The sequence below is a fragment of the Pistacia vera genome, unplaced genomic scaffold, assembly GCF_008641045.1.
Source record: "Pistacia vera cultivar Batoury unplaced genomic scaffold, PisVer_v2 Contig890, whole genome shotgun sequence".
NCBI lineage: Eukaryota > Viridiplantae > Streptophyta > Magnoliopsida > Sapindales > Anacardiaceae > Pistacia > Pistacia vera.
In genome coordinates, this window is record NW_022196768.1 from 326335 (window position 1) to 398423 (window position 72089).

At 35.1% G+C, this 72089-nt stretch overlaps 4 protein-coding genes and 1 long non-coding RNA gene across 5 annotated transcripts; 2 read left to right on the forward strand and 3 right to left on the reverse strand.

Annotated features, from left to right (window-relative positions):
* Nucleotides 1–136: 136 nt before the first annotated feature.
* Nucleotides 137–709, reverse strand: LOC116119487. Its single transcript, XR_004126400.1, has 3 exons — nt 648–709; nt 468–516; nt 137–224 (listed from the first exon to the last, which is right to left on the reverse strand). It is a non-coding gene; the product is annotated as an uncharacterized LOC116119487 (long non-coding RNA).
* Nucleotides 710–3720: 3011 nt separating this feature from the next.
* Nucleotides 3721–14393, reverse strand: LOC116119474 (tRNA (cytosine(34)-C(5))-methyltransferase-like). The gene is made up of 10 exons (XM_031405418.1): nt 14149–14393; nt 13989–14077; nt 11746–11812; nt 11531–11646; nt 10560–10626; nt 10380–10428; nt 10062–10132; nt 8830–8916; nt 4165–4253; nt 3721–3895 (listed from the first exon to the last, which is right to left on the reverse strand). The coding sequence occupies exons 1-10, from the start codon at nt 14329–14331 to the stop codon at nt 3721–3723; spliced, it is 993 nt and encodes a 330-aa protein (XP_031261278.1). The 5' UTR covers nt 14332–14393.
* An 8460-nt stretch (nt 14394–22853) lies between these two features.
* Nucleotides 22854–24484, forward strand: LOC116119497 (peroxidase 17-like). Its single transcript, XM_031405444.1, has 3 exons — nt 22854–23056; nt 23137–23328; nt 23675–24484. Exons 1-3 carry the CDS (start codon nt 22859–22861, stop codon nt 24272–24274), a joined length of 990 nt encoding a protein of 329 aa, XP_031261304.1. The 5' UTR covers nt 22854–22858; the 3' UTR covers nt 24275–24484.
* A 1800-nt stretch (nt 24485–26284) lies between these two features.
* On the reverse strand, nt 26285–28808 carry LOC116119483 (40S ribosomal protein S6-like). The gene is made up of 6 exons (XM_031405427.1): nt 28708–28808; nt 28538–28602; nt 27583–27640; nt 27341–27449; nt 26860–27132; nt 26285–26763 (listed from the first exon to the last, which is right to left on the reverse strand). Exons 4-6 carry the CDS (start codon nt 27420–27422, stop codon nt 26525–26527), a joined length of 594 nt encoding a protein of 197 aa, XP_031261287.1. The 5' UTR covers nt 27423–27449; nt 27583–27640; nt 28538–28602; nt 28708–28808; the 3' UTR covers nt 26285–26524.
* A 23278-nt stretch (nt 28809–52086) lies between these two features.
* On the forward strand, nt 52087–52758 carry LOC116119475 (secreted RxLR effector protein 161-like). Its single transcript, XM_031405420.1, has one exon. The coding sequence runs from the start codon at nt 52087–52089 to the stop codon at nt 52756–52758; it is 672 nt and encodes a 223-aa protein (XP_031261280.1).
* The last annotated feature ends 19331 nt before the right edge of the window (nt 52759–72089 follow it).

A 72089-nucleotide genomic window follows, 5' to 3' on the forward strand; every position in this document is an offset into this window, starting at 1 on the left:
AATGAACATGATCTTCATGTTTCTGAATACCAGAAACAGGAAACAAAAAAACAAAAAAAAAAAAAAAAAAAAAAAAAAAAAAAGGGAAATAAGAGTGATAATTATAATTATGTCCTAGAAACTAGAAATGAGACAAACCATTCCATCAGGTAGTGATCCAGGTTTTGCGGATTGATGAATAATCTCTAGCAATTGGAATGTTTTTGAACCTGGTGCTGCGCACACTGCATAATAAAAGCAAGCAGTAAGGAAACTCTATGTTACGTTGAAATTTATTTTGGATTCATAAGTGTTATTATATCATTCCTATATTGAGATATGAGAAGGTAAACACCTCATAAGCTCAACATATTTTGAAGAAAAACGAATAATTGCATAAATGTGTTAACTGATGTAGTACTACTTTTACAAGAAAAAGAGAGAGTAAATGGTATGAGAACTTTTACATGCACTACAAAGGGTTGTACTATCAAGTATAAAATGATCTGGCTGTACATCCAAGAAGAGGGGAGGTACCTACACATAGCAAGTATTAAGTTATAGGACAACTTAAGCAGTAACAAAAGTGAACTGCATGTCTCCGACACTCAAAATTCTCAATCATAGTGGCATCATCAAGGAAATACAACGAGTAAAAGTCTGCCCACCATGCTAACAGCCTCTTGTCTGGTTATGTTCCCAATTCATTTTCTAGCTTTAAGAACTCATGGAACCTGAAATTGGTTTAATCAGAATCAATAGCTGAAAATAAAAATAAGAAAACTAATTTGATTCCAGTTGAATGTTCGCACCAGTGATCATATATATAATCAGAATCAATAGTTGAAACTAAAATATAAGAAAACTAATTTGATTCCATGAATGATTCAAACCAGCTAATCGTATAATAGACAACCTCCAAATATTGTACACATTCCCCTAGTAGTTTTTTAGTATAAGGTGCTGGATTTCCAGCTCACCATTTTGTAATGTTATGTGATCATTATATAAATTTTTCTTTGTCTTATACTCTCCCTTCTACCAAATTACAATGAAATTCTCAGTATCTTGTGGTCAGTTAGTCAAAAACCATCCACTAAATGTTGCAAATCACAATATTGTTGTTTCATTATGAAAAATGGATCTTTTACCAAAAAGTTATATTTTCTAAATTACTTGAAGGGTTTACTCCTTAAAGTGTCTAGAGCACATTTTGCATTATATCCTTTCATAGTAATTGATGCGTAATAATGAAAACAACACTCTATGGGAATCCTTTCTACGATAACCAACATCATCCATAGTTCTATAAATTCCGAAATATAGATATACCAAAAATCACAACTAGGTACATGAGCATATGCACCCGACAAAACAAACATTACAATTGGCAGTGATTAGGTACATTAGTTATTGAAGTATGAATGGCCACCAATTTAAACTGGCACATTAGCAGTATACAATTGTGGCCTAGTGACAGCCAAAATCACTAGACAGCATCCAATGGAAAGGCACCATATACCTCCTGTGTTAAACTCTTTAAGGTGATGCCACAATGCTATTTACTACTTAAATTATTAAAACAATATACATAATAAATTAATTACTCTCAAGGGTTTGGTTCTTCCTCAACGCATGCGAGAAAAATTGATTGCCAAGCAAGGTTGTCAGGGTACCAAGGCAACGGTCTAATGGCCCCAGCTCACCCTCTCACTGACCTGAAAAAGGTGAAAGATGAAACGAATAAGAGTTTGAAATAATTAGAACAAAGGCAGTCCTGAGACATACGAATCATGATAAAACAAATGGTGTGCCTTACCTCAGCTTGAAGAGATTCCATAAAGTCATTCTCCAATTGTGAGCGAATATCCGAACAAAATTGGCTACTGCAGAATCAATAATGGCATCATGACACAAGAAACTTTATTCTAATATAACTCATGAGTAAGAATCTAATGGTTTTTATTATTAAGAGAAAGAAAAAAAAGGTTCAAGGAAGCTGTAAACAAAACTAACTATAAAATGAGAAGTATGAAATAAAGAATGTAAAAGATTAAAATCCCTACCCACTGGAAGTGAGAAGAACATGTTTTCTATAGCACTTTAGGTTTCAGGTTTCTGAAGGGGGCAGCATGATGGATTATAACAATACCCTAATAGAATTTAGATGGATTTCAGTTGCTACAGTCAGCTACTAGCAGAATTAAAATCCCAAAGTTCTCCTTTAGGGAAAAAGATAATCATAATCATATAGTTGAGGGTCCTCTACACCATTGACAGGTTACAGAAAGCACATATTTATTGTTTATAGAAAAATGAGGATGTATATAACCATAAAAATACATGTATGAAGTGGACCAGGTCACCAGGGGATTAAAACTAAAAAAAGAAAACTGTCCCTTTACAAGTGTAAACCTATGCTATAAATTTATGCTTCAGAATTCCCAAACCCCCCAACCCAAAATATAAAGAAAAAACACCAACTTTTGACCCTTCATATGATAACCAACATGTTTAATTCATTAATTCATACACTAATCACATTTGTTGTCTCTTTCAGTAATACCAGTTCGTTAGCATAACCCTTTTTTGTGTGGTTTGACATGCCATATCTTCTAGTGACTAGCATCAAATTTCTATCCAATAGTAACCATTACGGGAAAAAGGGATTCTGATTGCTTAAATAGTCTCAGGCACCAAAATCCCTATCTTGTTTTCAATCTAATTTTCTTTCATAGTCATATCATTCTGTATAAACACATAACGACTAAGTACATTGTTCAGCCACTTACATGTTCATGCTCCAAGGTTCTAAGTCTCTAACTTGAAGCTACTACTCTCTTGAACTGAAATTTTGATCCATGATTTCACATAGTGTAACGTCTTGGCACATCCAACTAGGCAAGCACCATGAAGTTTCTTGCATTCTCTAGCTAAGAACACTCCCTATTGTGCACCCAAAATAGTACATCACAAAACTACAAATGATAAACACTAGCCACAGTTTTTCAGATTAATGTTTATCAAGATTTATCAAAGTTGAGGCCTTAGCCATCTTCTGAATCAAAAATCATTCTTCCCCTGGCTAGAGCACTTGCACAATTGATTTTTACAATGCTATCCTCTTTCCTATGTATAGGACCGGGTCAAAATGCACTGGCTTCGGGGACAAGTCAAAGTGTGACAGTGGTAACCAGGAAAACTTGCTCAAAACTGATCCTAGAGGAACTTGCACGGGTCTTAGCACATGTGCAACTACAATTATTATCTGCAGGCCAAACTTGCTCTATCATCAGCATACGCTCTTATAGGCTTTCTAGGACTGCATTCAAATTCAATGATTTGACTACGTGATAGGGCTGGAACTCCGAGACATGCAGGTATAGTAAATTAAATCCAAAAGGGCTTATAAGTTTAACATCACCTGCCCAAGAAGTGACCAACTGTAAAACAATCTCAAACAACCAAGGAAAATGCACCATAGGCTTTTAGGACTGCCTTCAAATTCAATGATTTGACTACTGATAGGGCTGGAACTCCGAGGACATGCAGGTATAGTAAATTAAATCCAAAAGGGCTTATAAGTTTAACATCCACTGGCCAAGAAAGTGACCAACTGTATTAAATAATCTCAAACAACCAGGAAAACGCACCAGCCCATGCCTAACTTAAGAAGACCCTACTCTGCTAACCAAGCTCCTTAAACACTGGAGCAAAGACAGACTCAAAACCATACAGAAATTAGAGCTGAAGTGCTGCATATGTATTTAAGCAATTAAGGAAAGGATATTCATATAGCTTATGAGGAGTGCCGGCAACAAATGTCTTGCCAATGACAGCAGCAAATGGCAGGAAGAACCCAATGCCCTTATCGTTAACACTTTTAGCACAAACCAAGATATTGCAAATTCCTCTTCTATATGCACACAATAATTGATGTACCCCAACTGATCAATCTATGAAACGCCAACTACACTAAATTTCAGTATAGCACATGTTAAACTAGTCAAGTCTCTGACCACAAAATACAAAAAGTAAACATGACAACTTAGCAGTACACAGTTTCACTTTAAACCTAAATACTTGAACTGAAAGCATAGCACAAATAAAAAAATCAATCATCGCAGTTATCTCTCTCACAATAGCAATTTAACAACACAACAAATACTAACCACAATATTTTACCTGGAATTAATTCTAAACGCAGCCGGTAATGCCTTTCGAAGAACTTCCACAAAGCGCTCCCACTCCTCAGCAGCACACATCCCTTGCGCCTACCAACATCAAATCACAGAAAACCATTAATTTACAAGGAGGAAGTAAAGAAAGAAAAGAAATGAAGTACCTTATAGTATTCATCGAAGGCGGGGTTCTGAGTGGCGAAAGGCTGCCAAGTGGGATTGTCAGTTGAATCGGGAGCAGAAGGATCGGCTTTGCTACGTTTCCAAACGTTCTCTCTACTTTGTTTGAAATGTTTTCTCTGAGTGCGAGACCTGTAACTTCTCCTTCTCTTCCTCCGCCGCCCATTTCCGCTCTTTTTCTTTGCTTCTCTGCTGTGCTTTGCTTTGTTGTATTGATTCGGTGACCGTAATGTGGCGTGGAGTTTGTAACGCCCGCGCTTGTGTGGGGTTGTGGGAGTTATGATTATGAATTCACATTTTTGTTATGGGCTACTGGCCCGGCTCAGTCCAATCCAACCTATTTGAAAAACTTACATTTGCTGTCTGGATCAGCCCACGACTTTATTTCTCACTCGATATTTGCGTGCCAATTAATTATGAGTAATGTTACGGACACCAAAATTTTATATCGAATTTTTGTATCAAAGGACATGACAACCAGTCGACGCAACATGCTGAAGTCTTTGCGGAATGAATGGTTATCCAACATTTATGGACGTCTACCCATATTTAATGAACTCATGTTCATATTATATGGAGGGTGTCTATTTACTATAGCGAGATGAATGCCCGTCTAAAAAATTTAAAAGAAAAATAATGGATTCTCGTCTATCTTATATGGACAGGTATCCATTTACTATGGATGGATGTCCATACAAGATGGACGTCTGTCTAAAAAATTTTACATTCAATGGACATGCGTCCCTTTTAAATTGATGCCTATCATTGTTTAATTAAGATGAAATATATTTTTAAAGTGTAAAATTTTTAGATGAAATAAAAGAAAAAAAAATGATTTTAAGTAAAAGTATGGACGCACAGTTGGACATTGTGAGCATTTCATTCAAAAAAATTTGATAATGGACTGGTGTCCACTCATCAATCGCGAAATATTTGTTAACGTGATATCGGCTCGTCTGATTCAATGGCACGTCATTTAGTGTAAAATTTGATGCAAAACGTTGGTGTCCGTAGCATTTTCTTTTTCTAGGTGACCCTCATTTTAAGTACACTGTTAGAAGCAAATGAGTGTTTGGCCTGATAGGAGAAATTAGAGAAACAAGAAGGAAGCAAAATCTAATAAATTAGGAGGATTCTATTAAAATGATCCAATATAACATCTGCTCTTTGTTTAGACATTGAAAGAAAAAATTCAAAAAATTAGTTATAAATTATAAAATCACGTTAGACTAATTGTGTCTTTGCTACCTAAATTCTTGCACATTAGGAACCTATTTTACTCCTCTACCTATGACCCATTACCTTGGATTTGGATTTGGAGTCGTAACTGACATATGACCCATTACTTAGGTTTCCAATCTCGGGCTTCTTGATTAGGCCCAATGGAGCCTATTGGACCAGCTTTGATCGATTTTCTTCTTTCTTACGAAAAAGGGAAGTGATTTTTATCCCTCACCTAATTTATCAGTATCCCCCACTTTTAAATGTATTTTTTATTTTAACAAGTTTAACCTTAATTAAAATGACTAATAATGAGATTATTGTTGCGTTTGTATGGCTATTTAACACTATCCTGTTCCGTTATCCTATCCTAAAAAATAAAAATGTGTTTGTTTTAATATTCTTCAAAATCCAATTTTATTCTATTCAACTCAAAAGTAAAAACATCAACAATGATCTTTCTCAATAAAAGTTTTAAAATTAACAAAAACATTCTCACCCACCCAAGCCACTATCACCCGCCAGCAGCCATCACCAGCCGCCACCGCCACCATCGACAGTCGACGCTCAAACGATGCACAATCGGTTGGATCTGACCAGTAGTATGTCGATCTTGCCTTTTCCGACCAGATCCAGGTGGATATGATTAGAAAATGCAAAATCAGCGCACGACCAATCAGATCCAGCTATTCATGCACCATTCCGGAGACTGACGGCCACCGTCCGGCGATGGTGGCTGGTTGTCGGCAGTTGATTGGGTGGGTGGGGGTGTTATTGTTAATTTGTGAACTTTTATTGTTAAAGGGGGATGTTTAGCTAAATTAACAAATGTAAAGGGTTAAAAAATAATCTAAAATTTTAAGGAAATGTTTTCCAACAATGTACCAAACACATTTTCAGTCAGAATCTTATCATATCCTATTCTTAATAAGATTTTAGAAACACTATTTAAAAAAGTATACCAAACGCAACCATAATTTTTAAATACAATTTACTCTATTTTATATTTCTGTTTTAATTTTTAACTTCTAATCTTATATAAACTCTAACCCTAACTTTTTATAATCATTGAAACCTTTTATTTTATTTCAAATATTTGTTTGATTGATGAAAATATAATACTAAATTACTAATATTATAGAAAAGTAATTGCATAACGGGATGAATTTGCATCTAAAGAAGAAAAAGGTAAGTTTCAAATTAAAATTTGAAAATTGGGGAGAATGTGTGTAAACAAAAAAATTAATAAAGTTTATCTACTGAAGATGGGAAAAAAGGGGTAAAATTAACAACATAATTAAGTTTGAAATTGGGGATTATAAACCCAATTAAGCTTAGAAGGTTATTTTCGGTATTAGATGGGGTTTAAAGATAATTTTTTTTTTAATTATAAAAAAGAAGTGTATTTAGCAATAAGAGGATAATAATCAATTCGATGGGGGTTGGAAATCATTTCCCTAAAAAAATTGTCTATTTTGTTGAAACCTAATGGATTCTTCATTTTTGGGGCCGTTTGGGCCTATTATTTAGTGTCCAACCGTTTTAATTCAAAAAGACTTCTTGGGTGATTGAGTAAGCAATTTTGAATCATTAGGAAAAGTTTAAATTTAGGACATTTCAAATAAAATCTTTTTCAATTTTTTTTTTCCAAGTTTTGAAGCGTCAAATATTTTTCACAACGTTTTTTGAAGTTTACTTTTATGATTTGATTCATTTCCTTGAACTACTCAAAGTAACCATTACGCGGAAAAAGGGATTCTGATTGCTTAAATAGTCTCAGGCACCAAAATCCCTATCTTGTTTTCAATCCTAATTTTCTTTCATAGTCATATCATTCTGTATAACCACATAACGACTAAGTACATTGTTCAGCCACTTACATGTTCATGCTCCAAGGTTCTAACTCTAACTTGAAGCTACTACTCTCTGAACTGAAATTTTGATCCATGATTTCACATAGTGTAACGTCTTGGCACACCCAACTAGGCAAGCACCATGAAGTTTCTTGCATTTCTAGCTAAGAACACTCAACTATTTGTGCACCCAAAAATAGATACATCACAAACTACAAATGAATAACACTCCTCACAGTTTTTCAGATTAATGTTTATCATAGATTTATCAAGTTGAGGCCTAGCCATCTTCTGATATCAACAATCATTCTTCCCCGGCTTAAGAGCACTTGCACAATTGATTTTTACAATGCTATCCTCTTATCCTATGTATAGGACCGGGTCAAAATGCACTGGCTTCGGGGACAAGTCAAGTGTGACAGTGGTAACCAGGAAAACTTGCTCAAAACTGATCCTGAGGAACTTGCACGGTCTTAGCACATGTGCAACACAATTTTATCCTGCAGGCCAAACTGCTCTATCATCAGCATACAGCTCTTATGCTTTCTAGGACTGCATTCAATTCAATGATTTGACTACGTGATAGGGCTGGAACTCCGAGGACATGCAGGTATAGTAAATTAATCCAAAAGGGCTTATAATTTAACATCACCTGCCCAGAAAGTGACCCAACTGTATTAAACAATCTCAACACCAAGGAAAATGCACCATAGGCTTTCTAGGACTGCCTCAAATTCAATGATTTGACTACCTGATAGGGCTGGAACTCCGAGGACATGCAGGTATAGTAAATTAAATCCAAAAGGGCTTATAAGTTTAACATCACCTGGCCAAGAAAGTGACCCAACTGTATTAAATAATCTCAAACAACCAAGAAAACGCACCCACCATGCCAACTTAAGAAGACCCTAACCTGCTAACCAAGCTCCTTAAACACTGGAGCAAAGACAGACTCAAAACCAAGACAAATTTGAAGCTGAAGTGCTGCATATGTATTTAAGCAATTAAGGAAAGAGCAATTCCTAATGCTTATGATGGAGTCCGCAACAAATGTCTTGCCAATGACAGCACAAATGGCAGGAAGAACCCAATGCCCTTATCGTTAATCACTTTTAGCACAAACCAAGATATTGCAAATTCCTCTCTATATGCACACATAATTGATGTACCCCAACTGATCAATCTCATGAAACGCCAACTACACTAAATTTCAGTATAGCACATGTTAACTAGTCAAGTCTCTGACCACAAAATACAAAAAGTACCACATGACAACTTAGCAGTACCCAGTTTTCCACTTTAAACCTTACTTGAACTGAAAGCATAGCACAAATAAAAAATCAATCTCGCAGTTATCCTCTCTCACAACATAGCATTTAACAAACACAACAAATTACTAACCACAATATTTTTACCTGGAAATTCAATAACGCAGCCGGTAATGCCTTTCGAAGAACTTCCACAAAGCGCTCCCACTCCTCAGCAGCCACAATCCCTTGCGCCTACCAACATCAAATCACAGAAAACCATTATTTACAAGGAGGAAGTAAAGAAAGAAAAAAATGAATTACCTTATAGTATTCATCGAAGGCGGGGTCTGAGTGGCGAAAGGCTGCCAAGTTGGATTGTCAGTTGAATCGGGAGCAGAAGATCGGCTTTGCTACGTTTCCAAACGTTCTCTCTACTTTGTTTGAAATGTTTTCTCTGAGTGCGAGACCTGTAACTTCTTCCTTCTCTTCCTCCGCCGCCCTTTCCGCTCTTTTTCTTTGCTTCTACTGCTGTGCTTGCTTTGCTCTTGTATTGATTCGGTGACCGTAATGGTGCGAGTTTGTAACGCCCGCGCTTGTGTGCGGTTTGTGGGAGTTATGATTATGAATTCACATTTTGTTATGGGCTACTGGCCCGGCTCAGTCCAATCCAACCTATTTGAAAACTTACATTTGCTGTCTGGATCAGCCCACGACTTTTATTCTCACCGATTTTGCGTGCCATTAATTTATAGTAATGTTACGGACACCAAAATTTTATATCGAATTTTTGTATCAAAGGACAGACAACCAGTCGACGCACTGCTAAGTCTTTCGTGAATGATGTTATCCAACATTTATGACGTCTACCCATATTAATGACCCATGTTCATATTATATGGACGGTGTCTATTTACTATAGACGAGATGAATGCCCGTCTAAAAAATTTTAAAAGAAAAATAATGGATTCTCTTCTATCTTATTGGACAGGTATCCTTTTACTATGGATGGATGTCCATACAATGGACGTCTGTCTAAAAAATTTTACATTCAATGGACATGCGTCCCTTTTAAATTGATGCCTATCCATTGTTTAATTAAGATGAAATATTCATTTTTAAAGTGTAAAATTTTTAGATGAAAAAAGAAAAAAAAGATTTTAAGTAAATTATGGACCACTTTGACATTGTCTGAGCATTTCATCTAAAAAAATTTGATAATGGACTGGTGTCCACTCATCAATTCGCGAAATATTGGTTACGTGATATACGGCTCGTCTGATTCAATGGACACGTCATTTATTGTAAAATTTGATGCCAAAACGTTGGTGTCCGTAGCATTTCTTAATTTCTAGGTGACCCTCATTTTAAGTACACTGTTGAAGCAAATGAGTGTTTGCCTGAGAGAAATAGAGAACCAAGAGGAAGAAACTAATCAATTGGAATGTTTTTGAACCTGGTGCTGCGCACACTGCATAATAAAAGCAAGCAGTAAGGAAACTCTATGTTACGTTGAAATTTATTTTGGATTCATAAGTGTTATTATATCATTCCTATATTTGAGATATGAGAAGGTATAACACCTCATAAGCTCAACATATTTTGAAGAAAAACGAAATAATTGCATAAATTGTTTAACTGATGTAGTACTTCTTTTACAAGAAAAAGGAGAGTAAATGGTATGAGAACTTTTCACATGCACTACAAAGGTTGCTTACTATCAAGTATAAAATGATCTGGCTGTACATCCAAGAAGAGGGGAGGTACCTACACCATAGCAAGTATTAAGTTATAGGACAAACTTAAGCAGTAACAAAAGTGAACTGCATGTCTCCGACACTCAAAATTTCTCAATCATAGTGGCATCAAGGAAATACAACGAGTAAAAGTCTGCCCACCATGCTAACAGCCTCTTGTCTGGTTATGTTCCCAATTTCATTTTCTAGCTTTAAGAACTCATGGAACCTGAAATTGGTTTAATCAGAATCAATAGCTGAAAATAAAAAATAAGAAAACTAATTTGATTCCAGTTGAATGATTCGCACCAGCTGATCATATAATATAATCAGAATCAATAGTTGAAACTAAAATATAAGAAAACTAATTTGATTCTAGTTGAATGATTCAAACCAGCTTATCGTATAATAGACAACCTTCAAATATTGTACACATTCCCCTAGTAGTTTTTCATTGTATCTAAGGTGCTGGATTTCCAGCTTCACCATTTTGTAATGTTATGTGATCATTATATAAATTTTTCTTTGTCTTATACTCTCCCCTTCTACCAAATTACAATGAAATTCTCAGTATCTTGTGGTCAGTTAGTCACAAACCATCCACTAAATGTTGCAAATCACATATTGTTGTTTCATTCATGAAAAATTGGATCTTTTTACCAAAAAGTTATATTTTCTAAATTACTTGAAGGGTTTACTCATTAAAGTGTCTTGAAGCACATTTTGCATTATATCCTCTTCATAGTAATTGATGCGTAATAATGAAAACAAACACTCTATAGGGAATCCTTTCTACGATAACCAACATCATCCATAGTTCTATAAATTCCGAAATTATAGATATACCAAAAATTCACAACTAGGTACATGAGCATATGCATCCCAGCACAAAACAAAACATTACAATTGGCAGTGATTAGGTACATTAGTTATTGAAGTACTGAATTGCCACCAATTTACAACTGGCACATTAGCAGTATAACAATTGTGGCCTAGTGACAGCCAAAATCACTAGACAGCATCCCAATGGAAAGGCACCATATACCTCCTGTGTTAAACTCTTTAAGGTGATGCCACAATGCTATTTACTTACTTAAAGTTATTAAAACAATATTACATAATAAATTAATTACCTCTCAAGGGTTTGGTTCTTCCTCAACTGCATGCGAGAAAAATTTGATTGCCAAGCAAGGTTGTCAGGGTACCAAGGCAACGGTCTAATGGCCCCAGCTTCACCCTCTTCACTGACCTGAAAAAAGGTGAAACAGATAATAAGAGTTTGAAATAATTAAGAACAAAGGCAGTCCTGAGACATACGAATCATGATAAAACAAATGGTGTGCCTTACCTCAGCTTGAAGAGATTCCATAAAGTCATTCTCCAATTGTGATCGAATATCCGAACAAAATTGGCTACTGCAGAATCAAATAATGGGACATCACTGACACAAGAAACTTTATTTTCTAATATAACTCATGAGTAAGAATCTAATGGTTTTATATTATTAAGAGAAAGAAAAAAAAGGTTCAAGGAAGCTGTAAACAAAACTAACTATAAAGCATGAGAAGTATGAAATAAAGAACGTAAAAGATTAAAATCCCTACCCACTGGAAGTGAGAAGAACACTGTTTTCCATAGCACTTTAGGTTTCTGAAGGGGGCAGCATGATGGATTATAACAATACCCTAATAGATTATTTAGATGGATTTCTGTTGCTACAGTCAGCTACTAGCAGAATTAAAATCCCAAAGTTCTCCTTTAGGGAAAAAGATCATCATAATCATATATGTTGAGGGTCCTCTACACCATTGACAGGTTACAGAAAGCACATATTTATGTTCTATAGAAAACTGAGGATGTATATAACCATAAAAATTACATGTATGAAGTGGACCAGGTGTCTACCAAGGGGATTAAAACTATAAAAAAGAAAACTGTCCCTTTACAAGTGTAAACCTATGCTATAAATTTATGCTTCCGAATTCCCAAACCCCCCAACCCAAAATAAAAGAAAAAACACCAACTTTTGACCCTTCATATGATAACCAACCATGTTTAATTCATTAATTCATATACACTAATCACATTTGTTGTCTCTTTCAGTAATACCAGTTCGTTAGCATAACCCTTTTTTTGTGTGGTTTGACATTGCCATATCTTCTAGTGACTAGCATCAAATTTCTATCTCAATAGTAACCATTACGGGAAAAAGGGATTCTGATTGCTTTAAATAGTCTCAGGCACCAAAATCCCTATCTTGTTTTTCAATCCTAATTTTCTTTCATAGTCATATCATTCTGTATAACCACAATAACGACTAAGTACATTGTTCAGCCACTTACATGTTCATGCTCCAAGGTTCTAAGTCTTGAAGCTACTACTCTTTTGAACTGAAATTTTGATCCATGATTTCACATAGTGTAACGTCTTGGCACATCCAACTAGGCAAGCACCATGAAGTTTCTTGCATTCTCTAGCTAAGAACACTCAACTATTTGTGCACCCAAAAATAGATACATCACAAAACTACAAATGAATAACCACTAGCTCACAGTTTTTCAGATTAATGTTTATCATAGATTTATCAAAGTTGAGGCCTTAGCCATCTTCTGATATCAACAATCATTCTTCCCCCTGGCTTAAGAGCACTTGCACAATTGATTTTTACAATGCTATCCTCTTATCCTATGTATAGGACCGGGTCAAAATGCACTGGCTTCGGGGACAAGTCAAAGTGTGACAGTGGTAACCAGGAAAACTTGTTCAAAACTGAATCCTAGAGGAACTTGCACGGGTCTTAGCACATGTGCAACTACAATTATTATCCTGCAGGCCAAACTTGCTCTATCATCAGCATACAGCTCTTATAGGCTTTCTAGGACTGCATTCAAATTCAATGATTTGACTACGTGATAGGGCTGGAACTCCGAGGACATGCAGGTATAGTAAATTAAATCCAAAAGGGCTTATAAGTTTAACATCACCTGGCCAAGAAAGTGACCCAACTGTATTAAATAATCTCAAACAACCAAGGAAAACGCACCAGCCACATGCCTAACTTAAGAAGACCCTAACTCTGCTAACCAAGCTCCTTAAACACTGGAGCAAAGACAGACTCAAAACCATACAGAAATTTGAAGCTGAAGTGCTGCATATGTATTTAAGCAATTAAGGAAAGAGCATATTCCTAATAGCTTATGATGGAGTGCCGGCAACAAATGTCTTGCCAATGACAGCAGCAAATGGCAGGAAGAACCCAATGCCCTTATCATTAATTACTTTTAGCACAAACCAAGACATTGCAATTTCCTCTTCTATATGCACACATAATTGATGTACCCCAACTGATCAATCTTATGAAACGCCAACTACACTAAATGTCAGTATAGCACACTGTTAAACTAGTCAAGTCTCTGACCAAAAAATACAAAAACTACCACATGACAACTTAGCAGTACACAGTTTCCCACTTTAAACCTAAATACTTGAACTGAAAGCATAGCACAAATAAAAAAATCAATCATCGCAGTTATCCTCTCTCACAATAACAATTTAACAAACATAAAAAATTACTAACCAGAATATTTTTACCTGGAATTAATTCTAAACGCAGCCGGTAATGCCTTTCGAAGAACTTCCACAAAGCGCTCCCACTCCTCAGCAGCCACAATCCCTTGCGCCTACCAACATAAAATTACAGAAAACCATTAATTTACAAGGAGGAAGTAAAGAAAGAAAAGAAATGAAGTACCTTATAGTATTCATCGAAGGCGGGGTTCTGAGTGGCGAAAGGCTGCCAAGTTGAATTGTCAGTTGAATCGGGAGCAGAAGGATCGGCTTTGCTACGTTTCCAAACGTTCTCTCTACTTTGTTTGAAATGTTTTCTCTGAGTGCGAGACCTGTAACTTCTTCCTTCTCTTCCTCCGCCGCCCATTTCCGCTCTTTTCTTTGCTTCTACTGCTTTGCTTTGCTTTGCTCTTGTATTGATTCGGTGACCGTAATGTGGCGTGGAGTTTATAACGCCCGCTCTTGTGTGCGGTTTGTGGGAGTTATGATTATGAATTCACATTTTTGTTATGGCCTACTAGCCCGGCCCGGCTCAGTCCAATCCAACCTATTTGAAAAGCCTTCGTTTGCTGTCTGGATCAGCCCACGACTTTATTTCTCACTTGATATTTGCGTGCCAACTAATTTCACTGCTAGAAGTAAATGAGTGTTTGGCCTGAGAGAAAGTAGAGGAACAAGAAGGAAGAAGTCTAACAAATTAGGAGGATTCTATTAAAATGATCCAATATAACATCTGCTCTTTGTTTAGACATTGAAAGAAAAACTTCAAAAAATTAGTTATAAATGATAAAATCACGTTAGACTAATTGTGTCTTTGCTACCTAAATTCTTGCACATTAGGAACCCATTTTACTCCTCTACCTATGACCCATTACCTTGGATTTGGATTTGGAGTCGTAACTGACATATGACCCATTACTTAGGTTTCCAATCTCGGGCTTCTTGATTAGGCCCAATGGGGCCTATTGGACCAGCTTTGTTCGATTTTCCTCTAACTGATTTTTATCCCTCACCTAATTTATCAGTATCCCCCACTTTTAAATGTATTTTTTATTTTAACAAGTTTAACCTTAATTAAAATGCCTAATAATGAGATTTTTGTTGCGTTTGTATGGCTATTTAATACTATCCTGTTCCGTTATCCTATCCTAAAAAATGAAATGTGTTTGTTTTAATATTTTTCAAAATCCAATTTTATTCTATTTAGCTCAAAAGTCAAAACATCAACAATTATCTTTCTCAATGAAAGTTTTAAAACTAACAAAAACATTCTCACCCATCCAAGCCACTATCATCTGCCAGCCGCCATCGCCAATCACCGTCGTTGCTGTCACCATCAGCAGTCGGCGCCCTAACGATACACGATTGGCTGGATCTGGCCAGTAGTACGTTGATCTTGTATTTTCTGACCAAATCTAGGTGGATCTGACTAGAAAAGGCAAGATCGACGCACGACCAATCATATCCAGCTAGTCATGCACCATTCCGGAGACTGACGACCACCGTCCGACGATGGTGGCCAGTTGCCAGTAGTCGATTGGGTGGGTGGGAGTGTTATTATTAATTTATGAACTTTTATTGTTAAAGGGGGATTTTTATCTAAATTAACAAATGTAGAGGGTTAACAAATAATCTAAAATTTTAAGGAAATGTTTTCTAATAATGTACCAAACACATTTTCAGAATCTTATCATATCATATTCATAATATTATTTTAGAAACACTATTAAAAAAGTATACCAAACGCAACCATATTTTTAAATACAATTTACTCTATTTTATATTTCTGTTTATTTTTAACTTCTACTATAAAAACTCTAACCCTAACTTTTTATAATCATTGAACCTTTTATTTTATTTCAAATATTTGTTTGATTGATGAAAATATAATACTAAATTACTAATATTATAGAAAAGTAATTGCATAACGATGAATTTGCATCTAAAGAAGAAAAGGTAGTTTCAAATTAAAATTTGAAAATTGGGAGAATGTGTGTAAACAAAAAAATAATAATTATCTACTGAAGATGGGAAAAAGGGGTAATTAACAACATAATTAAGTTTGAAATTGGGGATAAACCCAATTAAGCTTAGAAGGTTATTTTCGGTATTAGATGGGGTTTAAAGATAATTTTTTTTTTAATTATAAAAAGAAGTGTATTTAGCAATAGAGGATAAAATCAATTCGATGGGGGTTGGAAATCATTTCCCTAAAAAAATGTCTATTTTGTTGAAACCTAATGGATTCTTCATTTTTGGGCCGTTTGCCTATTATTTAGTGTCCAACCGTTTAATTCAAAAGACTTCTTGGGTGATTGAGTAAGCAATTTTGAATCATTAGGAAAGTTTAAATTTAGGACATTCAAATAAAATCTTTTTCATTTTTTTTTCCAGTTTTGAAGCGTCAAATATTTTCACAACGTTTTTTGAAGTTTACTTTTATGATTTGATTCATTTCCTTGAACTAGAATCTGCTTTTGGTAATTTCTACTAACAAATCATTATGTGATAATATACAGTAAAATCTCTCTATAGTCATAATGTAAGACTAACTAATTTTATTACTATAAAGAGGTTATACTTATAGAGGTATAGTTACAAAAAAATATTTATTTCATAATTCATGTTTTAGTAGTACAATATTAGGATTTCAATTTTGTTTTAATAGTATTATGGTTTTAATTCAGTTCTTCATTGTCTACTTTTGAAACGGATAGAAGATCGTGTCTTGTAACCAATAAAAATAATTGTCTTTGATGGGAATTGTAAATACAGTTGTTACCAGGGGTGTTCAAAGTTTTAAACCGAACCGTTTTTCGGTTCGGAAAATTCCCGAACCGAAACCTAATCGGTTTGGAGGGAAAACCGTTTTTCGGTTAACCGCTTTTTTTAAAGCGGTTAACCGGTTTTGAACCGGTTTTCCCTTTTTTTTATAAAACTTTTTTTTTTTATTTTTTCCTAATTAAATTGTAATATAAATAATACATATCTAAATAAAATTAGACATTCATATAATCCATTGACCACTACTAACAATACAATAAAATATTATTTTTTTTATTTAATATATAATATATAATATTTTTATTTTATTTATATATAATTATTTTATTTAATTAATTATATATATATATATAATTTTTGTAAAACCGGTTCAAAAAACCGGTTTCGGTTAACTGCTTTTTATTTTTTCCCGAACCGGAAATTTGGTTTTTTGAATTTTTCGAACCGTAACCGAACCGTTTTTTCGGTTATCGGTTCGGTTCGGTTTTTGCATTTTTTTGAACATCCCTAGTTGTTACATGGTCAATTGATGTGAAGTCAGAGACAATTGCATATTGTTTTAAGCATTATAAAATTAAGACCTCCAATGTTGATGAATTGCAAGTTACAATTGAAGTGGATGGGGAAAATCAAAGAGTCATTGTAGAATTGAGTGATTAGATTCGACAACTTCACTACATTAATCAAATAGATATTAATGTCTTCCTTAATCATCCAAATGAGCAACAAGTCATGCATACTTTAACAGAAGAATAAGTCATTGCTACAAATTAGACAAAAAAAGAAATGAAATAATTATGAGGATGATAGTATATAAATATAAAAAGTTTCGTAACAAGAAGCTCTAAACATGTTTGAGAAGCTAAAAATATTTTGGCTTCAACAAGAAAATGTCTATGCTAGTGAATAATGTACTCGCAAGTTAAAAGATGTGGTAATAACTCTAAAGCATAACTTATTGTCCAAAACAACTTTAGATAAATATTTTATTTCATCTTAAACTTTTAATGTAATATATTATATAGATATTTTTTACAATATACACATAATTATTATTATGTGGAGGCAACTTTCCTTAAGACGGGAATTAGAAAAATTATAATTTATTACAATGTAGAGTTTATTTTTATTTATAACTATTTCAGATTGGGAATATGATTTTTTATGACTATGTAGAATTTATTCTTATATAGAATATCACTATAAAGAGGTTTTACTGTATATATTTTTTTTTCATATAAAAACTCTAATTTTATAAATTCGATTTTTTTTTTTTTTAATTCATCAGCTCTACGTAAAAAAAAATCATACCAATACTAATTTAAAAAGGCTTTTGTTAATGCACCGACCCTCATTTTTATAAATTATCCTTTATTGATATTATCTTTTAAGAGAGATGAATCTCCCACAATTTGGATTTGACAAATGGTTTTTATTATTGTTAAGGAAGTGATTTAACCTTCCATAGTGGAACTATAACTTTCCCATAGTGGACGTCCCTAAGTATTCAGACCCTCCATTCCATTTTCAAAGTCTTTGGGCTTTTCTTAGTGGGTGGGCAATTTCTTTCATGTGTCAAGTTTTGACTGAATGGGCGGTTTGGACTCTATCATAACCAAGCCTTTGCAATTGTTTTGGATCTCCCAAACTCCATGAAACCTCACTTCTCTTGATAAATCAATATCCTCATGGGAAGCTATCCTACAACAACCCATCGTGTAGTCCCCAAGCAAATCATGGGCAAAGATACTATATTTGCGTCCAACGAATAATTAAATTTGAGATTGTGGGTTGAAGTCATGCAAAACTTTTTTGGTTCGCCCTTATCTGGGCTACCCATGAGTACGTAATCTTTTTCTTTTACTCAACAAAGAGTTTTGCAAGTGCTTTACAAATTTCTTTAAGAAAACCATATATTCCCTTAGACTTTGACCAACAACAATGATACTTTTGTTATTACATTAAACTTTAAGAGGGTTTATGTTTTTTAACTCATTTAATTATATAAACTAAATTGGATCATATTTTGGCTATTCTATAATTATTGGGAACCTTATGGATAATATCAAAATTAAAGGGCTTAAGAAAACTATATATTCCCTTTCGAAAATATTCTTATCCGTAGAATTTGCTTTTGCATAAGATAAAGTTGTGGGCACAAATCTTGGGCAAAAGCAAAAACCAAACCAATTAGCTGACTAATCCATTTAAATAAATCTCTTATGTCCCCATTAGTAAATTGCAAAAGCTGATAATGGACTTGTGGATTTGGTAATTATGTCAGAATCACTTAGCGTCTAATTTTTAAAGTTTAATTCTTTCCTTACCCCACCTTTATGCTGCCGGTTCATCACTAACCTTTTGCATATATCAACTTATCAGCATCAGCTTCTAATTAAATTTACGACCCCCATGTGTATAAGACTAAGAAATAAGGCTGAATGACATTTTTCCACCCCAAGTTTGGCAAATCTGCCATTTTCCACCCATGAACTTTGAAAAAAATATTTTCCCATCCATCGTTAATCCGTCAATGAAATTTGTTACCTGTTGTAACTTGCATTTTTTCCTTTTGTTTATTATTCATGGAAGGTTGGAAGATTAAAGATTGAAGGGAGTTAAATCATTGAATTGGAGGTGTTTATGGTGATTGAATTAAAGGATGGGTTATGAATATGAAAAGATGGAGTATGTGAAGAGTAGTATATGATTGTCTCTTATATCATTCATCATAAACATTTTTCTATCTTCATCCATTCCATTGAGAGAAAATACAAGCTAGAGAAATGAGTTCTTTTGGAGGAGCTTGCGTTGAGCAATCTGTGTAGAGTTTCTGTCAACCAAACAATGAGATTGTTGGGCTGCTGTATACTGGAGAAGACGGGTTTAAGTGTTTCTCTACTATACTGGTTTCTCAAGCTTTGCTAATCGTAGAGAGCTCGAATCATAAACATTAAGCTTATAATATATACTTGTCATTAAAACTAACATCTGAATTTATTTTAGGGGTGTAAATAACATTAACCTTATAATATATACTTGTCATTAAAACTAACATCTGAATTTTAACAATGGGTGGGAGAAGTTCATGGGTTAGAAATGTACGTTTGCCAAAGTTTGAGTGGGAAAATATCATTCAGCCTAAGAAATAAAGATGGTGTATCAAGAGATTATGTCATACATTGCTTTTCTCAATATAATATCTCAATATTATTATATTGACTATTGAGAAAAGCAACGGGAGGTGGAATCAGTCAAAAGAAATGGGAAAGGTGGTGGTCCAGAACATTAGTGTATAGAATAGATATAGGTTCATCAGCTGCAAGTGATGGGCCACTGAAAATGGTAGTCCAACTTATTGGAGCAGAAGCGGAAACATCATATTCATTGTCAGTTGGATAACCATATTCTCAGCTAGTGGGGGACCTCTGCCGTCTGCCCTTGCCTGCCTCCTCCAACTTCAGCATCTCACAATTTCAAAGTGGACCACTTCATTTCTTTTGCCCAACCTTACTTTTTGGATCCTGTCGCTTCCCAATTTGATGCAATTGCCTGATTCATTGAATCCACACAGGGATGGGAATGGGAATAATAATCCTCATTCCCACCCCATTCCATTGTCTCCTTCTAACAAATGGGCATTTCATGTGTTGATGCTTAATTTTTTGACACCAACAAACTCACACATGTAAAGTGCTAAGAAAGTCTTAGAAATCACACGTGAATTATTATAAGAGTTAGATAAAGTATTGTTATCACAGTAGCATACAAATACGTAAAAAGTAAATGAGATAATGAAAGTTTTTATAATAGTTTGGATTCTTATAACGATTCATACATCTACTGTTTTCTTTTATATGAGTGAGTTCTTAGTTATTAGCCAAGATTACAAAAGGTCACGAACTGCGATCTGGGTTATAGGTGCTTATTGTTCTAAGTTTTCTTAGAGAGTATCAAGCTAGTCTCTTTCCTGTGGTGTGTTTTTTCTATTTTTGGTAGATATTGTGCAAATCTCTCATGTATTCCCATTGGTTGATAACTTAAGAAATATTTTTAAATTAAATGGGGTTTGGATAGGTGTGCGAACCAAATTCATTCATAGACAAAACTTGAGTCGGCTGGGTTGTTGACAAATATATTCTTTCTGTCTTAGGCGATGTGACAGACTTTAGATGGCGTAAAGCCTTCCTGAACTTTGATTGGTACTCGTTGACATCAACTCATGTTAGTCCTGATTTTTTTAGGCATAGCATCATGGAATGCCCTTTTTTTTTTTTTTTTTTTCATAATTCAAAAAAGAACTTGGTTTTGTTATAACTTTTTTTTTCTTAATCACTTATTTGGCAAGTTATAATTCAAAAAATGTTTCGTAAATTAATTTGAACAATAGTATACAAATGACTTTATAAAATAATTTCAATTAAGAAAAACTGACCCTTACATTGGGCTATTGATAAAATAGGGGAAAGACAAGCGTAAAATGCAAGCGAAAAAAATTTGTGAGGACAACGTGGGCGTCGCAATCGTTGACGCACTAATAACACCAATCGCAATCAGTACTCTCTTTCGGTTAAATATCTCTCTCATTTTCTTGCGTCCTTTTGTCATAACAACACCCTATAATATGTTGACACATTCACACAGTGTCACAATTTTAGAGGAATCAAGACTATCTCCATGCCCCCACACTTTACCATATATTTTTATCAAATGCCCCACTTCTGTAATCTTATACCAAACACTCCATTATCTCATCCATACTTTTACAACCCATTTCCCTTTGTAATGTTATATTTCTATAGGGAATCTAACGTACATGTCTAATACAATTACTTGAATCTATGGCACACAAGTTTCTATTCACATATTGTTATGCCTAAAAAGTAAGGGTTGACATAGACTCTGGTCAGCCAGAGCCAATCATAATTAAGGGAGCATTTGTGCCGTCTAGACATTGCCACGTTGGGTAATGACGGAAGAGATATGTTTCTCGTCAGTACAGTTTGTGAATGTCAGGCTCGCGAGTGGCTAGGAATCGTCCACCTGCCTAAGCCCTACGCAATTTAAGGATATATCTCATGCAAACAATCAATGAGAAGCGGGTTAGAAATTGTACCCTACCTGCCAAACTGCAGGTTCATAATTATTATTTTAAATCCTCCCACTATAAATAGATGGCTCTTTTTTCATTTATGAGATTGACTTATCTTTAGTCTTAAACAACATACTCTCTCTCTCTCTCTCTCTCTTTTCTCTTTGGATTGTAACCATCTATTAATACAATCACAGTGAACATAAGAATCACTTTTGAGCATCCGAATTACTTTAAAAACCGTCTTTTATTTACTCTCTTGTTATACATTTCCATATCACGTATAACTTTTAAGCCCGTTTAACACTTTGTATATATGAGTCATTGATGTCGAAATCCAGCATCAACACATATAAAAAAACAAATACGCTCTTTTTCTAGGAACCCATGGTGTTGTCTCAGATATATATTGTATCACCATAATTTTACTTGAATATTGTATGCTCATCTAATAGTGCCATAAAATTAACATTTTACTTTATAAAAGAAATCTAATGTATCGGTCTGTAACTCACAATTTTCTTTTCATAAGACAAAACAGTCACTGAATTTTTCTCAAAACCAAACCCACAATATTGTATCAAATCCACTTATTTAAAACATTACTTGAATCTATTATAAAACAAAAAAAGCACCGGATTTTTCTCACAACCCACTGTTTTGTGTCACTTGTAGCAACATTCAACGCTGGAATAGTAACGGTCGGAATGAATTAAAATACAATAAATTATATTTATGTAGAATTACATAGTCACATCACTCACATTATCTTATCATTAATTCTGCATGTATATCACTTAGGAATCAAAGTTACTAGTACTAAAAATGAAATTTTATTGTCATAAAAAAATAAAATAATCTTATTAGGACATTAAATTAAGAGATTCCTTATAAACATAAAATATCACACCCAAACTTATGCTCTTGTACTATTTATTTACAATTGAATGCACATCACACTCTCTATAAATAAAAATCAGTTGGGACCATTTCACTTCCAACTCTTACAAGAAACAAAATGTCTCTTCTGCCTCTTGTATTGCTTCTCCTCCTCATCACCATGGCCGTGGCAACCCCTCTCCGCCCGGGGTTTTACTCAGAAACTTGCCCAGAAGCTGAATTCATCGTGCGGGATATGATGATAAAGGCCATGATTAGAGAACCAAGAAGCGTCGCCTCTGTTATGCGCTTCCAGTTCCACGATTGCTTCGTTAATGTAAAACATAAGTATTATTTACTTAGTCGATTCCACTTCTTGTTATGATTTTTCCATATTTTCAACTCTTGATTTTGCAGGGCTGTGATGCATCTTTGTTGCTTGATGACACACCAACGATGCTCGGAGAAAAACTGGCTCTTTCCAATATAAATTCGCTAAGATCTTTCGAAGTCATCGATGAGATAAAAGAGGCTCTGGAGAAGGTCTGTCCGGGAACTGTTTCTTGTGCTGATATCATAATTATGGCTTCCAGAGATGCCGTTTCACTGGTACCCTTCTTCCCTATATTTATCTTCGTCAACTAAATTCATTATTTTGTTAACTTAATTTTAACATAATATAGTGTTAATGGAAGCAAAAGGAGAAGTTTTGACTAGTCTATCACATAGAAAACGATGAGGATCAATTATGGAGACCTCTGTTATCAATGCCCCTTGTTTTGTTTTGGCATTTTAGTGGTGTACATGGCTTTGACTGCATTCATTTGTTCACTTGTGCTCATTATATTAAGATATGCAAGTATTACAAGTATTTTAATAGTGGGTTTTTTAGACTGCACAATAAAGATAAAGACTTGGTAATTAACCTAATTTGAATGTAAATTAATGAAAACAGAGTGGAGGACCCAATTGGGAGGTGAAGCTAGGAAGGGAAGATAGTTTGACAGCGAGCCAAGAAGACTCAGACAGTATCATGCCAAGTCCAAGAGCAAATGCAAGTTTCCTCATTGATTTATTTGCCAAATTCAATCTCTCTGTGAAAGATCTTGTAGCTCTTTCAGGTTCACACTCTATTGGGCAAGGCAGATGCTTTTCAATCATGTTCAGGCTCTATAACCAATCTGGGTCAGGCAAGCCTGATCCAACCATTGAGCCCAAGTTCAGAGAAAAGCTAGACAGACTTTGCCCACTCGGAGGAGATGAAAATGTGACAGTAGATCTTGATGCAACACCTCAAATATTCGATAACCAATACTTCAAAGACTTGGCTGCTGGAAGAGGGTTTCTGAATTCCGATGAAACACTGTATACAAATCCAGAGACCAGAGAGTATGTTTGCTTATTTAAAGAAAACCAAGGTGAATTTTTCAAGGCCTTTGCGGAGGGAATGATAAAGATGGGAGACTTGCAATCCGGGAGAGCTGGAGAAATTAGGAGCAATTGCAGGGTGGCAAATAGAAGGCCTGTGGACATTTTGTTAGAGTCTGGACTGTGAGAACTGATGAGAAGAGGGATTAATAGATTAGGGAGGTTAAGAATTGAAAGGGATTAATGCATATAAAACTAGCAAAATAATATAATTGAGTGCAGTTATATTGTTCTCATGGATGATGTTGCAGAAATTGGGATTGGTCAGTGAGATGTTGCATCAATCTTATGATAATGCATGAGTATGGTTTTGGTTGGAACCTTTGCATAAAAACTCGTATTAGACTTAGAAATTACAAAATCGGGTATTTCATATTCAGTTTTTATTTATAATATTATAAGTATGTGGAAAATTTGTTTAACAATTTATATTCCCCCACACACAGAAAATCTTAAAACAATATTTGGTATTTTCTGTATTATATTGAGAACCATTCTAGAAAATTGGACATATTTTGACTGTTGAAATATTCTAAAGATACTGAAACTATTAGATGTATTTAGAGATCTTGCATGCAGTAAATATATTTTTTCTTTGTTTTAATTTAAAAGTTGAAAAATAGCATTTCATCACTTAGTAAACTCAGATTTTTAATATTGAATATGGTGCTTTTACATAAAAGAAATGTAAAAATAGCCTTTAGTATAAACCTATAACATCTCTCCTTTGAACTTTCACAATTTTTTTTTTTTTTTATATATATATATGAACCTCTTTAAATGGTATCCATCAATGGTTTATTAACTTCATCTAATACTAATTGACAAAAAATTTCAATCAAACAAATTCTTTTAGATTGAAAATCATAAGAAATCTTGGTACAAAGTGTCTACGATGACAATTTCCAGTTTTGGACAGTCAACTTTTAATTAAATTTGGTATTTTGATGTTTACATTCAATTTCTTTGATTAATTTTTTTGATTTTGGAAGATACTTCACTTAAGAAAAAAACAAAGCCTAAGTACGTAGTCGTCCATTATCACAATTTCAAGTTTTTTAAGGGTTAATTCTCAATTATTTAAGATGATAATTAATGTGCATTAAGAGTTAGGACAACAGCAGGCATGGTATCCTACAAACTACATTGAAGCCCTGCATTTTTCGTTTTTATTCATTTCTACCATCTTATCTCTTTTGAGGCCCGCACATCTCGGTCCATGTTTTGCTTTTGTAGTCGGATTATAATTTAAATCTTTGTAATTTGTATCAAACGACAAAAAACTGAGTATAATTTCACAATGAAATAACATTAAGGAAAATATAACTTAATACTTCTTAGCAGGGTTTTAAAACCCAACCCGAGGTGAAAAACAAAGTGGTTGGGTCCCCAATTGACCGATATAACTCAAACCATGTTCAAAAGTTTGAAATCTAACATAAATAACCTGAAAACTACTATAAATTCATATAGATTTGAAATCTTACAAAAACATCCCAAACACCAGCATCGACATCGACAAATAAGGCTTGTTTCTAACGACGATGACACTCGACATCACTATGAAAAACACTCATCTCAGTCTCTTGACCCAAACCCATCTCACTCTTCCCCTGTTCGCCTCCCTAATCGTCGACAACAACGAACTTTTTCTGTCGACATAGTTTTGCGATTTCCAATCGATTCACTCACCGGAAATCACCGTTGTCACCACCATTGCACTCACTGACCATTCATCTTCAAAACATTTCAACCTTCAATTGTCTATGGATTGATATTATAATTTCTAGAGTTTTCAATGAATGAAAATTTATAACAGATGAAAGCCTCAAGTCCTGATTGAACTGGTTCAACCGGTCAGGCATGATTTTAAAACACTGCTTCTGAAAGTGTACTTTTATTAACCTTGGATAATGCCATTTACTATTTGGTTATTTACCTACTACTTTGACATGATTTATCTATTTATTAAGCATAGACAAAAATGCGTTCAAATTAATTACAATTATTATCTATCAACATTTAGCGACAATTTTTTTTATGGATAAAGTAACAAGTTTGGCAGCATAAAAATAAAATGTATCACACCGCGAAACAAGTATAAATACTAATTAGAGTTAAAGCCGGATAAGCAATGTAAAAATGAAATCCATAATGAATAGAACTAACCATAAGAAACCCAATTAAATGGTTCAACATCCCACAATTAAAATAAACAAGATCTGAAATGTCTAATAGCAGAATGTCGGCCTGTTACATGCCATTAGCATCCAAGTACTCTCAAAATCAACCAACAATAAAAATTACCTCAACCTATTAAGGATATCCAGCACTGACATTACTTGATTCACCAAAAGACAACCCCTGTGTACTGTATCTAAGCAGCAATTGATGGCTTTGAGGCAGCAGAGAGCCTTGATCTTTTCTTTGCCAGACTCTCACTGCGGCGCTCACGCTGCTCCTTCAACCTGGTAGCAAGGAGCTTCTGATATTCAGCAGCATCAGTCTTGGCCTTGGCGATTCTCTTCTTCTTTTCAGCAATTCTGGCGCGCTTCCTTTGCAGGGTCAAAGGAGTTACCAGCCTCTGAATTTTAGGAGCCTTGCTAACCTTCTTACCTGCAAACCAGAAATGAACACATTTTTTTCAGTTATGAACTACAAACTGACCATATTTGGTTGTAGCAGCAAATCAGAAATGATCATATGACTCACCAGTTTTGGTTGTAAAGGTCCTACGGTAAGTGTTAACATACTTCCTGACATCATCCTCCTTGGACAAGTTAAACAACTTCCTGATCTTTGATGCTCTCTTTGGACCTCTCATTCTGGGCTTCTCAGTGTCAGTGAGTCCAGGTAGGTCCTGCTCACCCTTCTTCACAATGACCAAATTCAGCACTGACAGATCTTGACTGACAATGCATCCACGCACAGACTTTCTCCTACGCTCTCCATCACGCCTTCCATATCCACGGAAGCAAGGGGTACCTGCACAAAAAAGCAAATAATCTTCAACTTAGTTTCACCTCTGCCAAATTGACATAAAATTCAGGTACAAGACTAAAAAAATTAGATATCCAAATTACCACAGTGAAATACAAAACCCTACAGAACATGTATCAAGTGCAAAGCCACATAAACATGACACACACACAAACACAAACACAAAAGAAGACAGCAAGCACATTTTACAAACCTCTGTGGAGCAAAAGACGAACACGGCCAGGAGTCAGCACTCCCTGCTTCATTGGGAAACCTTGCTTGTCACAGCCTCCCATGATCTTGAACACATAGCCCTTAAACTCCTGTCAAACAAATTAAAAGATGAAAACATAAACAATAGGAACAATGCAAAGGCTACGGATATAACCCCTGGGTAGAAGGAAAAGGAAAAAGGTGAGAAATACCAAGCTAGAAAGTTTAATAACAAAACCATACCTCACCAAGGGCATCTCCACTAACTTCTTGAGAGATTCTCTTGTCAAAGAAAGCTCGGCTGCACAATTGTATTTAATTAAGAAAATTATCCAGTCAAATTAAAACATTAATTTAATAGCAAGTGTACAGTTCCAGTGCATAACATAAGAAAGCTATTAATAAAAATTTGCAGCATCAAAGCTATACCAACAACTTTTGGCACACACACCAAGCAGACGTCAGTCACTTGTGAAACCAGATTTATAACACCCAAATTCGGTTAAGTCTCCCACTCAAGTACAAATGAAATGGAAAATAAATTATTTATCATACTAAAAGACATGAAGGAGGAGATTCAGGAAGCAGAACAAGAAGAAAAGCACAAAAACCCAGCCAAGGATGATCAATCAAGGGAAAAAAAAAAAAAAAAAAAAAAAACCTTCATTGCAAGAAAGATCCTCTACACTTAAGCATTTCATAATATATATTAATCATATCTAAAATCTTAGGAGTATGAATAGGAAAGTTATTATCAACAAAGGATAAACATTTTCAGAGCTAAGTACAACAATTTGAAAAAGAAAAACCCACTAGAAAAGAAAACCTGAATCCATCAGTTCCTACTCAATTAGTTAACAAGTAAACCAAACAGGTCTGCTATGAGATCAGGATTCATTTAACTCTCTATACCAGGACACACAAAATAGATTACAAGAAGAAAACCAAAGTATTAGAAACATTTTCTTGCTTTCTAATGTTATATACATTTTCACCAATAAAAAGAACCCATGTAAAATCTTAACACAACACAAATTAAATAATATTTCTCAGCAAAAAATAACACAAAAAAAAAAAAAAAAGAAATAAATAAATAATGAAAACAACAATGGAGCACAAGAACAATCCCTAAACGTAACACAATTTGCTAATTTCATGTAAACAGATAGACTATTTTAAAACAAAATAAAACACGTACAGTTTCTGGTCATCGTCGATTTCGAGCTTCTTTTGTCATCCAGTAGTTGGATTTGCAATATTAAACTGAAACAAACCAAAACGAAACCGTATGAGAAGATTCAAAAGAATATGTGTATTATTAAGCATAAACTTCAAAACCCTGTAGATATTATCAACGAAATCAAGAACCTTCATTTTTGTTGATGGAGTCTGTGGCTTCGCGGCTCAGATGAGAATGCTAAAGCTCTGCTGCTCAAACGACTCCCTGAGGCGGAAGTAGGGTTTTTGGGAGTCTTTATATATAAAAGAAGGAGATTCTTCAGTGTATGAATACAAATTAGGTTTTTTTTTGTAAGTGGTAGGAGGACCGTGCACGTGGATTTTGTGCGGTTAAGATTGTGGGCTTTAAGAGTTTATGATAGATCGGACCCAAAGCCCACTGGACTATAAATTTGGTTGGTCTAAAGCTACAAATTTGGATCAGGGGTCATTATAAGACTGGACTCATAGTAGATAAAACCCAAATTCAACTATCATCCAATTTCCACATTTCTAGAATGTGGATGGCGGCAAGTCGGGTGATTTGAGTGAATTGTGTCGCCTTGGGATGAAATTAAAAAAAAAAAAAAAAAATATATATATATATATATATAGACACACACACACACACACACATTTTGGACTACTAGATCAATGCATTTGAACAATTGAGATTACATCTAAATATGATATTTTAAATTGTTGATACAAAAAATACACCAACTAGAGCGAGCCAATTGACCTTGGCAGAATCGAAACGGATATGTGTGTGATTATGGATAACCAGGAGAATGTAATGAATTGGAAACAGTAAAGTAAATAACATAGAGAGTTTTTAAAGTGGTTCGGTGAGTTATACTTTTAAGCCTATGTCCACTGATCTTTTTATTTGCTTTGAGAGCTTACAATAATAATCATAGAACAATTTGCTAACCTCTTTTCTATCGTTGGAAGGGGTTTATATTCAAATTTTGTATAAAGAAAAGAGCGAAAATAAAAGGATTATAATTAAGGTTGAAATGCAACTCTGATATTCTCGCGATTGAGGGCTAAGATTGAGCCAAGATTGTTGTCGATCTGATCCCTTCCAAGATATCCAGGATCTGAAGTTATCTATGAGCTGGTTGAACAACTACAGGGATTGGTCGCGACTAGCTTGTGCTAGGTCGAGCTACATCTAAACGAGCTTATGCTGGGTCGGACAATCGATTAAGTCGAACTGATTCTGGATCAAGCTATAACCTCGCAATTCTCCAAGCTTGATGGAAAAATCACACACAACACAAATTGTTCAAATTGTATTGAATCTCAACCATTCAAAGTATTTTAATCTAATAATTTATAAAATATGTCAAACTTTATGTTAAAAATGTGGTGCTCCTAAACCTTTCCCATATGAGGTTAATTAAATTGACAAAAAATTAGGAGGGTTATAATAATTAGCCAACTTTCAAACCCGATACCTTTATGACAGGGCATTTTATTAAAAGATCAAATGAAGTTCAAATTTAATTAAAAGGCCATGTAGTTTTAAAGTGTTAAGTAAATAGTCTTATTATTTATTAAGATTAATTAAACATGATTCGTGGTTAATTAGGATTAATGAAGTATTGTGTAATCTTTTAAAAATTATAATATGTACCTAAAAAGCCAAAATTCTTGCAAACAACCCAAAAACATTCTTCTTTTTCCTCCCGCCATTAACACATCTCCGCTGGTTGTTGTTCTTATAAACTTCGTCTACATCTTCTTCTTCCTCTCCATCTTCTTCTTCGTCTACATCTTCTTCCTCCTCCTTCCTCTACATCTTCTTCTTCCTCCACCATTAACACTTTCTTCTTCCTTCACCAAAGATCTGCCTCCTCCTCCTCCTAACATTTCGTCTAGGTATGTGTATCTCCTTTTTGCATTTTAAATTTTGATTTACACAGATTTAATGATGGACTGGGTTTGGGTTATGATTTTGATTTAGTTGTTTAGGTTGTTAGGTTGTGTTTGATGTAATGCAAGTTGAAAGAAGTGAAATTTGTTGAATCTTTTCTTGCATTGTGGGTAGTTGGGGGTGGTAGCACCAATTATAAGTGGAGATGACTGGAAATGTGTTTGGATCTGATGGATTGCTTAAGCGATCTGGTGTATCGCTTAAGCAATTTGGTATGTCTGGTATAATGCATCATATGGCAAATCGCTTAAGCGATCAGGTATGTGGTAGAAGATCGCTTAAGCGATCTGCTATAAGTCTGGTATATGGCAGCAAATCGCTTAAGCGATAAGGTATATGGCACAAGATCGCTTAAGCGATCAGACTTATTTATACTAGATTGCTTAAGCGATATACTTGATCGCTTAAGCGATCCAGTAAGTGATATACCAGATCACTTAAGCGATATATCACATCGCTTAAGTGACTCTGCAGATGCTTTTTAAAATCTGTTAACCCTTAATATATCAGTTAATAATTTTTATTTTCTTACATTATAGGTACTTGGCTATTATTAGACATGGGACAAGTGATTTTGGGTGTTGAATATTTTGGTCAGTGGGTGGAGGAAGAAAGTTGTTGGAAATGGATTGGGAAGAGCAAACCAGTTAAAACAATTGCTGTGAGTACAGAAGTTAGTTTTAATGGGTTGATTGATGAAATCATTAGAAGATATGGGTTGAGTTGCTCACGTAGTGATATGGTTGTGAAGTATGTTTTAAGCAGAGCTCTTGCAAATTTTAAGGCACCCCCTATTGTATTAATGTCTGATGAAGATGTGAAGTTATTTATGCTTGATGTGGGCGATAATGGTTCGAGGTTGATTTTAACGGTTTCGATTGTGGATAAAGCTTTAGAAGCTGGTTCAAAAGTAAGCGGTGATTTGGGTGGGGATAATGCTGGTTTTAATTTTAACTACGAGAGCATTGATTTCTTTATTGAAAAATCAAGAGTAGGCGGTGATTTGGGTGGTGAGGAGGACACTGTAGAAGAGGTTAGTCATGTGGGGCATAATGAAAATGTGGACGAGGAGGACCCTATACATGTTCCCACAGATGTAGAGATTCCTATAAATACAGATTATGCAGAATGTCTAGTTTGTGAGGAAGAGAACACTATGGTCATTTATGCAAGTTTAGAGGCGACAATTGCGGGTAGTAGTGAATCACCTCATATTTTTACTGATGGATCAGACTTGCGCGTAGGTTATTTATTTGACAGCAATGAGGAAGTGGTGAGGAAGCTAAAACTTGTTGTCGTGAGAGGTAATTTTGAGTTCATCACCAAAAAGTCTAATTCATTGGTAGTGACGGTTGCATGTCGTGACTGAAAGTGCAAGTGATGGGTTTATTGTAGAAGGTTGGGGGAGTCCGAAAAATTTATTGTTATCACATATACCCGTGAGCACATATGTGGGTTGGGACATATTTCAGGCGAGCATCGACAAGCCTCCACTGATGTTATTGGACAATTTGTCAAAAGTTAGTTTGTTGAAGGGAATTGTCTATCTCCTAAGGACATTCAGAGACTTGTGCACACAGAGTTGGGATGCGATGTTAGTTACTGGAAATGCTGGAAAGGGAGACAACATGTACAAGATTTTGTGAAGGCACGTTAGAGCACGAGTACACAGTATTAGAAGCGTACCATTATATGCTTGAGTTGACAAACCAAGGTAGCAAGACGACTTTGAAGTGAGACAAGAATATGAGGTTTAAATATTTTTTTGTTGCTTATAGTTCTGCTATAAGGGGTTTTGTAAATATGAGAAAGGTATTGGTTGGTGATGGTTGCTTTTTGATGGGAAAGTATGGAGGTACATTGTTGGTGGCCATTGCATAGGACAGCAAGAATCACATATATCCTATTGCATGGTGTGTGGTTGACTATGAGAATGACAAGTCATGGACTTGATTTTTCCAGCAATTACTTACAATAGTGCCTAACAGTGACTAGTTGTGCATAATATCCGATAGACATAAATCTATAAAGAAGGGGATTGCCACTATTTACCCTCAAGCACATCACGGATTCGGTAAGAGGTACCTTGGCAAGAACATAAAACAAAAGTTTAAGTGTGTTGGCCTCCTTCAGATGTACTACATGGCAACAAAAGCTTATCGAGTTAACGAGTTTGAAGAGCACTTCTAACAAATCCGAATTAAAGATGATAGAATTGCTAAGTATCTTGAGCATGATTTTGGTTTCGAGCGATGGAGTAAAGCTTACTTTCCTAGAAAAAGGTTTGATGTCATGACCACAAACATAGTTGAGTCCATAAATTTGAAGTTGTTAATAGAAAGAGAGTTTCCAATTGTTACCTTTTTTGATGCAATCTAGATGACATTGTCACAGTAGTTCCATGAGCGTCATACGAAGTCAGATAATTTTACCACAACCCTTGTTTCGTCAGCTGAAAAATTATTGCGGGAACGTATGGAACTATCAAATGCACTGTTTGCCTATCTTCTCAATGCTCAAGAGTTCACCGTGCGCGGCTATGGTCCGGATGCCCTAGTTAACCTTCTTAGTAAAACATGCAGCTGTAAATGCTTGACATTCAATGTTTACCTTGTCCTCATGCACTAGCAGCACTGAAACACCAACGAAAGCTAGATTTTGGTTCAAAAATTTACATGGAACTTTGCTCCCTTCTCTATATGGAAAACCACTACATACTTGCTTATTCGGAAACGATATATCCAGTTCCTCCAGAAGAGCAGTGGGTGGTGTCGCTGGAGTTGGTTGACATTATCATCCATCCGCCATTCAAGAAGACAGAAAAGTGAAGAAAAAGAGTTAAGTGTATTCCATCAGTCTATGAGGTTCCCCGGAGGATAAAAAAGTGCTCAATTTGCAAGCAACTTGGCCACAAGAGAAGCAGTTGCCATAATCGATCACATGCAGATCCAGAAAATTAGGTTTGAATAGATCAGAAACAAGAAAGCAAGCAACTTGCCGTAAGATTTGCAGATAAGATCAAATTGCTTAAGCGATCTGCTGTTATCTACAAGCGATCTTAGGTTGCTTAAGCAATCTGTTGTTCAAATCTCCTGATAAGAGCACATCGCTTAAGCAATCTTTGGTCGCTTAAGCGATCGGCTGTTATCTATAGCTTTGAATAGCAGATCGCTTAAGCGACCTAAGATCACTTAAATGATTTGCTGCTCAGATCAAATTTGGTTAACACCAGATCGCTTAAGCAATCTGTTGCTCAGATCAGATCTGGTGAACACTAGATCGCTTAAGCAATAGAAGCTCGCTTAAACGATTTGCTCTTATATGCAGATTTGACAAGCAGATCGCTTAAGCGACCGAAGATCGCTTAAGCGATCTGATGAAGTTATTATGTTTCTCTTTTGTGGTGCATTAAATTGATTTTATGTCCTTGTATTTCCAGCTATGTCATCAAGAAGAATGATGAAATTGAGAGAGTTGCCAAGGCCAACCGTTGAAGCTTGTTGTTTTCAATTTAATTGTTACCTAGAATAAATCATCTTTTATATTGTTTTAAATAAAATTAATTATTTTTCATTTTCATCCATTTTAAAAAGGGTTTAAGTAAGTAAAATTTCTAAGATAGGCAAAATAAATATTATCAACATAATTGTTGTGTCAAGTCAATCAATCAATCAATTTACTGAATTAGTTACGAGTGTGGCACATTAGTAGAAACGTACCTCATTTCATAAATATGGATGGTTATGATTGAATATAGAGCTGACCCACAATATGGAATATAATTTCTCACTCAAACGTGCACAATATCAAAAGATTGAGGAGATAAGAAGCAAAATAGCCTTGGTCTAAAAGTGAAGAATCACTTAAGTGATCTTGATTTTGCCTTGTACGTGATCGCTTAAACGACTGTACATCGCTTAAGCGACTAAGACTAAATATACTGGAAAGCATAAGCAAGACCTGAAATCGCTTAAGTGATCCAGTATATTCAGATGATCTTTATTCTGCCTTTGACAAGATCGCTTAAGTGATAACATACATCGCTTAAGCGATCAAGGCTAATTTACTTTAGTACTTTAAAAACATTAAAATTTGTATTAAATAGAATTATTGTATACCTTAATATTTCTTTTCCATGTTTATCTACACACGTAAAAAAATTAATTTAATTAAAATATAATTATTAGAAAAATCGATTAAGTGATATAAATAATCAAATCAATTGACACAAGATAGATCATGGTCCACTAAACTAATTGTACAGTTAAAATTCAAGTTTATTTCAATCTAGTCCCCCACATCATACAAGATTTGACTGCGTTTTGTTAAGTAAAAAGAACACAATAATCATTCTCAAATACACCATCCATATTTGTGAAATGAGGTACGTTTCTACTAACGTGTCACACTAGTGTGCTATGACATTCATCCATATATCATAAGGTTGTATGCCACATATCGTAGTTGTTATATTTTGATGTTCTGAACGCCCGAGGTGTAATTTAACGTTAATAATCTTCTTACATGGCCTTAATATGTGTTGATGGAATTAGGTTGCAAATAATCATTCTTAATTGACTTTAATATGTGTTAATAACCGATGTCGCTTAACATTAATGTTAATAATCTTGTGATGTTGTGAACGTTCAAAGTTCACATTGACGTCACTTAATATGGGGTTAACAACCTATTCCAAAAAAAAAAAAAAAAAAGGGATCGCTTAAGCGATTGGTTTATCGCTTAAGCGATCAAGTGTTTATAAGCCTTCGTTGCTTAATCGATCTTGTCAAAGGCAGACTAAAGATCATCCGAATAAACTAGATCGCTTAAACAATTTTAGGTCTCACTTAAGCAATCCAGTATATTTAGCCTTAGTTGCTTAAGCGATGTATAGTCACTTAAGCGATCGCGTACAATGCATAATCAAGATCACTTAAGCGATTCTTCACTTTTAGCCTTAGTCGCTTAAGCGATCAAGTCCAAGGCAGAATCAAGATCACTTAAGTTATTCTTCACTTTTAGTCTTAGTCGTTTAAGTGATGTAGGATCGATTAAGCGATCAAGTCCAAGGCAAAATCAAGATCACCCCAAGTGCACGATCGCTTTAGCAATTTAAGGTCTTACTTAAGCGATTCTTCACTTTTAGCCTTGGTCGCTTAAGCGATGTTAGATTGCTTAAGCGATCAAGTCCAAGGCAGAATCAAGATCATCCCAGGTGCACGATTGCTTAAACAATTATGTCTCGCTTAAGTGATTCTTCACTTTTAGCCTTGGTTGCTTAAACGATCAAGTCCAAGGTAGAATCAAGATCACCCCAAGTGCACGATCGCTTAAGCGATTCTTCACTTTTAGCTTTGGTTGCTTAGGCGATGTCAGATCACTTAAGCAATCAAGTCCAAGGTAGAGTCATGATCATCCCAGGTGCATGATTGCTTAAGCAATTTTAGGTCTCACTTAAGTGATTTTGGCCTTTTAGCCTTGGTCGCTTAAGTGATGTTGGATTGCTTAAGCTGGCAGATCAAGATCACCCCAAGTGCACGATTAAGCAATTTAAGGTCTCACTTAAGTGATCCTGTATAAGAAACCCTTGATCTCTTAAGCAATATATGTAGTCGCTTAAACGATCATGGGCAACACATACTATTTCCAGCTTTTCTCCTCAATTTTGACAACCTAAAATCATTAACACATATTAACTCCATCTTTTCTTTTGAATTTAACAACCTAATTGCATCAATACATTAATGCCATATTTTCTTCTCAATTTGACAACCTATTTGCGTCAACACATACAAATTCCATTTAACAAGAATACTAAATAAACTCAAAGTAAAAAGAGAGAAAGAAATACTGAATTGCTTTTTAACAAATCTGAAATGTGTCAATTACATTAAATTACAACATTATAAACAATAAATAAATGTCCTATATACACCCAAAATAAAAGCAGCGTCGGCAGCCTCCATCCTTCCTCTTCATCATTGTTTTCAGCCACTTCTCCATCCTCCAAAATTATCCAACATACCTTCAGCATCAGCAGTAGCAGCAACCTCTTCGTCTTATTCTACAGCCCCCCTTCAAACATTATCCAGCCGTGGCCTTGCCACAAAGCATACATAACACCACAACTCAAGTATCAACAACCTGATGCCTAACAACACCAGCTGATCCAATTTAAGGCAATCCAATTATTCAAGACAACCCAATAAGAAATGCATTTCACATAAACTACAAAACTCGAAGTCTAACTTCCATACCTTTTGATGACAACATCAACAATGACTTGGATTGGGTTCTGGTCAGTCAAAAGGGATTCATATGCCCATGGAAGCACTCAACAGCCAAGCGCTCCCGAAAGTTGCTCATTGTATCGTTATTCAACTTGTCCATTGGGGTGTTGGTCATGTCGAACTCAATAAATTTTGGTGCATATACCCCTCAATCAACACTACAATAGGAGGAAGACATTAGCATTAAAATCAGCTTATAGAATAATTGTATTATGTAAGTTTTATACAAAATTTACCTCGAGTCATTTATCGGGACGAGAAGGTGCTTGAGTGGCCACTTTCCCGTCAGTAGTTCATCACCCAAGTGCTGAAACATCCTGCCATCGCCCAACAGCCACAAGAATAATGTACACAACGACTGCAACTCCATCTCCAACTGCCTCTCTTAACAAATACTCGGGTTGCAATCAAGGATTTGCAACAAGAATAGCCCAACGATGGTTATCCAATGCATATCCTTGATGTTCACGATACAATATACTCTTTTAACATTTGCCCAATTGTTGCCATATTTGGGCCTTTCCCCCCATACATACTGCATCATCCTCTCATCAAACCAAAAATCATCAAAGACACCGTCGAAGTCCTCTGTGGCCATTCTTTTCCACTTACCTCCCCTTGTTGCACCTCTACCATTGGCCTTTTTTATTAATGTGTCATATTTAGTTACTAGGCTTTGGCCAAATGCCACATCAGTGATAGCATGGTGCGGATATAAAATATCACCATTACTGCTCTATTGCAACCTCATAAGTGTTAATACCTCATCCATGTGCTGCATCAACTAAAAACAACATGATAAGTGTCTATTTAAGTACCTCATCAACGGTTTTTCCTTAGGCGATCTGTTTTGTTTTAAGAGATCGCTTCTCTTAAAACAAAACAGATCGCTTAAGCAACCTCCTAAAAAAAAACAGATCACTTAAGCGATATGTTTACCAAAATAGATCACTTAAGCGATTCAGTATACAAAACCTCATGAAAAACATAAGCAAAAATAAGAAAAAATATGAGAAAATAACTCACCGAGTCGTCGAGCCACATGCCCATTGTCAACATCTTTTCAAAACACTCTCAAGGATAATCCTCGGTCTTGCACTTCACACGCCTATCACTTCCAGAATCATTGTAATAGGCATATAACAGTTTTTTTTTTCCCTCATCTATTGGCCTATACAAATCGACCTTTAACTCCTCTGTTTTCACTTGCTCACTTCCTCCGCCTTCCTCTTTACCCTCCTTCATTTTCACTTCCCCACTTCCTTTGTGTCCCTTCTCACCCTCCTCCATTTTCACTTCCCCACTTCCCCCGCCTTCCTCCTTACCCTCCATTTTTGCTTTTCCACTTTCACGGACTTCCTCATTTTTTTCTTCGTTTTCCTTTTCTTTCCATACGTTATTGCCATGTAAGGAGATTTTACGTGCTTACTCTTTCGGCTCTCTCTTTTATGCTCAGGTTACATTTCAACCATTTTCAATACCCCACCAACTTCCTCCTCCACCCTACCAACTTCCTCCGCCACCCTATCAACTTTCTCTTCCACCATTTTCATCCATTCTTCCATATTCTCAAACCTCTCATAGACAATTGTTGGAAAATTGTCAAAGAGACCATTTATGAGGTCAACCACCTCATTCTCCTGACCTTGACGCCTCAACAAATCAGTACTTGTTGTACCGATTTGCCAATTGGGTGGAGACGTATGAACCTCTTCATCCTCTTTCTCTTCCTCCCTCCCGCCAACTGGAGTTTCATCCTCCTTAGCCTCAAACACATTCTCAAGTAGTGGCTCTGCAGCTGCACTCACATGCGTGACCCCTTTTAGGTCCCGCATTAGGTGATCTATCCCCTCATCTGCTACATCGTCCAGTGCTGTGAATGATGTAACATACTCATCTTCCACTTCACCCCTAGTAGGGGTGAGGAAGGGACGGACGACTCCATTGATAATCCGTGGATTATACTGTTTTGATTAGACTTTTTAGCTGGATTTCAGATACTTTTAGTCATTTTGACCTGAATTGCTACTTAATTCTTTATATTTTGTGTTTCAGGCTAGAATGGACATTTAATGCAAATAAGGAGTGAATTGGAGTCTTTGGATTCAGAATTGAGCGGATCTCAATACCCACCAACTTCCTCCTCGACCCTACCAACTTTCTCCGCCACCCTATCAACTTTCTCCTCCACCATTTTCATCCACTCTTCCATATTCTCAAACCTCTCATAAACAATTGTTGTAAAACTATCAAAGAGACCATTTATGAGGTCAACCACCTCATTCTCCCGACCTTGACACCTCGACAAATCAGTACTTGTTGTACCGATTTGCCAATTGGGTGGAGACGTACGAACCTCTTCATCCTCTTCCTCCTCCTCCCGCCAACTGGAGTTTCATCCTCCTTAGCCTCAAACACATTCTCAAGTAGTGGCCCTGCAGCTGCACTCACATGCGTGAGCCCTTTTAGGTCCCGCATTAGGTGATCTATCCCCTCATCTGCTACATCGTCCAATGCTATGAATGATGTAACATACTCATCTCCCACTTCACCCCTAGTAAGGGTGAGGAAGGGACGGACGACTCCATGCAATAAGAAAAAAAAATCAATCAAATTTAAGCCACATTTAAAAGCAAGTGTATATTCAAAAGTTAATCCTTTAATCTTACTTAAGCTGCTTGAATTTCCATTTCTATTTTGTCATAGTCCGAATGGGCACACTTCTCGGTGTGCCACCGCAACATCCTAGAAAATTACGGACGCTCATCTGAAGTCTTCTTCCGCCCCCTGCTTTAGCCAGGACAAGGACTGCCTCATGCATCCTAGCCTACATTGTAAAAAAACAGTCCATATCATAATTAAAACACATAATACAAAAAAATATAACAAAAAACTATTAATATTTACCTACATTGCCCATGGGAAGCCAAACAAATTGTACATGCTCGGTCTATCCTTCTCGACTGCTTGGCAATGCTTTATTGCCAGGTCTTTTCTGCGTAGGGACTCAATGGTTAGCTGAAATGATAACCGTCCCCACGGATAAGCATTAAAGAAGTCCATGTTGCTTGCACACTTCACCAAATCCATATTAATGACTTTTGTTGAGTCAGAAGCCATTAGGATCGAATGCATGCACCATACCAGACACATTTTGAACTTCTCTGAAAAGGTATACCCATCTTCTCCTAACCTTTCCTCTAAATCATGTCTTATAATAGACGCCTTCCCTCCCAAAACCTTTTTAGCCAAGTTATCGGCTGCCCTACTCTTTGTTATTCTCTCTTGCTCTTCTGCATTTTGAAATGCCCCCACATCTTAAGCTTGTCATCAGGGCAAATTCCATCGTCCCAAAACGTAGTGGCTTCCTATCCACCGCGAACCATATTTCATTTTTTTTTTTTTTGCTTTTAACTAAGTGTTGCAACATATAATGCATCCCTGCCCCCAGAATGCCTTCTTCCAATTTTCTCCTATGTTCGCAAAATGATCGAAACAACTATCTTTGAATTGGTCCATACCCTTCCTTTTTTCCTCTAAAATATCCTTAATTCTCATAAAAACTTTCCAACTCGACCTAATTGTCACCCTTTCGGGAAGTACGATATCTTATCGCTTATAACCTCCAACCCATAGTCTTTATAATTTATGCTTTGGAAAATCTGCAATCGATATAAACTAAATATCAGCAAAAAAAGAAACCAAAACAACTAATAGGCTACGAATTTAGGGGATATGGGCTTCGAGTGCATCGGGGAATGGGTGTTTTTGGCTTCGAGAGGACCGGGGAAGCCAATGCAAGCCCTACAGAGGTTGTTGTGGTAGGTTCCATGACTGGAGATGGCTAAGGATGGCAACCATCCCAGCCCTCCAACCTCCCATAAACAACCTCCTTACGGCCTCCTTCCCTCATCCTCTGGAACCCAAACAAAGCCACTCTCCTGATGCTTGCCAACTGCTTGACAAAATGCTACAACCACCGTAACAATAAAAACCAACTACATATCCACCAAATTCGCACAAACCAATCAATTTTTTTATCAAATTCAAAACCACCAGTAAAAACATACATTTTTTTCACCGACGTCCTCTTCTTCAGAACCATTTTTCGATTCTCCTATCTGTTCTTGTGCTGCCATTGTCTCCTCTACCGCTGAACCACCTTCACTCATCGGATGATCCACCTGAGCATCTTCTTCGACAACCTTTGAACAGTTGCCGCCACCAGACTCTAGGATTTGGAGTGGGGTTAGGTTTTCCTCCTCTTTGTGAATATTAGCCATGATTTTATGTAACGAAGCTTTAGGATCGAATATTGGCTGGAAATAGGTAACTTTTATTGCCGGAAATCGCAAAGAAATGGAAGGTGTTTCATCGGTCGTTTTTTAGGTATACTGCTCGATTAAGCGATTTTGAAGAGAGGGGTCTTTTTTAATTTTCAAAATTTAAACAAATTTCCATTAATTATACTATTACCCACATACGTTTCAATCTTTTCACTCTAGCCCCTTTTTGCATGTTTAGTTACAATTAAGTGTGTCACGTCATATTTTTAAATTTAAAAAAAAAAAGCCTCCATTTTTCAAGGTTATTTTTTGAAATCTAAACTTGGGATGTCTGGGAAGCTAAATTTCCTCCCTTTATGACTAACAAACTCATTTAAATATACAATTCTCCTTACCTCTAACCTCCCAACACTTAAACACATGCATCACCATTTTTCCTTCTCATCTTAAACCATGAATACAACTTAAATTTAGTAAAGCTTTATACATTTGAAAGTTTTGTACACTAGATTGAGAAAAGATCGTTGATCTATCCAATGTGTTAGTAATTTTTCTTTTTGGCAATTTAATGAACAAATTCAGTGTGATCATTAAATGTCTTGATTCACAGCTTGGTTTTATAAGATTTATATAAGTTTAAATGTTATTAATGTTTATTCATCTTATGATTTGTTGTGTTGTTAAGAAAAAAGTAAAAATGTGATAAACGTACGATAAGAACACTTAAAATGATTGTCACGATCAGTTCGCGGAAAAAAAATTCATTTCGCGTGATGGATTATGCGAACTGGTTCTTCATTTTCATATGATCTAGTTTCTGCACAATAGACTAAGAAATAATGATTAAATATTAAGAACAAAAATGACGATCAAATAACAAAAAACATTATTTTTCCACTCTTGTGAAATAGAGACAATAATAAATTAAAGAAAATGGCTTAACTAATAAGGCAAATCAAATCAATCACTTTAATTTAATTAATTAATAAAAAAAAGTTCCTCTATTCTCTAATTTAGTCATCTAGGGTTGTCTTTGTACCTTTAACTAAAGAGGAATGCTAGCCTTACAAAGATGCATACAAAGAGGAGCATATAAAGATAAATCATACCCTTGAAAGAAGAGAAAAAGAGAGAGAAAAAAAAAAACAATCATGAAGATTAAAGGTAGGATTTGTCTTTGTATGCCCTTCTTTGTATGTATCTTTGTAAAGTTAGCATTTCTCCTAACTAAAATACGATTCAAATTTTTGAGTTATATTTTAATATTTTAAATTTTGAAAATGTGTCTGATATGAAAATTTAAAAACTATTTTCAAATTAAAAACTGTAAAATATTGTGAAAATGACTTTTAATCGTTTTCTAATTTCACACATGTTTTTAAGATTGTATATGAAAACAATTTGTGAAAATAATTCCATTCATTCTTACCAAACACATTTTCATGAGATTTGTCGTATCCTTCATTTACTGTATTTAAATTCTATATTCAAACGAGCCCTATTTTTTTTTTTTTTTTTAATGGGTCAAGTAGGCAAGTTTAAGAGTGAATTAGCCTTTTCCTCATCCATGTAGGCACGTAGCCACATAGAGACTTGTGGGTTCAATTGAACCACTCAACTTTTAAAAAGTTTTAATGTTTTATAGATTTTACAATTTTAACCCCATTTAACTTCATGTTGACCCCACAAAATAAATTAGTAATTAACATTTTTTTAACTTTTCTCTTCTCTTGGTTTCCTCTTATTTTCTCTCAAATTATTTTTTCCTTTTGGTTGGATATTCAAGAAAGACTACTCTTTTAGATTACAAGGTAAAATGATGCTCATTTTATTTTTATTTTTTTTACTTAAAATTCTTTTCTTTTGGCTTTTTTAGTTGATGAGAGATCATGAGCCATGAATTTTTGTTGAGTTTAATAAATGAGTTTGAAATTGAAAGATTAAATTACTATATTTTGATATAGGTTTTGATTTAATTTTGTTCATGTTGAGGTATGAGTTAATTAGTTGTTGTTTTAAGCATAGTTAGTAAATACGGGTACGGTAAAAAAAGGGTACGGGAATTTTACGGGTATGATACGGCAAACAGTGAAAAATACGTTTATAAAAATTCGGCCTTAAAATTCGGATATGGAAAAAATATGGTACGGGTATATACGGGTTTAATACGGTATATTGTCAATAATACGTTTTGAAAAACACGGCAATATTAATCCTGATTTTAGCACTTTTTATGATCATTGAATTAATCATTCTCTATTTTTTCTTATAGGTGTATGATTTATATCTTTTTTAATTATAATATTTTAGTTTATAAAAAAATATATTATTTGATTCGTAATCAATTATTACAAATATTATAGAAGCGGACCAATTATTAAATAAAACAAACAATTTTATTTGTCGTTAAGTTGAAGAAGAAGAAGATAAAACGAACAATTTCCTTATAGGTGTTTGTTGAAGAATAGTTGAAGAGGAAGAGAGGTAGAGACGCCAAAAAAGAGAAGAAGAGAGGGAGAGGGCACAAAAAAAGAGAAGAAGAGAGGAAGAGGGCGCCAAAAGAAAGAAGAGGGCGCCAAAAAAGAGGAGAGAGGAAGCAGGCGCAGAAAAGAGAAGAAGAGAAGAAGAGGGCGCTAAAAAAAGAGACTAAGCATAAAACGACGTCGTTTTGATCAAATTTCACCTAAAACGACGTCGTTTTGGCTCATTAAATAACAAAAATTTATTTTCAAAAATACGGCCGAATTATACGGCTAATAGGCATATAATTCACGTATAATTCGGCTGTGCTTATAGAATACGGGAATTCGCGTTTTATACGCGAATTTACTAACTAGGGTTTTAAGTTGGGTTTAATAAATTTTGGTTAATTATTGAGTTAATTTTGAATGGTTTAAAGAATTAATAAAACCCTAAGTTATAGAGATTTGAGGATTATACAACGTGTTCAAAATATAAAAAATCGTCGAGGATAATTGTAGAATTGATAATTTAGTATGTATAACTTTTAAAATTATATTTTTTATGCTTATTACTTCAGTATATATTTTATTGTAAATTTATCAACTTTGATATTTTGAACCCACTGACTCAAAATTCTGGCTACGTCCCTACATCCATGTAAAGTTTTATTAAAAACATTAAAAAAAAAAGTTTTAATTCAAGTGAAATTCCATTTAAGATGTTTCATAAAAAATATAAAAATGGGTTATTTACCTCAAGTAAAATTCTACTTGTGATATGAATAATACTGTATGTACTAACGGATTTTATTAATCAATATACTAACCTTTGTTAAAATTACACATAGTAACTGTACTATGCGCATGGTACCCATATTATGCTTTAAGTTAGTACTCTAGTTAGTAGAATCCATTAGTACCCAGGGCATTACCCTTGTGATATTCCATCCAAAATATAAAAAAGTGTTACTTAATTCAAGTAAAATTCCATGTAAATAGAATCACTGCTCCACTTTACGTGGGGGTTGCACGCAAAGTAAAAAAAAAATGCACGAAGCAATAGAAAACTTATGCCGCTTTGCGCGGTTATCTCCACTTCGCGTGGAATTCGACGCGAAGTTGATAATCTAAAATACATTTGTTTAGTTCGTGTGACTCTTCACGAGAACTGGGTTTTCAATCAGCAAAAGTCGCCGATAACAATAAATAAGGTCAATTTCTAATATACACAACAACCAAAATCAAAAGTTTCAAAACATAATCAACATACGTACCTCCTTCCATCAAAACCTAAAATTTGTTTAAAAATCTAACAATAAAACCTCATTCAATCAATATTACACATTTCAAATCCTAACTTGTGGTTTATCCTATATGAAGTTGATTATGGGTTCTTTAAACTTGGCAGAATGAGTTTGACTGTGTTCTTTAATGCACATTGATAAGATGACCAACCAACATCTAAACAACATCATACATCTAAAGCATAAAGTAAAGCACACCAAAAATTTTTACATGGTTTGACTAAAGTTCATTTTAGCGTACATCCATGGGACCAAGTCCAGCTTAATCAAATCCACTATAGCAACAAATCAAATGTCAATATAAAGCTGAAATTAAATATATCAAGGTAAACCTGTCTACACGATCCAACTCCACACTCTTGATTGCACAAATGCTCAGGTACGATCTGATTGAATCCAAGAAACTACTTGGATAGCTCAAACAACTCTTGAACTTGGACAGCCAAAAACTCCTTTCAATTCTGAAGCTTGAACTCCCTTCAAGGTTCAACAAGGAACCACGTTCCACAATTCTTAATAACAAGATATTTGATCGTCAAAAAACCAACAACAAAATGAACCTGATTGAATATACTCTGTAAATTTTCAGAGCTCAAAAGATATGCAATATTCAGGTTAGAGCAGCAAGGAAGAAGAATATGACTTTAAATATCCTTGTTCAAACAAATCTCCACAGTACACGTTGCAAACACTTTTTTAACAAATTAACCAAGCACTTTTTAACAAGCCCCTCATGAAAAGAATGGCACCTGTAAAGTAAACTTTTCACACAAGTTTTATGAGAGATTCAAGATAAAGATATTTTAAAACATAAAATGAGTGAGACACCTGTACTGAATAAAATGTTTACACATAAGGAGAAATGTGCACACATATTTGTTCAATACGATCATATGAACTAAAAAACATGTGTACCCATATAGAAAAATGTCAAGAACATGTGCAAACAACAAACACAAACATGATTGTACTTAATCGAGCAAAAATGCATACATCAAAAGAAATATGCACACAATCTTCATAAGTTGACAAAACACTTACACTATATGTTGTGTGATAAATTCGGAGCAGATAATTCTTCTTTTGGCTTGGATATATCTTGCGATATGGACTATAGATCAAAGCCGAAAATGTCGTTATTTCCTATTTGAGTTTATTTCCAATTTAATCTTGTGATGGGGACTATATAAACCCAACTATAATCTGTTTTGAGGATCCAGAAGAGAATATGAGACAAAGACTGAGAAAAAGAGAGAACTCAGGAGCAAAAGCTCGTTGAGATAACTCTTTGTAACTCAACTCTTTAATACACTTAATAACATAACAGTGGACACATGTTTTGCATTATAAGCAGTTAAACCACTTTAAAAAGTCTTGCTTGTTTTTTGTTATTTTATAATTATCACTATACAATCATCATTACCTCCATCGTTGATCCATCAGGATTATGCACTCATCTTATGTGGTTCTAGCGTTGTCAATCATGTACCTCTAGTTGGTGTAACTTTCAGCATCAACATTTTGAAACATTTTGACACTAAAAGGAGAGCTCCCGTGAAAGCTCTTTTTGTTTTTCCAGTAGATCTAGTTCTATTCAATCATGGCTCGCACAACCAGATCAAAGAGTACGATCGAAATTAGTCGTGCCGACAACGTCGAAACCGACAATCTAGGACCGCCAACAAATCCAGCAATTCCACCAAATCTAAATCTTGCAGTGACTTCAATTGCTCCGCTTGCCAATCCACAGATGATGGATATGATTGGAGTGTTGGCCACAGCGATCCAAACTATACAATATAGATCACCACATTGTAGGGGGCGATACTCCCAAATCAGTAGAACATAACTCAAGAAGTGAGAGATGAACGTCTTGGTCAGCTCGCTCCGCAACTCCAACTGAAAGTTCTGGCTTGATCGGCGAGCAAAACCTGAGGCGAAGAAAGGAGCGAAATCCTCCAAGTGTTTTCTAAAATGGGTTGTGCTCCTCATGGCCTTAATCTAAAGTTGAACCTTACAATAGACACACTCGGCCTTCTTTGTCCCGTCTAGTAAAACCACCTCTACAAATTCCTTCCAGATAGCTGATGTTTTGGTTCTTTTTGGTCTTTGGAATGGATTATCTTCATTCTTTTGATTTTGGGGGCTACTTGCAGCAACTTCGCTTGCATCCGTATTGGCTGTGAATAGAACTCACTGCCTTCTGGAGTTAAAGACTGTGCAACTGTATCATCCAAAAAGGGTCGGCTTGCTGCTGAGACCTCTATATCTGTAAAAAGTAAAAACCAGACAAGTCCCAATCAATAAAAAAATAGATATATGTTTACTAGATTTCATACAAATTAGTCGTGTTCAACTTATAAATAAAAATTTTACCTGGTTTGAGTTGCTTGGCGTTCACTTTTCAAAGTTCAAACTCCTTTGAGTCCTTTCCTTTATCAGCTCAACTGCTTTTTGCATATAAAAATAAACTTGATCAGATTTCAACAGACTGATTATCTCTTGCCAATATAAATATATCAGAAACAGTCAACACAATCAAGTTTAAAATCACAATTCACAACCAAATATTGCTTACTGTTATAAAACACAAAACAAAATATAAATAGGAACACAACTCATGACCTTAAAGCACAACTTTCACAGGTAATACCCATAAACAAATAACTTGAAAGCCATTACAATAAAAACTTACTATTCTTCCAAATCAATAACTTTAATAGCAACTTCTTTCTTAAGCTCCTTATCAAACCTGCAAATTAGAAAAGCATCAGGAACACAGCTTAGAGTAGAAATAAGCTTCAAATTAAAATGTTAAACTTCAGCATATATAAGAAACCACTACAATTATAAGTACCATGACCGTGAGATGTGTAAGATAAAATTATATGTCGCCTGTTAAATGTGAAGCCTTAAAGCGACACCGTTTAACTTAAGCCAAGAAAGTCCAAAACGACACCGTTGTGACTTAAACCGACACTCAATCTTGATCGTTGGTTTGAGAACAGATCTGACGGCTGAAGACTTAAGTTGAGTCAAACCTATAAAAGCTGATAACTCTTCAGTTTCGAAGTAACGCGTTTTTCTCTCTGTTTTGATATCTCTCTGAGTTAAAAAGTAGGGTTCAAGATTAGGGTTTGCTGTGTGGGTGTAAATCTGCGGGAAATCTGTCCATTAAGTTATGTTTCTTAGTGGGGTGGGAACCTGGTGTAGTGTTCTTATTTCAGATTGTAGGTTTACTATTGTTATACTAAATCCTGGTTGATCTTGGTTGAAATCTTGTAAGAGAGAGAGTTTGAGAGTTGTAACCGTTCTTGATCGTAATAGAAAGTGCAGCGAGCATCCATATTCTAGAGCTCAACGTGGACGTAGCTTGTTCAATATTGAACAAGTGAACCATGGTAAATACTGTGTGTGGAATCTGTTTGGTTTGCATTGATTGTGTGTTTGTTGATTGATGTTTGCTTGATTTGTTTTAAGAGGATTTACAACAGTGGTATCAGAGCCTTGTATTAGGTCTAAGATGTATCTAGGTTTAGGAATCTTGACGAATTCAAAAATTAGGGTTCGTTAGAATTTGAGGGTTTTTTGATTTAAAGGTTCCTAGATCATTAGGACTTCAAATCTTGCTGAATCGTCGGATTAATTCTTGAGATTAGGTCACAAACACAAGGGATCGACGAAATTTGGGCAAAATCAAAATTAGGGTTTCGTTAGAATTTGGGGGTTTTCTTTCAAATTAGGGTTTCGAATCTTACTGAATCTATTTAAGAGTATTTCGGCTGGAACACCAGTGACCGCCTTAAAAACTGTCTGGCAGTACTTGGCAACCTTTGGTATAACAACGCCACGTACTTCTTAAACTGTTTTTCCTTTTTGTCCTGTCATTACAGTATAATAAGGACTACTCATATGGAGATCTCCCAATACGATGGGAAGATCGATTTTAATACATGGAAAAAGAAAATGAAGGCCTTGTTATCTCACAACAAGGTCGGGATCGCACTTGAAAAGGATGAGTCCAAATGGCCTGAAGAAAATAAAAAGAAAAAGGCAGAAGTGGATGAAGAAGCATACAATTTGATCATTATGAATCTGTTATACATCGTGCTGCGAAAGGTGGATGGTGTGGAATCTCCAATTCCACTCTGGGGTAAACTCGAGTCTCTGTATGCTCTTAAATCTGCCCCTAATTTAGCTTTCTTGAAAGGTGCTTTATTTTCTTATAAAATGTACATAGCTAAATCCCTAGATGACAATCTTGATGAATTCTTAAAAATGACCCTAACCCTAAAAGGTACTAATCAAGAACTAGGAGATTCAAGCCTTGCTATGATTCTGTTGAATTCCCTACCTGAAGAATATTTAGTGGTTAAGAATGCACTCTAGTATAGTGGGACAGTACCTAGTGTGGACCTGATTGTTTATGGACTAAAATCTAGGGAATTAGAATTAAAGATCCAGAAGTGTAATGGTAGCAATCTGTTTGTGAAAGGGAAAGTTGAGGTTAGGCAATCTAGTAAAGATAATGGGAAAACCCATAAGAGAAATGTAGGTTTTAAAAATAAGAAGAACAGTAAAGGAAATAGTAGAACTAAGGGGGAATCTAGGAAATATTTCTTCTGTAACAAGGTAGGCCACCTAAAGAAAAATTGCTATGATTGGATTAAAAAGAACAAACAGAATAGTACAGAGACAAACCTAGCCAGCTCTAGTAGTAACCTAGAAATATTAGAAGCCCTTACCATTTCTAATACATCTAGAGGCAGTGAATGGGTACTAGACTTAGGTTGTAGTTTCCATATGAGCCCTAACAAAGACTGGTTTCAAAGGGAGTAGGAAACTGTCTTTATGGGGAATAACCGCTCCTGTAAGGTTCAAGGGATAGGGGATATAACCATTAAGCTGAATAATGGTAAGTTAGTATTATTAACTAGGGTTAGGTTTATACTTGAATTAAAACATAACCTAATTTCCTTGGGAACCTTGGATGAATCAGGTTGTTCTTATAAGGCACAAAATGGTTGTATGGAAGTCTACAAAAATGGAAATGTGTTAATGAAGGGGGTTAAGAAAAATGGGCTTTATATATTGTGTGGACAGTTCTATCCTGATGTTTCTAATTCTGTTTTATTGTCTACTAACATATCTGCTGCAGCAAAATGGCACTTGAGATTAGGCCATATAGGCCAGAATGGTATGAATGCATTGAAACAGCAAGGTTATTTTGGTAGTGATGTTGTAATGCTCTAGATTTTTGTGAAACCTGCATCCTTGGAAAACAACACAGGATGAGTTTTCAAAAAGGAACTCATCTTGCTGCAAACTGTCTAGACTATGTCCATGCTGACCTTTGGGGTCCAGAAAAGGTGAAATCACATGGAGGGAACATATGTTTCCTCTCCATAGTGGATGATTATAGTAGAAAGGTATAGGTATACCTCCTTAGGACTAAGGACGAAGCCCTAACCAAGTTCAAAGGTTGGAAAACCATTGTAGAAACACATTTGGATAGAAAGGTCAAAACCCTTAGAACTGATAATGGTCTGGAGTTCTGTAACCTAGAGTTTGACACCTACTGCCAAAATCAGGGGTTACAAAGGCATAGAACTGTCAGGGCAACCCCACAACAGAATGGGGTTGCAGAGAGAATGAATAGAACTCTCCTAGAAAGGGTCAGGTGTCTTCTGTTCACTGCTGGGCTACCCAAGACTTTTTGGGGAGAAGCCCTAACTACAACTGCTTATTTGATCAATCGAAGTCCATCCAGTTCAATAGGTTTTAAATGCCCTGAAGAGAGATGGTCTAGAAGAAAACCTAACCTAAACCACCTAAGGGCTTTTGGGTGTGCAGCATATGCATATACCAGAGAGGGTAAGCTTGAACCCAGGTCTCTAAAATGTGTCTTCTTAGGGTACCAGGATGGTACAACAGGTTATAGGTTGTGGGAGAAAAATGCACCAGGAGTTAGGATCATAATAAGCCGAGATGTAGTCTTTAATGAGCTAACCTTCCCTTGCAAAGTGTCTACTGACAATGCAGGTAACTCAAGAACAGATCCTGAACTGCTTGATCAAACAGAGAGATCACAATTTGAGGTGGAGCCACAAAACCTGCCAGAGCACCTAGAACAACCTGAACAAATAGAACCAGAAAATACCACACTGCAGAACATTGGGGACCACTATGAAGAAGCTGTGTAGCCTGAGAACAATGAAGAAGAACAGGATAAGAACCTAGCAGATTACCAACTAGCCAGAGACAGGGTCAGAAGGGAAATAAGGCCCCCAAACAGATACAGTTATGTAGATTTGATCTACACAACCCTTGTGGCTGGGGTAGAAACACTGAGATCTGAACCAGAGACATATCAGGAAGCTGTGAGTTCAAAAGACAGTAAAAAGTGGCTGGAAGCAATGAAGGAGGAGATGAAATCCTTAAGATAGAATAGTACTTGGACTCTTGTCCCAAAACCTACTGACCAGAAGCTGATTGACTGCAAGTGGCTTTATAAACTGAAGGAAGGTCTAACAAGATCAGACCCTCCAAGATTCAAAGCAAGACTGGTGGCAAAGGGCTACACACAAAGGGCAGGTATAGACTTTACAGAAGTTTTCTCTCCTGTGGTTAAGTTTAAAACAATTAGACTTAAGCTAGCTGCAGTAACTAAATATGATCTAGAACTGGAACAGTTAGATGTTAAAACAACTTTTTTTACATGGTGAATTGGAAGAGAAAATTTATATGAGTCAGCCATTGGGGTTTAGAGATAGAAACCTGCCTGAGCATGCCTGCCTGTTGCACAAGTCCTTATATGGACTCAAACAATCCCCTAGGCAATGGTACAAAAGATTTGACTCCTTTATAGTGGGAATTGAGTTCATTAGGAGTGCTTATGATAACTATTTGTATTATGCTTGCTTTAATAACATGCCCATGTACTCACTGCTATACGTAGATGACATGTTGATAATCAGTAAGTCCAAACCTCAAATATATGAATTAAAAGCAAAATTAAATGCTGAATTTGAGATGACTGATCTAGGATCTGCAAAAAGGATATTAGGGATGATGATTGATAGAAATAGAAAAGAAAATAGATTGAAACTCCATCAATTCCCATATCTACAGAAACTAATATCTAGGTTTGGTTTGACTAATGCTAAAACTGTAAATGTACCCTTAGCAAGTCATTTCACCTTAAGCAAAGTTCAATCCCCCAAAACTGATGTAGATAGGATTAAAATGGAAAACATCCCCTACTCTAGTGCCATAGGATCAGTGATGTATTCAATGATAAGCACTAGGCTTTATCTTTCATTTGCAATATCTCTATTAAGTAGGTTTATGTCAAATCCAGGAATAGAGCATTGGGTTGCCTTAAAATGGACACTTAGATACATTAACATTACTATGTATATTGGACTAGATTATTTCAAAAGAACTCCTTCACTTGATCTTGTTGGTTATTTGGATTCTGACTTTGCAAGAGATCATGATTCAAGGAAGTCCACCACAGCTTATTATTTCACTTTAGGTGGAAACTGCATTAGTTGGAAATCCCAGCTTCAACCATTAGTGGCATTGTCCACAACAGAAGCTGAGTATGTGGCAGTAACTGATGCTTTCAAAGAGGCAATCTGGCTACAAGGGATTTTGAAAGAGATAAACTTGATGAATGGCCCTGTGACTATATATTCTGACAGTCAAAGTGCCATTCATCTAAGTAAAAACCCAGTATACCATGAGAGGACGAAGCATGTGGATGTAAAGTATCATTTTGTCCGAGATCAGATTTCAAAGGGAACAGTCAGTCTTCTAAAAATTCCAACTGAAGAAAATCCATCTGATATGGGAACCAAAGTTGTAACTGCTACAAAGTTCAAGCACTGCTTGAACATTCTTCATATCAACTAAATTCAATAGAGCAAAGAAGGAGTATGAGAACTGCTTGCTGTACCTGCTGGTTACTGACAAAGGAAAGAATAAGGGTTCAAGGTGGAGATTGTTAAATGTGAAGCCTTAAAGCGACACCATTTAACTTAAGCCAAGAAAGTCCAAAATGACACTGTTGTGACTTAAGTCGACACTCAATCCTGATCGTTGGTTTGAGAACAGATCTGACGGCTGAAGACTTAAGTTGAGTCAAACTATAAAAGCTGATGACTCTTCAGTTTTGAAGTAACGCGTTTTTCTCTCTGTTTTGATATCTCTCTAAGTTACAAATTAGAGTTCAAGATTAGGGTTTGCTGTGTGGGTGTAAATCTGAGGGAAATCTGTCCATTAAGTTGTGTTTCTTAGTGGGGTGGGAACCTGGTGTAATGTTCTTATTTCAGGTTATAGGTTTACTGTTGTTATACTAAATCCTGGTTGATCTTGGTTGAAATCTTGTATGAGAGAGAGTTTGAGGGTTGTAACCGTTCTTGATCGTAATAGAAAGTGCAGCGAGCATCCATATTCTGGAGCTCAACGTGGACGTAGCTTGTTCAATATTGAACAAGTGAACCACGGTAAATACTGTGTGTGGAATCTGTTTGGTTTGCGTTGATTGTGTGTTTGTTGATTGAGTTTGCTTGATTTGTTTTAAGAGGATTTACAACATCGCCCATTATAAATAATATTATGGTGTAATAAATAAATTGAAAATGATCTATTTACTATTTCAACAGTTATACTTATACATGTTGATGGAACGTGTATTTAGGGAAGTTTATTTCTTAGAAACTTAGTCATCTCTTTGCCTATTAAAGAAAGCCAGAACGTATTTCTCCACCAGTTAGAAAGAAAAACAAAAAGTTCTGGAAAATTAAGGTGAGGAAAGGAGAGAGAAACCCAGTATTCTTCATCACATAAATCATCATCAATGGCTCAAGGAATGTCTTTTTGATTAACTATTTATTATTGTTTTATAACATGTAAAATTATTGAAATTCAAAGATCCTGCAAGTTAATGTTTCATGCAAACAAATTACACGTGGTATTAGAGCAAGAGTTTAAAATTCATGAATTTTCTTGTTAAAACAAATAATGAGATTTTTGTGTTAATTAATAATTATAGCGTTCAAGTTTAATTGACAGTATGATAAATGTGATTTTCGCATGATTTCTATGATTATGATTAATGATGTTTGATGATTAATTATGACCGGAAATGAAATGAATATATGATAGAGTTAAACTGAGTTCAAGACTTAACATAGTTCTAGAAGCTAGATTATAGGGCCTGGGTTCAAATAAAAATGTTAAGAATATGTTATTTCCAAGCTTAGTATTTTATGTGAATGATTATTATATATGTTAAAATCCCACAATAATGATTAATTTTACTTTATTTCTACTAGCATGTTCATGTTGTATTAAATCATTAATACGTCTGTAGCATGAAACCAAAGTCTTTAAGGCATGATGAAATTTCCATCGTTGGGTGAAATAATATTACTATTATGGTTGGTTGACGGCAGAAGAATAATGACGAAGAAGCATATTTAAGGTTCATTCGGTTTTTCAGAAAATATCAATAAGGTTCCTAACTGTTTAGGAAAATATATGAAGACCTTAAACGTTTAAGAAATTTTAATAAGGTCCTGAAACTAAATTTTAATTTCTATTTTTTAGTCCCTAATGTTTATTGTATTTTCATAATGATCCTAAATCTATGTAACAATTAATTTTAGAATATATTTTATGTATGATTTGTAAATCACCAAAGTGGTCAAATCATTTAGATATACAAATTCTAAATAACATAATATTATTCAATTATCCATTAAGTTTGATGCTATGAAAGAAATTATAATTGTTTGTTTGTAGGTAAATTGAATTCATTGGTATAAGACATTTTGGGATCACCCAAAGGTTGATTAATTGTTCTTATAATTAATGAAAGCAATTGTTGGTAATTGAGATGTTCTTCGTTTCATTTACATGCCTAAAGATAGTTTATGTTTCTATTTAGTGCATTTATAATTATCAAATTACGTGCACTTTAATTAGCATCATTATGTTTGTATGTCGTTGTATCTCCCAAAGATATACATTTATTGTTTCATTGAATTAAGTGTTTTAGTATGTTTTATGCGTTTAATTTTATAACTCAAAGCATTAATATATGAACATTATATTTTGCAGTACCTATTCCTGTTTCTCTTCATTCGCAAGCCTCATTTGTACCTATGTTTAATGGACTTAATTTCTTTGATTGGTGTGAGCAAATCCGGTTCAACTTAGGTGTTCTGGATCTTGATTTGTCACTTCAATTAGAAAGACTAGCTGCTATTACTGATGATAGTGGTGAAGGAGAAATGACCTACCATGATGCTTGGGTAAGGTCAAACAGATTGAGCTTAATGTTTATGCGTATGAGTGTAGTAAATGTTAGTGTATGCCCTAGAAACCATTCATGTTGTCGGTTTCAGAGCATTTTGTCTTGTATAAATATATCATAAATAATAGAAGAAAGAGTTCTTCAATTCATATATATTATTTGCTTCTTTTATTCAGTCATACATTGAAAATAAAGTATGTATATAAATTGTCCAGATGATTCATTTAATCAGTAAATGAATTTATCAAAAGGTTCCCTACGGAAGCAATATTATTTGGGCAACTATATTGCATAGTAGGCATACTAGAAGCTTTCGAAAGATCTCATGAGTTGATATAAGTACGGATGACGATGATAGTCATACGATGATAGTCATGTCACTAGGGCATTAGTACGGATTAGTGGTTAGTGAATTGTTTTTTGAACGTGACTAAATAATGACAAATCACTTGGAAAAGCATATAGTCAATGATTTATCGTTTGGTTATATCAGTGCACGATGTAGTCCTTTGACCTGAGACATCGTGGTTGGATTCGATACAGATGCGTATGGTTCATATGGTGTATACGTACGAGACTAGTCATGTTTCGTATGATAAAACCTATTTGGTCATGTGTTGTTCATATGCAAAAATGAACAATGGTCAAGACGGGATCCATTAACGCGGAAATATAGGATTAGGAGTACCGTTGACTCAATTCCGAATCCGGGTTCCTGGACGAACGTCGATAAATGTCGGAAACCAAAATCTCTAGCCAGAGTATATTATTAATCATATGAAAGTAAGTTCGTGATGACAAGTTCTAGACATATTGATTGACGGTTCGGTAGAAGATCGAGTTTAGGATTTTGACGTTATATGAATCCGTACTCGATCAGGATATATCAATGGATGGACTTTACCTGCATGGTACATATGATTTGAAAAAGGTTCGATGAAGTATTTATTCATAGTGGTTTAGGGACTATGGCACATTGCTAGATGTTTACCATAGTTGTTGGGCCTCTGGACAAGTTTTCAGATTCATCTGAAACCGGCTCATGGCTAATCCACGATAGACCTACATGGTCACACCAATAGCCCTTGAGAAGTTAGAGAAGGATAAGAGAGAGAAATGATTATCCAAAGAGGGCTAGCACCTTCTGAGCGTAATAACAGGATTTCTATGGTAATTGTTACATAGAAAATTATTCGTGACATTTTAAAAGTTAAAATGGTCAAGCAATAATTAATTGTATTTAATTATTATATCTTAAAGTGTTAAGATAAATGAGATGAACTAAAATAACCTTTTAATAGCTAAAGGGCAAAAGGGTAAACTTACGGGTTATTAATGTAAACTAGTATAGTTTACATGAGCCCTTGAATAATATTGATTATTCAAAGGCCAAATTAATAAGTGCTTGGGCTCTTTTTAGAATAAGATTTTATTAAGGCATGCAAGTGAAAAAGAAGTAATTACAAAATGACCCATGTATATATAAATGCAAATGGTTGCATTTTAGGTTAAGTTGTTCATTGTTCACTCAAAAGAAAAACACAAGCTTTCTCTTAGGTTCGGCCACCCTCTCTTTCTCTCAAGATGGTGTTAAAGTGTGGAGGATTCATAGCTTTGAATCTTGGCTTCATCAAACCTAAGCTTTAAGGAGAAGGCATAATGTTAATTTATGCTTTATTTAAAGTTTTTTATTCCTATTATCCATATCTTAACTTGCATGTCTTGTTTACATGCTTTCCATCATTTTTCCACCACTTGTTCATGGTTTTTCAGTAAACAACATCAAGTCTACTCTTCCCAAAATTGATAATGCTAAAGAATTTATGAAATTTGTGGAAGAACGTTCTCAAACTGCTGATAAGTGTCTTGCTGGGACATTAATGGCCACTTTAACCACCATGAAGTTTGATGGTTCTCGTGGCATGCATGAGCATGTTATTGAAATGTCAAACATTGTAGCAAGACTTAAGTCTTTAAGGATGAGTGTGGATGAGAATTTCCTTGTGCAGTTTATCATAAACTCACTGCCTCCTGAATATGGTCCATTCCAAATGAACTACAATACCATGAGAGATAAATGGAATGTGAATGAATTTCATGGAATGCTTGTTCAGGAATAAATTAGACTTAAGAATCAAGGAACTCATTCCATTCACCTCTTAAGTAATCAAAGAGCTAGAAAAAAAGCTCGAAAGAAACATGGAAAGGGTAAGCAGGGAACAAGTAAGGTGAATTGTCCATCTTCTCAAATCCATAAGAAGGAACGCAAGAAAGATAAGTGTCACTTTTGCAGAAAACTAGGACACTTTTAGAAAGACTGCCTAAAACGTAAGGCATGGTTCGAAAAGAAAGGTAACCCTAGTGTTTTCATATGTTTTGAATCAAATTTAGATGAAGTTCCTTATAATACTTGGTGGATTGATTTTGGCTGTGCCACTCATGTTTCTAATATGATGTAGGGATTTCTTACGACCCAAACCCTAAATCCAAATGAAAGATTTGTCTTCATGGATAATCGAGTCAAAGCTCCAATTAAAGCTATTCGAACTTATCGACTGATTTTAGACACTGGACATCATTTGGATTTGTTTCAAACACTTTATGTACCTTCCATTTCTTGCAATTTAATTTCATTGTCTAAACTTGATTCAATTGGGTATTGTTTTAAATTTGGAAATTGATGTTTCGGTTTATTTAAGCATAACCATTTCATTAGTTCTGGTATTCTTTGTGATGACTTATATAAATTTAATCTTGATAATCTCTTTGTTGAACCCTTCTGACCTTGCATCATAATGTTGGAACTAATTGTGGTTTAGTAAATGAACATTCTGCTCACTTGTGGCATAAACGTCTCGGTCACATTTCCAAAGAAAGATTGGAAAGATTGGTAAAGAATGAAATCGTTCCACACTTGGATTTTACCAATCTTGGTATTTGTGTAGATTGATTAAAGGGAAACAAACAAAGCACATAAAGAAAAGAGCCACAAGGAGCACATAACTTCTTGAAATAATACAAACCATTATATGTGGACCTTTTGATGTTCCATCTTTGGGTGGAGACAGGTATTTTATCACATTTATTGACTATTTTTCATGTTATGGTTTTGTTTACTTGTTGAATGAAAAATCTCAATTAGTAGATTCCTTAGAGGTGTTTATTAATGAGGTTGAGAGACAATTAGACAGAAAAGTGAAAATTATTAGGTCTGATAGAGGTGGTGAATATTATGGAAAATATGATGAAACAGAGCAATGCCTATGCCCATCTGCTAAGTTCTTGGAAAAATGTGGCATATGTGCTCAATACACTATGCTAGGTACACCACAATAAAATGATGTAGCAGAAAGGCATAATCTTACCTTATTGGATATGGTTAGGAGCATGATAAGTAATTTTTGTGTACCCATGTCATTGTGGACTTATGCATTAAAAACTGCCATGTATTTAATCATAGTTCCTAGTAAGGCAGTTCCTAAGACTCCTTTTGAACTGTGGGCTGGTAGGAAACCCAGTTTAAGGCATCTGCATGTTTGGGGTTGCCAGGTAGAAGCAAGGATATATAATCCACATGAAAAGAAATTGGATTCAAGAACAAGCAGTGATTTCTTCATTAGTTATCCAGAAAAGTCTAAGGGTATAGATTTTATTGTCCTAACCATAGTACAAGAATTGTTGAAACTAGAAATGCTATGTTCATAGAAAATGATGAAGTTAGTGGGAGTTCAAAACCATGAAAAGTGGAAATTCAAGAAGTTATGGTGCAAGTTCCTTTACCCTGAATTTCTTTTAAAGCTGTTGTTCCTCCTATTATTGAATAGTTAAATAATAGGCAAGAACAACAAATGAATGATTAGCAAACCCATAACGAAAATAATGTTGATGAATCTACAGTAGATGAACCACAAGAAATAGTACTAAGGAGGTCTCAAAGACCAAAAATGTCCGCTATTTCTAAAGACTATGTGGTATATCTACAAGAGTCAGAATTTGACTTAGAAGTTGATGCAGATCTAGTTTCGTTTTCACAAGCCACTCAAAATGATAATTCCACTAAATGGATAGATGCCATGAAAGATGAGCAAAAGTCTATGGAGCAGAATGATGTTTGGGACCTTATTGAATTGCCTAAATGTTGTAAAAGATCGGATGTAAATTGGGTTTTAAGACCAAGCGTGACTCAAATGGCATTATCGAACAACACAAGGCCAGATTTGTTGCCAAAGGTTTTACAAAAAAAAAAAAAAAAAAAAAAAAAAAAATGGTATTGACTAAAAGGAAAAGTTTCACTAGTTTCTAAGAAAGACTCCTTTAGAATTATTATGGCTTTAGTAGCTCATTATGACTTAGAGTTGCACCAAATGGATGTGAAAAATGCCTTTTTGAATGGGAACTTAGAAGAAGATATTTATATGGATCAACATAAGGGATTTTCGATTAAGGGAAAAGAAATCATGGTGTGTAAACTTAAGAAATCAATATATGGACTTAAACAAGCTTTCTGCCAATGGGATCTTAAGTTTAATGATGCCATCACTTCTTTCAGATTGAAGGAAAACATTGTTGATTGGTGTATGTATCTGAAAGTTAGTAGGAGTAAGTTTATAATTTTGGTTTTGTATGTTGATGGCATCTTGTTGGCTACTAATAATCTTGGCTTATTACATGAGACCAAGAAATTTCTTTCTAAGAACTTTGAAATGAAAGATATGGGAGAGGCATCTTATGTGATTGGAATAGAAATATTCCGGGATAGATCAAAAGGACTGTTAAGGTTGTCTTAGAAAGCATACATAAATAAAGTTCTAGAAAGATTTAGAATTGAAAAGTACTCATCAAGTGTTGTTCCAATTCAGAAAGGAGATAATTTCAACCTTATGTAATGTCCAAATAATGAATTGGAATACAAACAAAAGGAAGGAATTCCATATGCACCAGTAGTTGGGAGCTTAATGTACGCACAAACTTGTACTAGGCTAGACATCAGTTTTGCTATTAGAATGCTCGACCAATATCAGAGTAATCCAAGTATGGATCACTAAAAGGCTGCAAAGAAAGTTCTAAGGTATTTGCAAGGAACAAAAGATCATATACTTAAATATAGGAGATCTAATAATCTTGTGGTGATTGAATATTCAGATTCAGATTTTGTTGGGTGTGTTGATACAAGAAAATCCACATTTGGCTATTTGTTCCTTTTAGCTGGATGAGCTATATCATGGAAGAGTATGAAGAAGTCTTTATTGCTGCATCCACTATGGAAGTTGTGTTTGTGGCTTGCTTTGAGGCCACAATTCAAGGGAATTGGTTGCGGAACTTTATTTCAAGATTTGGAATAGTCGACAATATTGCTAGGCTACTGAAAATTTATTGTGATAATTTCGTAGCAGTCTTCTTTTCCAAAAATGACAGGTATTCCAATCAGGCTAGATTAGGTCTTAACGACGGTCGAGTGTGTTTTGGAGTTGAGAGGGGTTTTGGAGAGGGAAATGAGAGGATCTTGATGGTGGTGTTGGATTGGTCAATCGTCACCAGAATCGAGCTAGATCGAGCATGAATGGTAGTTGAGTGGGTTTGATGGGTGGATGGCGATGGACTGATGGTGGTTGGGTGGGGTGAAATCAAAAGTCAAGGGCAGTATGGTAATAACACAAGTCAGAAGTCAAGATTCACTAACAGTGTTAGTTTAAGGGTGAGAATATGGAATAAATGCAACGAGGGGTATGAACTTGGGATTTCGCTAAACCTTGGGTAAGAACATGTCATTTGTTCTGTTCTATTCTATTTTTTTTTTTTAATTTATTTTGGAAAATAATTTTATGTGTAATTCGATGTCCCTTTTCACTATTTTCTTAAACAGTTGAATTTGGTGGCATAGGTCTAGGTGGTTATTTTGAAAGTTGTTTGGCGTTGGCTTTAGTTTCAGATCATTTAGGGAGTGCAATTGTCATTAACCAAATCAATTCCACAAAATATCAGAGATTTTTTTTTTTTCATCCACATACAGACAGGGGCAGACCTAGCCGCTGTGAGGGTAGGGCCCTCACATTTAAAAAAAAAAAAAATTGTTTATATAGGCCTACAAAAAAATTGTTATTAATATATATATCTAGGCCTACCCTCATAATTTTTTGAAAGAGAACTATTATACATGTATTCAGGCCCACAAAAAATTTGCTATATATATTTCAGGTCCACATCATATTTAAAGTTTAAAACTCTCTCCACTTTTCTCCACGGCTTTTTTATGATTTTATCCCTAAAATTCTTTACTCTCTCATACTCTCTTTTTCTTTCTCATGTTATTCGCTCTTAAACCTTTTGAAGACTGAAATTGTTGAAGTTTTCACTACTCACAGTGCCACAATTATCTTCGTTTTTTGTTTTATCAGTTTTAGGTATGTGTATTACTAATTTCAATTTGGTTTATTTTAGGGTTGAATCATGCTTGTGTTTTGGAGGTTTTTGATTCTAATTTGATGGAAAAAGACATGGATCTTGTGAGTTTGTTTTGGGTTTTGTGTCTAAGAATGTTCATGCTTTCCCAAATTAAACATTAACTATATTTTACTGGACGTTATTCTTCACCCTTCACCTTCCACTTTCCTATATTTCAAACGTCACCATTTAGTTGCTCAAAATTATTAAAGAAATTTGAGTTACTATCTATGTTTATACTGAGAAATTCCCACTTTTTTTCATTAATTCTTATTAAAAGTCAATGTAACATTGACTTGATTTAAGTTTTGGTCGATTTTAGCTTAGGCTAGGTCTAATCAAAGTCATAAAAATTTATATTATAATCTTTGGAAGCCAAAAAAAAAAAAAAAAAAATAGAGGAGAAATAAGAAATTTGTATGGAATATTTTTGGTGGACTGTGGTTATTGTAAACTCTTTCAATTATATTGGATTTAAGTGGGTCGTTAGATTCCCATGGTTTTTTGCTCTCTTCACATTGAAGAGGTTTTTCCACTTAAAAATTTTCTTATGTTTTCTTATGAATTGAATGTTATTTTCAACACATTTGCTCAAGGTTTTGCTTCTCATAAATTTATTCAAGTAAGAAAGTATTATGTTATTGCATTATTTCATTTTTTTTTAAGTTTTTACTAGTTGTTTGACAAAAAATGACGGAGCCGCAGAGATCCCCTGGACAAAAATCCTGGGTCCGCCACTGCATACAGATCAATGGACTCTGCCATGGTTTTAGTTGTGTGTTTGGTGATAGTTTCGGAAAATCATGCATTTTTGTTCCTACCGTGGTATCTTCAATGCTTGTTAAAACTTAAATTCAAAGAGAGAAAGAAATTCATCAGTTTCTTTATACTTTACCTTCGTTAATGAGTTACTTTGATTAACTAATAAAGTCTCAAACCAAAGAAAAAAGGAAGTTAAGTGTGGTTGACTCGAATATTGCTAATTGCTTTCAGAGTTTTCTATTTGAGAAAAAAGTGAACTTACTAGTGAAGGGGAAGATTGCAATGCTGAATATTTTATTATTATTATTATTATTATTTGCTAAGTTGCTCATACTCTTCTTATAAAGATTGACATAAAAGAATAAATTTACTCTAAGCCAGCAAGACCCACATACGGCTTAAAATTTTTTATAAGTTGTTTGTGGTCTTACATAATTAAGATTTTCAACATGATTAAAAATAATTTATTGAGATTGATTGAGTATGGTTTGTTTATGACTATCTTTGCAAAGAGTACATTTTCTCAATTTCTCCTCCAACTCGGGTTTCATTATAGCAATGTTGATTGCCCTCTTTTTGTTTATTACACTAGTCATGATGTCATCACTATCATCTTAATTAATGCCGATGATTGTTGTTGTTGGTTTTTGGATTGTTTATGTAGCAAAAATATAAAAAAAATTTGATCACAAGAACCATCAAACCAATGATCCAATTACAGATCCATATCATTTTTATACTAAGAAAAATATTTAAATCAAATTAAATGTCATACCAACATTTGGAGGCTCCTTCTATTGGTGTGATTCGCTCACTCTCTAAGTTAGGAATGAACTCTCGATATCCACACGAAGACGGGACAAACGTCTTTGAGGAATTATTAGGCTAGGTAATTCACTCAACTAAAAGAATAAAAAAATGCAAAATTTTTCTTTGAGAGAAAATTTTTATTCTCTCACCAATGGAGGCTCACATTTGGAGAGTTAGAGAGGAGGCAAGGGTTTCTTTTAATTATTGCAATATATTATTTCATTCAACTTAATGAATTAATTTTAGTTGCACTTAAATAGGGCACACTAAAACCCTATTCCAAATTGGAATAGCCATCTATTTCAATTGGATATTGGAATATATTACCCTTGCAACTAAACATGACATTTTTCAATTCAAATTTAAAAAACCAAATTTGAATTCACATTATCAATATTAATAATAAATATTAATACTGGATAATATCCATTGTATATATATATATAATCTTACTAATTTAATTTCCACATGAAATTAAATTTAGGCAACAACCTTAGTAAATTTAATTACATTGTGAGATTACCAAAATGCTTTTTCATCATAAATGACGAAAATACCATTTCATCATAAATGATGAAAATACCCTTCTTGTGAATTTTATTCTTAATCCATCTTCTATGTGTGTGACCCGAAGGCTCCTCATCATATCAGCAGTGAATCGTATCGCGATTGACAATCAATCAATCGTCTCACTAGACACAGACCAAGATTGCCCTCTAGCTAGGCATCATAGCCACCCGATAGATTCGAATTCAGTGAAACTGCTACCTATCAACGATATGGCTACTGTGCAATCCAATCCTTTCATCATCTATTATCTCATCAACGCCGAGGCATAGAAGTTGTGTCAACCTCGGATATCCTTGATATCTCAATATTTGGTTATTGGACCAACAACCATAATAGATTGAACTGAGCTACGACTCAATCTCACTATGGCCACAAATTTAATGTTATTGCCATCTATCAAATTACTCAGTGAGATAATTTCTCCCGTACTAGAGAGTGATGAATCCTCTGTCGATCCACCATAGTCTCGATGCACTTTTCAATGCAACCAACCACTACCGTTCCGATAGTCCTGAATAGAACTACGTTGGGCTAGTGTCAAACTACAACAATCGGTGCACAAGGTGCTTCGGTGATCTCAAGTCTAAGGATCATATGCACTACTATTCATTGGAGGATTTGTTCCATAGACACTAGGGTAATCATCTATGTGGAATCCTCTGGTGGGCCAGTCTGGTGACTTACTTATAGCAAACACCTATGTGTTGCACCAGGTTGTCACCAAACAACCTTGACAAGTGAGATCTGTCACTACCTTTCGACAGGGTCGTCCAACACTATGATAGTCTTAGTGTATTATCTGTGACCTAGGTCAAGATAATACTGGGGCTATGGATGTTTCTAGAATGGCCACCATATGTGCTCATAGGGTTCTCACTATTGAGATTTCAAACACTCGATACCTTCGTCACGGTTCTACCATCCTAAGGACATATATCATTTTCTTATACGAATATAATCAGATCACATGATATAGATAGATGCCTTTACCGATAATGAAATATGATTACAAAGAGTCAATTTACAAAATAGGATTGGCTCTAAGGCACCTACTTTAACAGTTGGAAACAATGATTATTTCATCTCAGTTCTTCTTGGCCACCTTAGCGGTGAATTTGCTATCAAGGATTTGGGTCCAATGCATTATTTCTTTGGCATAGAACTTAAACATTTTGATAGAGGCTTGTTTTTTGTTAGCAAAAATATGTGTGTGATTTTCTCAAATGGACCAAGATGTTAGAAGGAAACTCCATTACCACACCCTAAGTTCTTAAAGAACAACCATCCTTTTTAGATACCACTTTAATTGATGCCACAAACTTTAGAAGTATTGTGGGTATATTGCAATACCTTACACGTTCACATCATCTGACATTATTCAAGTGGTTAATCGAGTATGTCAGTTGTTTAGAAAGCCTATGTTTATTCATGTGAAGGATGTTAAACGAATCTCAAAGAGTATAAAATGCAAAAAACATTAATATGAATTATGCTAGCTTTTTAGAAGTCTTATTCACTCTATAGCTTTAGATATGGATTGGCTCAATTGTCCTACAACTAGAAGAAGTACAACGGGGTTTTGTGTGTTTCTTGGTGTAAATTGAATCTTTGGGTTCTCCAAGAAGCAACCAATGGTATATAGATCGAACATTGAAGCAGAATATTGCTCAATGGCCTTTGCAATCGCTAAATTAACTTGGTTGGCTTTTTTTTTTTTTTTTTTATATGTGATATTGGTGTTCCCTTGCTCAAACCTCCTCAGATATTGTATTGTGACAACATTAGTGCCTAATATATGTCTGTTAATCAAATGTTCCAAGCTAGGTCCAAACATATTGAACTTGATGACCATTTTGTTCGAGAAAAAAATAATAATTACTCGGGTATTCTACCCTGTCTATCAACTTGTACATATCTTCACCAAGTCTTTGGCTAGGAATTATTTTTGTTATTTTTCGCACAAAGCTGGGTGTTGATCCAAGTTCCCAGAACAACTTGAAAGGGCATATTAAGGAAACTGTGTAGGAAAATATCAAGGATGATCATTCTTATATTCCAAGCAAATCTACAATTAATGATTCTGAAAACGAACAAGGAAAGTCAACTTTCTTTTATTCACTAAGATAACTCACACAAGAATAACACCTAATTTTTTTTTTTTTTTTTGGTTGTAAATCAATATGTTTGTTGTGTATATAATCTACAAAAATTCTATCAATGATATCAACGCTTTCGTTCATCCTCTTATTAAAAGATTTTATAATTCTTGCTAGGTAAAAACACTCAAATTCACTTTCATCATAATTAACGTTTAATGGATAAGAGGGAGGTGTTTTGTTGAATTGTGTTTTCTTTTATGTAAAATTGCCCAACATTAGATCTTCAAACATTAGAATTCTTGATTAACAAAAAAGTTTAAAAATGTAGGTCTCATTTACTAGATATATTATTTTACATTTGCTAACGATTTAGCAATACAAACAAAATTCTCCCAATTGTCAAATGATTGGTGTTAAAGAAGGTAAACATTGTAATTACTTGACTAAGGAAATTATTAGGTTAACCTTGTTGGAAGATGTTTTCATAGTAATTTTTGTTGTTACAAACTTTAAGACAACTTCAAAGATGTTAAAGTGAAGCCCAAAACGCTGACGTTTTGCACTCAATACTTATCCATATGCTGCCGTTTCAAGACTCATATGAGATGATCTTGACCATTGAAGCAATCAACAATCTAACGGCCAAAATTCATCTCAGTAAGTCAACCTACATAAGCGAGCTTTTCTTCAGATCTAGAAGCTCTCCTCTTTCGTGTGATTAGGGTTTCTTCAATCTTGTCTCAAATCTATATAATCTGAGTTAAAATTTGTGTAATTGTAAGGTGACGGTAGTGTTTCCTTCAGGATTAGAGAGGCTGGTTCATGTTTCTCTAGAGATTAAGGGTTTGAGTGATTGTTCAAGATTGAGTGTTATGCGATTCTTTGGGTACTGTTGTAATCTATAAAGAACTCTTGATTCTTAGTGCAATGAGCCCCAAATTCCTAGAGCTCAACGTAGATGTAGCTTATTCAGTATTTGAATAAGTGAACCACGGTAAAATTGGTTGTTCTTGTGTGTGTGTTAATTTTTTATTGTGTTGCATGATTAGATTGTTAATTGTTCGTGAATTGGCGTAACAGTGGTATCAGAGCTTGGTTAGGTTTGTCTATCTCTAGGGTTTCTTGATTTTGAAATCTAGGGTTTGTCAAAAATTGGGGATTTCTTGATTAATAGTCTCAGTGGAGTCTAGGGTTAGAAATTCCCTCAATTCATGTCATCCATTTCTTGAAAAATCATAAATCAATCTTGATTTCTAGGGTTTTGTTGAGTAATCACCAAACACAAACACCATGGTCCAACCATGATTACAACTAGAGTTTAGATCACCCAGTATGATGGGAAGATCAATTCTGGCAGTTGGAAAAAGAAGATGAAGGCTTTGTTGTCTCACAACAAAGTGGCTATCGCACTGGAAAAAGATGCCACCAAGTGGTCAGAGGAGAAACTGAAGAAGAACGTTGAGGTGGATGAGAACGCCTACAATTTGATTATTATGAATCTCTCTGATAGCATGCTGCGAAAAGTCAATGGGTTTGAAACACCAATCGGCCTCTGGGGTAAGCTTGAATATTTCTACTCTTTACAATTTGCACCCAAGCTTGCATATTTGAAGGGTTCTTTTTTCTTATAAAATGGATAGTAATAGGACTATTGAGGAAAACTTTGATGAGTTCTTGAAAATGACCCTAGTCTTTAAGGGTATTGATCAAGAGTTCAGTGATTCCAGCCTTACCATGATTCTTTTGAATTTATTAACTGAGGAGTATCAATTGGTAAAGAATGCTTTGCAATACACGGGTACTGTACCTAGTGTAGAATTAATAATTTTTCGGTTAAAAGCTAGGGAGTTAGAACTTAGGGTTTAAAAGAGAAGTGATAATAATCTGTTTATTAAGGTTAAGGGAGAAACAAGTCAGATGGGTAGTAATTCTCATCATGTCAGTGGCCTTAGGAACAAAAAGAAGGATAAAAACACACACAAATCTAATAGGGAAACCAGGAAATGTTTTTACGATAATAAAACATGCCATTTAAAGAAAAACTATTTTGAGTGGATTAAAAAATAGATACATGCTAACACTGAGAGTAATTTAACTTCCACCAAACACAGTATTGAAGAATCAGAGGTCCTAACAGTGTCTAAGTCTGATATTATAGAGGAATAGGTACTAGATTCTGGTTGCTCATTCCACATGAGTCCGAACAAGAATTGGTTCCAAGATTTTGAACCTAGTAACCTTGACACAGTGTTTATGGGTAATAACAATGCTTGTAAGGTTCAGAGGGTTGGTAGCATAACCTTAAGGCTGGATAATGGGAAATTGGTTAAACTAACTAAGGTTAGATATATTCCTGAACTTAAGAGGAATCTGATCTCACTAGGAAACCTAGATGAGTCTGGGTGTTGTTATAAGGCTGAAAATGGGTGCTTAAGTGTTTATAAGGTGAACAACATAGTTCTTATTGGGGTAAAAAGGAATGGGTTGTACATCTTGTGTGGGAATCACTGTTTTGATTGCTTAAATACTACACTACTTACTACAAATGTCACTGTTACTAAGAAATGACACTTACGGTTAGGCCATATGAGTCAGAAAGGCTTAGATACTCTAAGTAAACAAGGAATGTTTAGTAGGGATACCATCATTGATCTATAATTATGTGAAACTTGTATAATGGGGAAGCAGCATAGGTTAAGTTTTCATAAGGGAACACACCTGGCCACTAATTGCTTAGAATACTTGCATGCTGATCTTTAAGGACTTGAAAGGGTAAAATCTCATGGGGGCAGTAGTTATTTTTTGTCTATAGTTAATGATTATAGTAGGAAAGTCCATGTATTCTTACTTAGGACTAAGGATGAGGCTTTGGATAGGTTTAAGAGCTGGAAAACACTTGTAGAGAATTAGGTGGATAAAAAGGTTAAAGCTTTTAGGATGGATAATGGGCTAGAGTTCTACAATTCAGAGTTTGATAGTTACTATAGTGATCAGGACATATTGAAACATAGAACAGTTAGGAAAACTCTTAAGCAAAATGGGGTAGCTGAAAAATAAATGGAACCTTGTTGGAGAAGGTTAGATGCCTACTATTTATATCAGGATTACCAAAGACCTTTTGGGGAGAATCCCTCAACACAATAGCCTACTTAGTCAATAAGAGCCCCTCTAGTACAATAGATTTCATATGCCCTGAGGAGAGATGGTCTAAAAGAAAACCTAACTTGAGCCACCTTAGGGTCTTAGGTGTGCAGTATATGCACACACAAATAAAGGTAAGCTTGAACCTAGGTCACTAAAATGTGTATTCCTTGGATATTAGGAAGAGACTAAAGGGTACAGATTATAGGAAAGAAATGTACCAGGGGTTAAAATAATCATCAGTAGGGATGCCATTTTTAATGAAAATATGTTTCCTTGCAAAACTTCTAACCCTGATGCAAGTACTTCTAGCTTTGACTCTATATGCCAAGAACAAATTGTTGGGACAAATTGAGGTGGAGCCCTCAAGTGCTCAACCTAAAGAAGAAGATCCAAATGTAGAAATTGAAGTGGCAACCTTAGATCATGATCATGAAGATGAACCAGTTGAGAACCCTGAACCAACCCAAGAAGAACCAACTGAGAACCCTTAACCAACCCAAGAAAAACCTCTAGCACAATATCAGCTAACCAGAGATAAAACCCATAGGGAAATCAGACCACCAGCCAAATATTCCTATGTAGATCTGATTTATACTATAGTAGTGGCTAGAGCTGAAGTGCTGAGGATTGAACCTGATAGCTATGAGGAAGCAATCAAATCAAAGGACAAGGATAAGTGACAGGTTACAATGGAGGAAGAAATGCAGTCACTGAAAGTCAACAAAACTTGGTCCCTGGTCCTAACTCTAAAAGATCAAAAATTGGTTGAATGTCGATGGCTATTTAAGGTAAAAGAAGATATAAACCTTTCTGATCCTCTTAGGTATAAGGCTAGACTTGTAGCTAAAGGCTACACACAAAGAGAAGGCATAGACTTTAATGAAATATTCTCACCAGTAGTTAAGTATAAAATAATTAGGCTCATGTTGTTTGTAGTTGCACATTATGACCTAGAACTAGAGCAACTAGATGTTAAGATCACCTTTCTCCATGGTAAATTAGAAGAGAAGATATACATGAGACAACCTATTGGATTTGTTGATAAAAGCCTTCCAACCATGTGTGTTTGCTATATAAGTCATTATATGGATTGAAACAGTCCCCTAGGCAATGGTACAAAAGGTTTGATGCATTCATTTTGAGCATTGGTTTTAATAGGAGTAAATATGATAGTTGCTTTTATTTTGCCTTGGATAATGACATGCCTTTGTATTTACTCTTATATGTGGGTGACATGCTCTTGGTTAGCAAATCTAAGTATAGAATAGATGAATTAAAGGGTAAACTTAAGTCTAAGTTTGACATGAAAGACTTACGATGTGCTAAAAAGATACTTGGACTGGTAATACATAAGAATAGAAAATGCCATTAACTGAAACTAACTCAGAGTTCCTACTTGCAAAAACTGGTTTCAAAGTTTGGCATGGCTGAATCTAAGGTAGTGTCCATGCCTTTAGGTAGCCATTTTATACTTAGTAAATCCCAATGCCTAGAACTGATTTTGAGTTAATAAATATGGAAAAGGTGCCTTATGCAAATGTAATAGGGTCAGTTATGTATGCCATGATTAGCACCAAGCTAGACCTCTTTTTTGCCATGTCTTTACTGAGTTGTTTCATGTCCAATCTTGGGTCAGAACACTGGTTTGTACTTAAATGGCTCCTAAGGTATATTAATGGCACTTTACATATTGGTTTGGAATATTGTAAGAGATGTAATTCACTTAATCTTGTGGGTTTTGTACACTTTGACTTTGCAAGTGATAGAGACACAAAGAAGTTAACCACTTCCTATTTCTTCACATTGGGAGGGAGCTGTGTGAGCTGAAATCCCAACTTCAGCCTATTGTGGCACTCTCCTCAACTAAGGCAAACTATGTGGTTATGGTAGATGTGTTTAAAAAAGCACTATTGTTCTAAGGAATCATGTCCAAAGTAGATTAGATTAATGAAGTAGCAACCATTTATTCAGACAGCCAAAGCGCCATTCACCTGAACAAGAATCATGTCTATCATGATAGGACCAAACATATGGATGTAAGATTTCACTTTGTTAGAGATTTAATTGCCCAAGGGCTGATTAACTTGAAGAAAGTTCCAACTGAAGATAATCCCGCTGATATGGGTACCAAGATTGTTACTGTTGCCAAGTTCAAGCATTGCTTGAACCTGCTGTTTGTGAAGTAAGGTGGCAACTGAGCTGTGAAGGGAGTTTAGGATGGCCTATTGCACTAAGGAAATCTGGAGTTGTAAGGTTTTGAGCTTCAAGGTGGAGAAATGTTAAAGTGAAGCCTAAAACGCTGATGTTTTGCACTCAACACTTATCCATACGTTGCCGTTTCAATACTCATATGAGATGATCCTGACCATTGAAGCAATCAACAATCTAATGGCCAAAATTCATCCCAGCAAGTCAACCTACATAAGCGAGCTTTTTTTCAGATCTAGAAGCTCTCCTCTTTCATGCGATTAGGGTTCTTTGTGCTCGGTTAGGGTTTCTTTAATCTTGTCTCAAATCTGTATAATCTAAGATACAATTTGTATAATTGTAAGGTGAGGGTAGTGTTTCCTTCAGGATTAGACAGGCTGGTTCAGGTTTCTCTAGAGATTAAGGGTTTGAGTGATTGTTAAAGATTGAGTGTTTTGCGATTCTTTGGGTATTGTTGTAATATGTAAAGAACTCTTGATTCCTAGTGCAGTGAGCCCTAAATTCCTGGAGCTCAACATGGATGTAGCTTATTCAATATTTGAATAAGTGAACCACGGTAAAATTGGTTGTTCTTGTGTTTGATCTTTTGTGTGTGTTAATCTGTTATTGTGTTGAGTGATTAGGTTGTTAATTGCTCGCGAATTGGCATAACAAAAGACTATATATATGAGTGTATATTTTAAGTGTTATACTAAGTACATTATATTCGTATGACAAACCTTAAATTAGATGTTAAAGGTGAAGTCAGAAATGATGGATCTGCCAATATGCTATCGTTTTGCTTGCACCTAATGACCATTGATTCAAGAAGATAGATCCAATGACTCTCAATGTGACACATGCCCAGCCATATAAAAGCATCACTCTCTCACGTGCCACCTCAATCAAGC

Excerpts from the sequence above, each read along its gene's own strand:
- LOC116119474 (XM_031405418.1), bottom strand. The coding sequence starts at position 14,331 with ATGGGCGGCGGAGGAAGAGAAGGAAGAAGTTACAGGTCTCGCACTCAG. Across the intron at positions 14,078-14,148 it reads CCTTCGATGAATACTATAAG|GCGCAAGGGATTGTGGCTGC; the intron begins GTACTTCATTTC and ends TTATGTTGGTAG. Across the intron at positions 4,254-8,829 it reads CTGCGTTATTGAATTTCCAG|GCGCAAGGGATGTGTGCTGC; the intron begins GTAAAAATATTG and ends TGATGTTGGTAG.
- LOC116119497 (XM_031405444.1), top strand. The coding sequence starts at position 22,859 with ATGTCTCTTCTGCCTCTTGTATTGCTTCTCCTCCTCATCACCATGGCC. Across the intron at positions 23,057-23,136 it reads TCCACGATTGCTTCGTTAAT|GGCTGTGATGCATCTTTGTT; the intron begins GTAAAACATAAG and ends TTGATTTTGCAG. Across the intron at positions 23,329-23,674 it reads CCAGAGATGCCGTTTCACTG|AGTGGAGGACCCAATTGGGA; the intron begins GTACCCTTCTTC and ends TAATGAAAACAG.
- LOC116119483 (XM_031405427.1), bottom strand. The coding sequence starts at position 27,422 with ATGGGAGGCTGTGACAAGCAAGGTTTCCCAATGAAGCAGGGAGTGCTG. Across the intron at positions 27,133-27,340 it reads TCGTCTTTTGCTCCACAGAG|GTACCCCTTGCTTCCGTGGA; the intron begins GTTTGTAAAATG and ends TTTTTTGTGCAG. Across the intron at positions 26,764-26,859 it reads GACCTTTACAACCAAAACTG|GTAAGAAGGTTAGCAAGGCT; the intron begins GTGAGTCATATG and ends TCTGGTTTGCAG.
- LOC116119475 (XM_031405420.1), top strand. The coding sequence starts at position 52,087 with ATGGAAAACATCCCCTACTCTAGTGCCATAGGATCAGTGATGTATTCA.